This window comes from Hemicordylus capensis, chromosome 1 (genome assembly GCF_027244095.1).
Source record: "Hemicordylus capensis ecotype Gifberg chromosome 1, rHemCap1.1.pri, whole genome shotgun sequence".
Taxonomy (NCBI): Eukaryota; Metazoa; Chordata; class Lepidosauria; order Squamata; family Cordylidae; genus Hemicordylus; species Hemicordylus capensis.
Window position 1 is genome coordinate 450,749,541 of NC_069657.1, and position 71,810 is coordinate 450,821,350.

At 45.7% G+C, this 71,810-nt stretch overlaps 2 protein-coding genes and 1 long non-coding RNA gene across 6 annotated transcripts in view; 1 reads left to right on the forward strand and 2 right to left on the reverse strand.

Annotated features, from left to right (window-relative positions):
• LOC128324149 (zinc finger BED domain-containing protein 4-like) overlaps positions 1–5,555 on the reverse strand; it is a 6,721-nt gene extending 1,166 nt beyond the window's left edge. Inside the window, exons 1-2 of the mRNA XM_053248364.1 lie at positions 5,426–5,555; positions 1–1,410 (exon numbers count right to left, since the gene is read on the reverse strand). The exon at positions 1–1,410 is cut by the window's left edge and continues 1,166 nt beyond it. Coding sequence (XP_053104339.1) covers positions 1–1,401 — 1,401 coding nt within the window. The 5' untranslated portion in view covers positions 1,402–1,410; positions 5,426–5,555. The remainder of the gene's footprint in view (positions 1,411–5,425) is intronic.
• A 10,085-nt stretch (positions 5,556–15,640) lies between these two features.
• On the reverse strand, positions 15,641–19,561 carry LOC128324154 (zinc finger BED domain-containing protein 4-like). 2 transcript variants are annotated; one of them, XM_053248369.1, is made up of 2 exons: positions 19,413–19,561; positions 15,641–18,222 (listed from the first exon to the last, which is right to left on the reverse strand). In XM_053248369.1, exon 2 carries the CDS (start codon positions 18,211–18,213, stop codon positions 15,874–15,876), a length of 2,340 nt encoding a protein of 779 aa, XP_053104344.1. In that variant the 5' UTR covers positions 18,214–18,222; positions 19,413–19,561; the 3' UTR covers positions 15,641–15,873. The 2 variants fall into 2 exon arrangements, with proteins under 2 accessions (XP_053104344.1, XP_053104352.1); XM_053248377.1 differs by lacking the exon at positions 19,413–19,561 and adding an exon at positions 18,327–18,558.
• Positions 18,711–44,948, forward strand: LOC128324166 (uncharacterized). 3 transcript variants are annotated; one of them, XR_008306702.1, is made up of 4 exons: positions 18,711–18,852; positions 31,323–31,635; positions 39,199–39,336; positions 44,749–44,948. It is a non-coding gene; the product is annotated as an uncharacterized LOC128324166 (long non-coding RNA). The 3 variants fall into 3 exon arrangements; XR_008306689.1 differs by lacking the exon at positions 18,711–18,852 and adding an exon at positions 25,730–25,903; XR_008306699.1 differs by lacking the exon at positions 18,711–18,852 and adding an exon at positions 26,810–26,844.
• Positions 44,949–71,810: the final 26,862 nt, after the last annotated feature.

Genomic DNA, 71,810 nt, shown 5'->3' on the forward strand with positions numbered 1-71,810 from the left:
ATGCAGGCTGACTCGATCCTCCCGAGAGAGATGGGATTGCCTGCAGATGTCCTCTAGGCCTTGCAACCACTCAGTGGGAGATCCTTCCATCACGTCTTGCAGCAGCCGGCTCAAGCATTTTGCAGGGCAGAGAAGAGGCCACAGACAAGAACCCTCTACCTCTTTTGCCAATAACCAGCTGGTGGTGGTCACATACCCCATTTCCAGCCGCAAGGGACGGAGCCACCTGGCCCTCACCTCTTCTAGTCTGAGGGCTATTGTTTCAGGCATGTTGTTCTCCCGCAACTCGAACATGGCCACCACTGCCAGGCGCCTGCAGAGAACACCATCAATGTCTGTAACCCAGTGTGCCAGAAGAGACAAGTAGCATGTTGGGGCAGTGGCCAAGGCACCCATGGTGAAGTGGACTACTGAGCAGAGAGACCTCTTCAGGTCTTGCTCAATTGCTCCATTGATGCTTTTTTCCAAGGCTGGCACAGCTTGCTTTTCAAAGAAACTCTGTCCGGGCACCTTCCACTTTGGGGCCACGGTACGCATCAACTTCCGGAATCCATGAGTATCGACCAGGGAGTGTGGGAGCATCTCCTCTACTAGCATCCAGGCACATTCAGTGTTGTACAGTACTGCAGTTGGGTGTGTAGGACCCCAGTGCTTCAGTGCCCCATCTGACTCCTCACTGGCTTGCAACTCTGCAGCTGCCAGTGCAGTTTCTTGTGGGGGTGCAGCTTTCTGGGACAGAAGATGTGGGTGGTAAAACAGCAGGTGCTCACGTAGGGGGGCTTTGCACAAATTCTTGGAGACGTCTTCTTCCACGAGCTGAATTTTGAGGTGGCACATCTTGCACACAGCCACATTTTCTTCTGTTCTGTGCAGAGCAAAGTGTTGCCAGTTTTCTGAACTGGGTTTCGTTTGCCTTGGTGGTAAACTGGGCAAGGTTCTCACCTGCTCAGCTGCAGAAGCTTGTGTGCCTGGGAGCAAGGCTTGGCCACTCTGGGGCCCAGTGTTTATTAGGGAAAGCGATGATGCATAGTGCACGCTTGAGACTTCAGTGCCGACAGGCACCATGGCTGCGATGGGGGCAGGGAGTGATGCAGGTCTGGCTGGCAGGGCTAACCCACAACTTGTATCCTGCTTACCCACCCTCCTGGATACAGCTCCCTCCTGAGAGCTAAGAGGCTGCACATCCAAGAACTTGTTAGCTTGTGATGACAAGTAGGGTAAATTGACATATTCCATGGTCTCCTTGCTCTCCAGCTGCACTTCTGAATCGGGAGGAGCGGTTTGGCATTCACTCTCGTATGCCCCAAGAGCTTGGAGGGGTGCAACTTGAGGCCTTGGGGATGTAGGACCTCCAACTCCTGGAAAGGGCGACTCTTCTTGCTTGCCACTGTTGCGTCTCATGGTGGAAAACTGCAAAGTGATAGGAACCAGGTTAACACACTTACAGGTTGACCTTGTTATGCATCATCCTGATGCACAGTTACACATACCTATGGTGAGTCAATGGAGAATCCAACCTTGGTATGTGGGGTATAAAAATGGTTATAATCAATGTATCCACAGTTCCTAGGTAGTCATGAAATTATCTCCAAGGTCACTTTCAGCTAACTTTTTGTGACTCTTCCAAATATATTTCTCTTCCTACCCCCCCAGTAAATTGCTGAAGTTGACGGTTGGGCAGCTGGAATCTGTTGAGCATGGTATGGCATTTTATTATTTCTGCCTTTTAAGCACCTTTTTAGCCTCCAGAAACTTAACCCCCTCCCAAATTCCCATAGCCTCAATGTCTCGTTAGCCATGGTTCTGCAATCCATTGTTGCAGTTGAGAATGGAAACCCGCCCCCCACCACAACCGATGAGGTCCACCTATAGTTATAAAATCACCATTCTGTATACACACATCCCAAGAACTCATGTACTGCAATAGCCACAAGTTCTCCCTGTAAATCAGCAAACCTCCAATTATGTCAGCCATGTATAAGGCTGGCCAACCGGTACATTCAATGGAAAAAACTGGGAGGAGACCACCTGTAACTGGATTCACCCACAAGCAATTGATCTACAAAACAAACCCCAAGGCAATACATTTAAGTTATATTGTCAAATAGAATAAGCTTAGTGAAATACACAAACAGTCCAACAATAAATTTGTAAACAATCATAAACACAATATTCAGAGCACAAGTTTTAAGGACTAATCCATATCAAAGCTATAGAAGACATCTGCCAATGTCTATCCCACCTGTCTATATTCAGTGTCAAAGTCCATGAATGATCCAGTTATATTGTCTTGTTCAATATACAGAGATCCGATAAAAGGCTGTGTTCATAAGCTGCCAATAAATTGCCAAACGTTTTTCAGCTTGAGTCAGGCATTCATCAGTGGTGCTGTTCCAAAGCAGAGGCTGCAAACCTACCTGGTTTGTGTTGGAAGTGAAGGACTATCTCTTGTCTCAATGACATAGGAGGACAGACTAGTGAGTCAGAGGGCTAGAGGGTCAAGACATTGGTCATCCCTTCTCTGCTTCTCTGACACTATCCCTTTGATATGTAGATTGCTAATCTCAGGGACTTCCTTCCTGCCACTTCCTCTTCCTTTTACCTTGCAATATGCAAGCTCCTCTCCCCTCCCCTGCACCATGTGTGCAGAGATGCAGAATCCATCTGCATCCAGCTAGATAGATAGATTAGAGATTCTGTCTCTTCATTTTCCTGTCTAGAATCGAGTTCTCTAATAAATACTCCTTATATTAACTTGAAACTATGAACTGGCTCCAAGTTATTTTACTCTCAGCATACACGCATGCCTAACCAAATTCCACTGTGTTGTGCCTCTATGCACTCTGCTATAATGAAAAAGGGTTTCTCTTACCAGAGAGAATTCCCAACAGTTTGGTATTTTCACTAGGGCTAATTCCTATCATAGGACAGACATTCTCATTATATCAACTCTAAGGAGTAGCCCTCCAAGTATAACTTGGACTTTTCCCATTGAATATAGATTTTTCCTATGTCTTTGATATGCATTAGTTTTTGAATTTTGTACTCTGGATACTTTGTGATTTACTAGGTTTATTCTATTTGGCAATACAATTTTAGTCTATTGCCCTGGGTTTTCATAGACCGGTCAGCCTTAGACAATGCCATCAGGGCAGCTAGGGACCCAGACCTTTTGACGGTTCCAAAACTTTTGAAGCTACTTCTAGAAAAGCTTCCTCTGGTGTCTCCCTGAAGAGGCTGCCTTTGGAAGGTGTGTGTGTTTTCTTCTGCCCCTTTTGATCATTGTGTTCTAAGCAACCATTTTAGTAATGAGGAAGAGCTGTAAATAGCTTCAAGCTTTAGAAGAACAGTGCATAGCCCATTATGAAGAGTAGCCCCTCAACCAGCCATCTCCAATATGGGGTGCAGCTAATTTTGAAAATGTTTTATACAGCCTTTCCGATTTCTAGGAAAGCACAAGGCTGCTTATTAGGTAGATAGATTGCATGCTCACATTAACACAGCCCACAATGGAGTACAGAGCTTTGCCACGGGAAAACTAAATGCTTGCCAACCACACTAATACACATTCATTTTCTGATGCCCTTCAGTAAACCTCTGCCAAGAGATGGAGGCAACTGCTTAGCCAGATGTTGCAGGATGCCCCGTGGTGGTACAGATCTCATTGGCATCTCAGTGCCAGGCACTACCAATCCACAGCCAGAGACACCTTGTTCTGCATCCCTGTGGCAACTCACCAGAAGAGGGAGACCACTGCCAGCTGTCTTTAGGGAATTAATTACACTGGCTGTAATCAAGTACTGGAGCTTGTAAGATGGACAAGCCTCAGATATTGGCCTGTCTCCCATGCAGGTTCTCTGGAGACCCACCTGCTCTGCATCTATATTGAACAGCCTAAGCCGATGCATGTTTCATTCCTATGATTCAAGGAGGCTTCTGAAAAAGTGGATAAGTTGGCAGTGCTAGGCACATATGGGCTCTAAGTAATTCTTCCAGCAAGATCTCTTTATTCACACAAAGTTAAAGCAACAAAACCAGTTTCAATGTGAAGTCATCATCAGTTGCTTACCAAACCAGTCACCACAACGGTGTTTAAATTCCTTCCTCAAGGTAAGCAGTAGGTGGGGAAGAAAAGGGAGCAATATACCAGCTGCAACCAATTATCACTAACCAATTAAGGCAGGGAAGACGAGGATCATACAAGATGCATGAAGGAATTAACCCTTCAATGACTAATAAATCCCATATCTCCCTCAGTGTTGTTTTTTTTTTAAACCCATCTCAAAATGCACCTTTTTAAGGAGACTTTTTAATGCTCCATTATTGCTGTGCTATATCAGGTAGGTTCTTTAGCTTTTTATAATTTTCAGTTTTAATTTGAACCTAATTATTGTGGTTATAATCTGACTTTTTAAAAAATAGTTACTTTTATTACTATTATTGTATCTGTGTCTATCTTATCATTGCAAGACGCTCCAAGCAGTAGTGCACTGGAGGAGCAGGGTCTCAATATTTTAAATAAATATCTGAAGCCATCTCCTCCTCAACATTGATGTCTGGTTTTCTCTATATACATGGCCTCCTTAGTTTCACACTTTTGCAAATATCTTTCCACTTCAATACAGTTGTCTTGGTTCCCACCACTCATCCATCATGCCCCTCCTTCAAGGGTGTAGGCCAATGATTCTCTATCTTGGGTCCTCATGTGTTATTGGACTTCAACTCCCATAATCCCCAACCAAAGGCCACTGAGGCTGGGGATTATGGGCATTGAAGTCCAATAACACCTGAGGACCCAAGTTTGAGAATCACTGGAGTAGACCATGGCTTAGAGTGGCTCCCATTATATCATACAAGGCTCACTGTATCTCTTAACGGTCTCCTTGTTTTGCCTATACAGAGAGAGGACAATTCCAGACACTCTTATAAAGCACCCCCTTTACACAGCACCAGCCCTCTCTTTCACAGACAGCACAATCTTTAAACTCACAATTCTTATAATATAATCAAGAATTAACCAACTGTTGTTTTCTTGCTACTGCTGCACTGCACACTACATGAGTTTTAACTCCATGTCTCTCCAGCAGCATTGAGTCTGCCAGATTAGTAATCAATTTCAAGGGCATTGGTGAATGAATGTGTATGTGTGTGCTTGGAAGTCACTGAGTTTTCCTATGACAAAGCTCTTGGATCATACATATTTGATTTTTGAGAGGAGTGGTTCTGTTGGGTCTGTACTTTATTTGGGGCTGTGCTAGTGTGTGTGACATTCATTGTGCAAGTGATATGTTTACTTCCAAAAAGCCAGCATCACACCAGTACACAAGGGAAAGCTACAACCCTGGAGTTTTCTTCTTCCACCAGGTAAAACCATTGCCTCCCACCACCTCAATTGTTTAAAAACAAACCCTAAAGAGCTACTTACATATTTGCTTCATCCAAGACCAAATCCCATAAGAAACAGCCTTGCAACAAATGGCTCTCAAAGATAAGTGGTAGAAGCTCTTCTTATACTGAACCCAAGATTGGCAGACCTGCAGGGTTCCACCAATCCCCTGACAGCAGAGAAAATGGCAGATTAACCAAGTCTCATTGAACTGATTGGGAAAGGCATTCAACACCTGGGGCTTTGGGCATTGCTCTCTACTCAGTGTTTCAGTCTGGGTGGAACTGAAGTGAGAGGGTAAGGAAGGAGACAGGAGGAGCAGCTCAGAGACACAGAAGAATTGGCGCAGGAAAATAACAACTGAGTGAGAGAGTAGGGTAGATATAGGGTAGAGGAGATTTCATAGACTTGTTCAATAATAAATCAAGGGTGATTTTTTAAAATTCCAGTCTGTCTTCCAATTGGTAATAAACATATAGAGCTTGCCTCTACTGAATCAGCATGTAATTCTATTAAAGCAAAAGCACATGGTTCAATTAAGTGGGGGAACCATTTTTACAGAGATAATTATGGGTGTGGTGGCCCCAACAGAGCTCCAACAAGTGAGGAAATTCAATAGCTCATGATATTCACTCCAAGGGGACATGAGACCTCATGTCCAGCCTGAGATATTGTACTCAAAATCATAACCATAGGAACACAATTTGGCTAGGTCCTCCTCGGTCCTCCATGCGCCAATCCACTAGCTGCATAGGATGGTGGCACAGCAACAGCTGGGAATTAATAGCAGAATTTGGAAGCCGGTGCCTCTGAGCATATGGTGCTGTTACCTCTTCAGGCAAAATCTACCATCAGGCAACAACTACAATCCAACCTTTCCATTTTTATTGGGGCCCAGTGGCATAACAAGCTCTGAAGGGTCCTGTGTGTAAGAATTGAATATGGGCCCCATCCAATTATTTCCCCATAGGGATTAATGGGAAACTAAAAAAGAGTAATCATTCCCAAGAGGCTGGGTAGAGAACTCTGAAATTTCACATGAAGATAGATAGCATTAAGTGTGCAGACTTTCAGGGATATTGGTTCACTTCTCAATTTCTACTTACCTTTTGAAAAAGTCTATAACACTATTTTAAAATGCCATGGCTGCTGCTTTGTTTCGTGGCGGAAAAGAATCCCCCACTTTGTCTCTCATTCAAGCCTCATTTGGATGAAACTGTCCTTTTCCTTCATTTAAAAGTAGTAGTTCCCCAAGAATGGCTGAGCAGAAAGTTATCAAAATTACTTATACAGTGTAACACATGATGGTATCATGAAAGGTGTGGGTGTCTGAGATCAATGCACATGTTGATTTCTTATGATTTTTTAAAAATTAAATGTTTGTTTTTAAATTCATTAAAATCAATGGGTGGACTGCTCTCCATGGAAAACACTCTCATTTAATTTGATCATCATGTATGTATGTATGTATGTATGTATGTATATAACATGTTTTCATACCGCCCAAAAGTAATGTTTCTGGGCAGTTTACACCAAAATCAAAACAGACATCCAGTCCTTCCTAAGGACCTGGGATGTCAGAATTTTGTTATCAATATTATTCTTGTTATTATAGATATCGTCCCAGAATATAGGCTGTTCCCAGTAAAGTTGCTTTTTGTAATTGGCTGAGGGTGATTTCTGTGGCCCCAAATAATAATAATAATAATAATAATAATAATAATAATAATAGTAGTAGTAGTAGTAGTTGTTGTTGTTGTTGTTTACACAGTCAGACAGGTGTTATTGACGGGTTTATTTTATCCAGACATCCCAGGACCTGGGATGGCTGAATTTTATTATCCATATTGTTGCTATTATTATTATAGATATTGTTGCAGAATATAGGCTGTTCCCGGTAAAGTTGCTTTTTGTAATTGGCTGAGGGTGATTTCTGTGGCCCCCAGGGTGTTGAGGTGCTCTTCAAGGTGTTTTGAAAGTGCACCTAGGGTGACAGTTACTATTGGGTTAATTTTGGTCTTCTTCTGCCACCCAGTGCCTCACTGGGGCATTATTTAATAATAATAATAATAATAATAATAATAATAATAATAATAATAATAATAATACGATTTCTATACCACCATTCCAAAAATGGCTCAGGGTGGTTTACACAGAGAAATAATAAATAAATAAGAGGGATCCCTGTCCCCAAAGGGCTCACAATCTAAAAAGCAACATCAGATAGACACCAGCAACAATCACTGGATCTACTGTGCTGGGGGTGAATAGGGCCAGTTACTCTCCCCCGGCTAAATAAAGAGAATCACCACATTAAAAGGTGACTCTTTGCCAAGTTAGCCGGGGACTAATATATGAACATCATGTGAAATTTCAGAGCTTTCTGCTCAGCCATTCAGGCGTTATTAATATTTTGTTGATTCTCATTAATCCCTATGGGGAAATAATTGCTTAAGTCAGACATTTGGGCATGGCTCCACCTAGTGGTGGCCCACCTTCATTGCCTCATTTGCTCAATTGTATATCCACCACTGCTCGGGCCTCAAAGACCAAGGAAAAGTGTGGTTCGTGGAGGGCAAGTTGTACGCACACACAATTTGTGACATTGCACAAATAATTATGGACCATGTGGCATGTCTTCTAAGGCAGGGGTTCCCAACAGGGGGTACTATGACCCCTAGGGGTACTTATTCATTCATTCATTCATTCATTCATAACATTTGTACACCGCCCCATACATTCATCTCTGGGCAGTTAACAACAGCATAAAACAAGTTAAAATATATACAAAACCCTAAAACCATTTAACAATTTAAAAATCATCCACAAATTAAAACATTAAAATTTTAAAGAACCGAAAAAGCTTGGGTGAAGAGGTGGGTTTTCAAATGCTTTCTAAAAATTGTCAGAGATAGGGAGGATTGCATCTTGGTAGGGAGCACATTCCACTGTCTCAGGGTAGCAACCGAGAAACCCCTTCGCCAAGTGGCCACCAAGCGAGCTGGCGGCAACTGGAGACGGATCTCTCCGGATGACCTCAATGGGCGGTGGGGCTCATAATGAAGATGTTCTCTTAGATACCCAGGGCCTAAGCAATTTGGTTAATAATAACAATAAGTTATGACTAGCACTTTGTATTTTGCCCAAAAACCTATTGGCTTAAAAGTCACTCATTTTGCAAAGTTATTTTGCCCAGAAACCTATTGGCTTAAACCTATTGGCTTAAATGTCTCCCAATGGGTACTCAGAGCCATCCTGCCTATTTAGGCTGCAGCCAGACTATTTGTCAGCCATCGGAAGATCACTGGCTTGTAGCTGATTCATCCTCTGCGATGTGTGCACTGCAGAAGTAGAGGGAGATGGGAGAAGCATATACCACTCCCTTAAGCTTGACAGGCTTCAGAAAATTAGCACTAAGTATTCCCATTGAAATGAATGGGACAAGTAAAACTTGTGCTATTAACTTCAACAAGACTCATCATCAATAACTTGGTCTGAATATATGACAGCGACTGTAGTAGCCTGTCTCATAAAGGTCACATTTATATTTGTGTGTACACACACACACAATCTCTATGGGGTACTTGAGCTGAAGGTTTGTGGCGGAAGGGGTACCCTTGTTAAGGCATCAGCCTTGGGTCCCACTTTCCCGGCTTTGTGGAACTACTTGAGCCAAAAGAAGACACCCTTAACTCTGTGTAGTGTTTAGAAGCCATTGGAGTTGTGGACTGGTAGTGTATGGGAATAATCCAAGCCAGGTTTTGCAGAGAATCCAGAGAAGACCACCTAGGCCTCTGTAGTCTGGCTTGTGTGAATCCAAATAAAAAGTGCGTTCTTCAAACTCTTCTTTCTGTATTGTCTTTGGACACCAAGAAAAGCTTTCTATCTCACGCTCTGGTCTTCAACCGGCAGGTGTTTAAAACACACACACACAAAATCAGGATATGTTGGCCTGTTGGCCTAGAAAATTTCAGCTTTCTAAGCTAGTTTAAAAATAGCTTAATTGTTTGGGCATGCCCTATTTTGAGGCAGAATTGGACAAAAAGCACCTTTTCAAAAAAATGATTCCTGATTACTCAGGTATGTTACATACCAAGTTTCAGCTGATCTCAAGAGAATTAATAATTCATCAATCATCATCATCTTCATCATCATCTATGTTTCATATATATTTAGTCATATTTATTTTCAAGGCTGATCTTTCTCATCACCTCAGACATCATCTTTAATACAAAAAAAAATGACCAAAAATGAACCAAACTGGATTAGGCAGGGTCCGAAAGTTTTTATTACTGAAAGTCTAAGGTACATAGCAACACCTGCTGTATATCTTATGCAGCTAGAAGCCCATAACAACAGAAGGGCCTTCATCTTGGCTTGCTGTGGTGCCCTCCAGCTGTGTTAGACGGGAAATATAGGATGACCTCCCACTTCTTGGAATGTCTATGCCTCTGGGACGGCCGGACGGCCAAGGGGGGTCGGTCCAGGGTTGAACCAAACTGGGGGTTCAGTTCATCAACTGTTGAACCAAACTGGTTTGACATTGAACCGGTTTGCACACCCCTAACTTGGACTTCCAAAAAGCTTTTGAGCTCCCAAAAAGGTCTCTTGACAGGGAAGGCTCATCCCTTAGGGCAAAGTGGGTGCTGTCCCCCCCAAAACATCAGCCCCAGCCAATTTAACTTAGGTTGTGGTTGCTGTCCTCCTATCCGTCTCTACAGCTTGCCTAGCCAAGCTCCAATGTTTACATAGAATGGGCGATGGTTCTGGGCTTTATTGAACAAACTGAGCACCTGTCAATCTGAATTTACATATTAATGAGGCAGCAGCCAATGGGAAGGCTTGCCTTTGTTTTCAAAAGGTGGGCGGAGCTGGCAACGACCTGCCAGCCTATCAGAATTCATCGTTTTGATTCACCACTCTGGCAGCCAATCAGAATGCCAGAGTGGGTGGGTTTTCTTGCTTAAGGCAATGCAAAGAGGGGGGATTGCCATTTTGATCAAGCTGTGTGTGTGGTTTTTTTACAATTCTATTTTAAAAGAAAAGCAAAAACTCATCCTTAAAAGAAGAACTTTATTTGAAAGAGACTTTATAACACACATTTGAACTGTGGTGGCAAGTTTGAAGTACACGTCCCCCCTCCCCACTACAGCCTTGGTTGTGGCAGTCAGATTGCCCTTCTTTAATGCCCCCACTTGAATCCCTATTCAGGTTGCCTGTGTGGGGCAGTCGGGCTTGTCATAAAGGCCTGGATGGTGGGCCAGTAATTGAGGGCAGAGTGGCCCAGGCATGGCCGACATGCCCTGATAATGGCACAAGCCTCCTTTCCTAGTCCTTGTCTTGTGGACCACCCAGAGACTTGCATTTTGGGCAGTATATAAAAGTGTTTTTAAAAAAATTAAAAATAGCCCACCCTGAATTCTCCCCCTCATCGGCCTGCTCCCTCGGCCATCCCCCTCACTGGCCTGCTCCCAAGCCAGCCTGCCCTTCTCCCCTCACCGACGAATTCCTCCCCCCCCCCCCGCACTGCCGGCTGGCTCCCTTGGTAACAGGAGTGCCACTCGGGCCCACTGGCTGACGAGGGAACAGGCCACATCTCTGGGCCTTCTCCCCCACCCCCCACTGAATTCTCACCCTCACTGGCCCGCTCCCTCAGTACAGGCGGCATTCTGAAGGCCTGACCAAGGAACCAGGGTGTGTGTCTGAGACCGCACACATGGGCCGGCCTTTCCCTCCCCCGCAATTCCCCCCTCCCAGGCTGACCGAGGGAGCAGGCCATGTCTCCTGGCCCTCCTCCCAGCCCTCCCACCTCAGAACAGTGAGCACAGTGGGGGTCGCCACCAGGGAAAGCAGCCCACACCTCATTCAAGCAATCCGGCTGGCTGGACAGCGGCAGCTGAAGGAGCAAAGTCAGTGGGGCTGCTACTGCTCTGCAAACTGCCTTCTTTCACCTTCCTTTCCAAAGGTTGCACAAAGAGGGAGGAGATGGGGTGGCTCTTGCTCCTGTGCAGTTTTCTGCTGCTGCTGCTGCTGATGATGATGATGATGCCACCTGAGCAGCTCTCCTCCCTACCATTTTCCCCGCCACTTGCCTCTCCGCCCCTCTAGTTCTCTTGCCTTAGCTCCTGGCACCTTTCCCTCCTTTGCCTTGATTTTCCCCCTTCTCGTATTTTCCTCCTGTTTCCCTCTCATTTCCCTTCAGTCCCTTTTCTTGGTTTTCCTCTTCTGCTCTCCCTTTCTCTCACAATCACTTCCTTCCCATTTCTTGGGTTTTCCTCAGCTTTCTCCACTTTGCACCTCATTCTCTATTCCTCTGCACCATTTCACTCTCACTCCCCTTCCATTTATCCCCCTCAGATTCCCTCCTTCTTCTGCAGTGTACCCTCCTTTCTCCCACTCCCTTCTTTATTTTCTTCTCTGCTTGCCACTCACATTCTTCTCCTCTCCTTTTCTTCTTTCAGCTTTTCATTCCTCACAGCCTTCACCTCGTTTCCCTTTTCCGCCCCAATTTATCCATTCCTATCCACCAGTTATTTATTTTTCTTGGAAGTGAAGGACTATGCACTGTCTCTTGTCTCAATGACAGTGGAGGACAAAGTAGTGAGTCAGAGGGCTAGGAAGTAGGGGGCGTATTTAGGGTAGGGCAGGCAGGGCACATGCCCTGGGCACCACTTGAAGGGGGCACCATTTCTAAAAATAAAAAAATTTTAAAATGGATGACTGCTGAAAACAAAATGGCCACCATGCATGCTCAAATGGCCTCTGCGAAGCCCTAGGCCATGCCAGGCCTCGCAGAGGCCATTTGAGCATGTGCGGCAGCCTTTTTTTTTCAGTGGCCATTTAAAATATATATATATGGCCACCGCACATGCTCATATGGTCGCTGTGAGGCCCTAGGCCTTGCCAGGCCATGCAGAGGCCATTTGAGCATGTGTGGTGGCCTCCAAAATGGCTACCATGCCAATCTTTGCAGGTCTAAACAGGCCCGGAAATCAGACTAGGATGAGATGTGGCAGTGAATTAAGAAGATGGTGGGGGGGAGGGGGAACCATTGCAGCCCCCACCCCCCACAGCCTTTTGGAAGCCCCCAGAAGGGGCTTCAGGTAATTTTTTTAATGAGCCCCAGCATACTGACATTTGTAATTTTCCAGCATTTTTTGGTCTGGCTACATCTACTGCTAAATAGTTTTTGAAATATTAAAAGATTAAAGAGCTTGAATTATATTTTTGAGCTGATGATATGGTAAAATTATCTGAAAGATGGGTGTCATATGTTTGGACAGGTGGCGCAATTTCAGTGCTTGCCCTAGGCGCTATTTTCCGTAGATACGCCTCTGCTAGACAGTCAAGACATTGGTCATCCCTTCTCTACTGCTCTGACACTATCCCTTTGATATGTATATTGCTGATCTTAGGGACTTCCTTCCTTCCAGCCACTTCCTTCCTCTTCCTTGCCTTCTACCTTGCAACATGCAAGCTCCTCTCCCCTGCACCATGTGTGCAGAGATACAGAATCCATTTGCATCCAGATAGATAGATATATTAGAGATTCTGTCCCCTCACTTTCCTATCTAGAATGGAGTTCTCTAATAAATACCATTTATATTGATTTGAAACTATGAACTGGTCCAAGTTACTTTACTCTCAGCATACATGCATGCATAACTATATTCCGCTGTGTTGTGCCTCTGTGCACTCTGCTATAATGAAAAAAAGGGTTTCTTTTACCAGAGAGAATTCCCAACAATTTTCACCCCCTTTTCTCCCCTCAGTCATTTCTCTTCACCCCATTCCCCTCTCCCAGTCCTTTTCAACTCCTCTATCCCTCTCTCCCCCGAGCCATTTCTCATAATTTCCTCTTTCCCCTTTCTCCACAGTGTTTTTTTTAAAATCCAGCTGCTCAGGCTTAGCATGAGTGGGGGAAGGGGGACATGGATGGACAAGGGAGAGAGGGTGAGAGAGAAGGGAGCATGGATGGGCATCTAATTAGACTGGACTAGTTAGATGAGAAACTGGAAGAAGCCATAAAGTTCCTTTAGGGCATATGCATGGACTAAACTGCTTTTCAGATAATTGCAAAAGTGGCTTCCCAGGTGGGTGCGGTGCAGAGAAGCAACAGATTCTGTCTGAAGAAAACTAATTTTAAAAATCTGTTTGCTATGCAAGCAGCTAACCAGGTTGTTCTCTAGCCAGTATCGGTAATATTAATATTCCCACTGGGTGTTGTGGTTCATTAGGCAAGGATTGAAGAAGTGATCTCTATTTACTAAAATAATAATAAAAACCTTTGCTGCTTGTAAGGACAGACACACAAGCTAAGTGGTGGACACCCAAGGTGGGCAGAGGGTGGCACCCAGCTGTTCAGGAGCAGGGAAAGGGTGTCCCCATCCATCTTTATTTATCCTCCCAACATCCTGTGTGGAAGGGTATGCTCAGAGATAAGTGACTTTCCTAGAATCACCCAGTGAGTTTCTTGGCTGAAAGGGGATTTGAACTTGGATTCCCCCAGTTTAGTCTAGCACACTAAGCACTGCAACACTCTGACTCACAGTTCTTTCTTGTTTTTTCTCAAATAAATACTACTACTACAGCAGAAAGATCTGCCCTAGTGACTTCAGAATGCATTTACCAGAAGTGGCCTTTTGTAGCTGGTCTGTGCTTTACTTGGAGATTTGAATAAGTGTGAGAGTGTAGAGTGATCAGTCTCCCCTCCCCCTAGAATTAACAGGGAGTCTACCCTTGTCTTGACTGACATGCTGCTGAACTCCAGGGCAGCCAATCAATACACCAGGTGGGTGAGACTTCTCTGGTGCAAACACGTCCTCAAACCATCAGCAGCTATCAGTTTTCTCACCATGTGTAGGCTTACACATGGAAGATTTTTGTACTTGTCCAAGAGCCAGATTAAGAGAGTTTTCCCTAGGGTTCCACCTCAAGCCCAGGGAGGTTCAAGCTCTGTCAATAAGAGGGGTGGTTCTGGCAGCACTTTGAACCTACCAATAATACAGAGGAGTTTTTGGAAAAGCCTAGACAGGGTACTAGTGTCTTCAAATGACAAGAACAATCCAACATCAAGGCCAAGAGGTTGTTATCTAGAGTTTCCCTTCCAAAATAAAGACACGCCACATACAATGAACCATCATGCTCAAGTACTTCAGTATTCACTGGCTATTTTAACAGTCACCGAGACTCTAGACCCAAGTACCTCAATAAGGGCTGCACTGAGTATCAGCTATGGAGAAGCTTCTCTTTGGAATCATCTTATTTAGAGTACTTTCATAAGCATCGAGGGAACAAAGCTGAAACCAAGTTTTGTTCCTCAGTTTTTCTATTTCTCCCAACACCCAAAGAAGGTGGTCGCCACTTCATCTGATAGGGGTGATTTCTCCCACCAACTCAAGACGTGTGTGGAGGGAGAGTGGGTCTTCTGGTAACAATCAAGTTTTGTTCCTCAGTTTTAACAATCATGAATTGTCCCCTTTGATAAGCAGGGTCTACCCTGGTTTGTATTTGGATGGGAGACTATGTTAACTGAGCAAAGAGGCACCTTTTATAAAGTGGTGATTCTCTTTATTTAGCAGGCAGATAGCAACTGGCCCTATCCAGCCCCAACACAGCATCCCTCCAGTGGCTGTTGTCAGTGTCTACCTTTATGTTCCTTTTTTGATTGTGAGCCCTTTGAGGACAGGGTGCCATCTTTTTTATTTCTATCTATGTGTATCACTTTGGGAACTTGGGTTGAGGGGTGGTATATAAGTATTTGTAGTAGTAGCAGTAGTATGTCTGAGAGCAGTGTAGGAGATTCACCTTATGGGATGGGGCCAATCTGGGAGGAGCATCTGCATACAGAAGGTCTAAGTTCCAAGAGAGACTCCTGTAGGCAACCTTGAAAAAGCCACTGCTAGTCTGTAGAAAATACTGAGCTAGATGAATAAAATGGTCTGACTTGATATATGTCAGCTTCCTATGTAAATTTCAGGAGTGATCTCTTGATTTTCCAGTACTTGTGGAAGTATAGTCTTCACTTTCCTGACCCTATTTGACTTAGTGGTTGCAGACTGTTTCCAATCCCTGCTCAACCCTGAAGCTCACTAGACAACCATGGGCCAAACACTATGAGCCTAACCTCCCTCCCGGGGTTCTTATGAGGACAGGAGGGCAGGGGAGGAAGCAACAGGAACACCACCTTGACCTCCTTGGAAGAGCAGTGAGACATAATGGTGTCAAAAACAGTTCTCTAGAGAGGCACAGCTATTGAGATTTCAGTAACTTTTATTGAATATATTCAGAATTCCATTAAGCCAACACCACATGTCGAGTCAATAACCCTTAAGAAGTCTGCCAAAGTCAGACTGGTGTACAATTAAATACAAAAGCCAGATTCTGTTTTATATATAGACATGTAAGAAGTAGCAATAGTGTGCAACATTTAGTTATTAGTGCCATGAATACTACTAATGTCCTATCACTCCCCTCCATGCAATCACTCAGTCCTCTGGTTCCAGTCCATCCTCAGTACCCTGAAGGGGGGGAACCCGGAATTCTGCAGGCACCCAGTCTGCATTCAGGCTGATAAGTGCAAGCCTCTCTTGAAATTTGCCTGATCCAAACAAGCCTTCCACATCAAGAACCAAATCTGCGAAGAAAGTGGTGGCAGGACATGAGAAATACTGAAATGCCACTTGGGAGAGGAATGGCCATGCATGCTGCTTGGCATTCCAGTAGACCAAGGGATCCAAGTCCAACTGGGTAAGGTCAATCTGGTCCTGCAGGTAGGAGTCCAGTTCTTGCCTTGCCACCTCCATCGCTTTGCAATACATGGACTGGCCTTCCGTTTCAATAGAAGAGGAAGCTGCATGGTCACGGAAGGACCTCAAGTATTCCTTCTCAGTCAGCAGTATCACCCTCGCCTTCAACTGCTCCCTGCCCAGCTCCACATCTCCTTTTGAATATATAAATGTGCAATCCCTGAAGTGTGGGTGCAGGAAGGCTGCATTCTGGTAGATAATGTCAGCTCTTATTGTTTCTAGGTCTCTGCTACTTTCCAGAGATTGCAGCAGCTCAGAGGCGAAGCGGACAAGTGCAGAAGCAGAAGCATCTCTTTCTTGCTGCAGCTGTTGGAGAAACCCTTTTATCCTGCTGTTTGGCACATGCAACACATGAAGGATTTGGCCCAGGGTAGCATTTCCCTTATTAATCATACTGATGGCATCTTCAAATGGTTTCAGCAGGTGGACTAGATGGTACATCAGACTCCAGTCCTCAGGTGCAAGGTTGAGGCCAATGTTCTCCATGTAGTCACGAAAGGCAGGTTCCTGAGCTAGAAGAAGTTCCACCACATGAAGGATGGCTTGCCATGATGTTGGCATCTCTTCTGGCAGCTGTTCATGAGGGAGCCCATATTTTGACTGCAATTCATGCAGGCTGACTCGATCCTCCGAAGAGAGATGGGATTGCCTGCAGATGTCCTCTAGGACTTGCAACCACTCAGTGGGAGATCTTTCCATCACGTCTTGCAGCAGCCGGCTCAAGCATTTTGCAGGGCAGATAAGAGGCCCCAGACAAGAACCCTCTACCTCTTTTGCCAATAACCAGCTGGTGGTGGTCACATACCCCATTTCCAGCCGCAAGGGACGGAGCCACCTGGCCCTCACCTCTTCTAGTCTGAGGGCTATTGTTCCTGGCATGTTGTTCTCCTGCACCTCGAACACGGCCGCCACTGCCAGGCGCCTGCAGAGAACACCATCAATGTCTGTAACCCAGTGTGCCAGAAGAGACAAGTAGCATGTTGGGTCAGTGGCCAAGCCACCCATGGTGAAGTGGACTACTGAGCAGAGAGACCTCTTCAGGTCTTGCTCAATTGCTCCATTGATGCTTTTTTCCAAGGCTGGCACAGCTTGCTTTTCAAAGAAACTCTGTCCGGGCACCTTCCACTTTGGGGCCACGGTACGCATCAACTTCCGGAATCCATGAGTATCGACCAGGGAGTATGGGAGCATCTCATCTACTAGCATCCAGGCACATTCAGTGTTGTACAGTACTGCAGTTGGGTGTGTAGGACCCCAGTGCTTCAGTGCCCCATCTGACTCCTCACTGGCTTGCAACTCTGCAGCTGCCAGTGCAGTTTCTTGTGGGGGTGCAGCTTTCTGGGACAGAAGATGTGGGTGGTAAAACAGCAGGTGCTCACGTAGGGGGGCTTTGCACAAATTCTTGGAGACGTCTTCTTCCACGAGCTGAATTTTGAGGTGGCACATCTTGCACACAGCCACATTTTCTTCTGTTCTGTGCAGAGCAAAGTGTTGCCATTTTTCAGAACTGGGTTTCCTTTGCCTTGGTGGTAAACTGGGCAAGGTTCTCAACTGCTCAGCTGCAGAAGCTTGTGTGCCTGGGAGCAAGGCTTGGCCACTCTGGGGCCCAGGGACAGCAGTGTTTATTAGGCAAAGCGATGATGCATAGTGCACGCTTGGGATTTCTGTGCTGACAGGCACCGTGGCTGCGATGGGGGCAGGGAGTGATGCAGGTCTGGCTGGCAGGGCTAACCCATGACTTGTATCCTGCTTACCCACCCTCCTGGATACAGCTCCCTCCTGAGAGCTAAGAGGCTGCACATCCAAGAACTTGTTAGCTTGTGATGACAAGTAGGGTAAATTGACATATTCCACGGTCTCCTTGCTCTCCAGCTTCACTCCTGAATCAGGAGGATCGGTTTGGCGTTCACTCTCATATGCCCCATGATCTTGGAGGGGTGCAACTTGAGGCCTTGGGGATGTAGGACCTCCAACTCCTGGAAAGGGCGACTCTTCTTGCATGCCACTGGAGCGCCTCATGGTGAAAAACTGCAAAGACAGAGGCCAAGTTTAACAGAAGTAGTAACAATTGAACTGTTTTGTATACACACACTCCCCAAGAGCTCCTCTGCTGCAGTAACCAAGAGTGATACCTGTGAATCAGCCAGCCTCCAGTTCTTATGTCAGCCAAAATGTACCCTCTGGCTAGCAATACCATCAGGGTAGATAGGAGCCCAAACTTTCCAGCAGTTCTACAACTTTAGAGGCTACTCCTAGAAAAAGCTTCCTTTGGTGCCTCTGTTTTTGGAGGCTGCCTTTGAAAGGTGGTGTTTTCTTCTGCTCCTTTTGATCATGTTGTGGTTTAAGCTACCATTTTAGTAGAGGGGAGGAGCTTCAGTGCTAGAAAAGCAATATAGGCCTCCATTAGTAATAATTCACTGCTGTGAAAGAGAAGAAAATCCCTGCATGTCTTTAGTCTCTTTTGCTGGTCAGTGACTGAATAAACCTATATCTATCTATCTTTAGTCTGAATTAAGAAGAAAGAAGAGAAAATATACTGAGAGATTCTATAGGGAGACACTAAATGGGAAGAAGAGCCACCAAGAAAAAACTTCATTATGGTGCAAGAGGAGCCATATGGAACATCTGATCAACTCTACAAACTCCACCACAGACTTGGTAAGGTGTTTTTTGAATGAGTGAAATCCAAGTTGCTTCCCAGCTGTAGGCTCCTGCTATTCCCAGGTATTCACTACCCTGACACACTGCAGAAAACTAGGTAATGTAGTAGTGTGATGGGAGTCACTCTGAATTGGTTTAGAACTGCATTACCACAACTACTATTTCATTCCTCAGGCTAACCAACAAGCCACTGCAATAGCACATCCAACTCTGCTTAAATTCCTTCTCTCTTTCTGTCCCTTTGCCTAGAAAACACATACACAACAGATACACAGGTCAGTAGCTGCAAATAGCCAAAACCTGTAGGGTCAGAACTTGATTGGGCTCTTGTATACTTCTAAGAACTGTCTGGCAGAGAGAGGAAGAGAGAAAGCAATTAGGGGCAGCATTTCTCCATCATACCACTGCATTAGGGGAAGCTACAATCCTGGAGTTCTCCTTCTAAACCTACAAAAGTCCCTAGAGCTAGAAGGTCAACAAGCCAGATTGCTTCTTCCATCAGGTAAAACATTGCCTCCCACCACCTCAATTTTAAAAAACCCTAAAGAGCTACTTACATATTTGTTTCATCCAAGACCAAATCCCATGAGAAACAGCCTTGCAACAAATGGCTCTCAAAGGTAAGTGGAAGAAGCTCTTCTTATACTGAACCCAAGATTGGCAGACCTGCAGGATTCCACCAATCCCCTGACAGCAGAGAAAATGGCAGATTAACCAAGTCTCATTGAACTGATTGGGAAAGGCATTCAACACCTGGGGCTTTGGGCATTGCTCTCTACTCAGTGTTTCAGTCTGGGTGGACCTTAAGTAAGAGGGTAAGGAAGGAGGCAGGAGTAGCAGCTCAGAGACACAAAAGAATTGGCTCAGGAAAATAACAACCAAGTGAGAGAGTAGGGTAGATATAGGGTAGAAGAGATTTCATAGACTTGTTCAATAATAAATCAAGGGTGATTTTTAAAAATTGGGTTTATAAAATTCCAGTCTGTCTTCCAATTGGTAATAAACATATAGAGCTTGCCTCTACTGAATCAGCATGTGATTCTATTAAAGCAAAAGCACATGCCTCAATTAAGTGGGGGAACCATTTTTACAGAGATAATTATGGGTGTGGTGGCCCCAACAGAGCTCCAACAAGTGAGGAAATTCAATAGCCCATGATATTCACTCCAAGGGGACAGGAGACCTCACGTCCAGTCTGAAATATTGTACTCAAAATCATAACCATAGGAACACAATTTGGCTAGGTCCTCCTCGGTCCTCCATGTGCCAATCCACTAGCTGCATAGTATGGTGACAACAGTAAAAGCTGGGCTTTTGTGTTACAGCAGTGTTATAGTACAATTGGATACTGTGCCTCTGAGCATATAATGAGTGCTGTTATGTCAAGAGGCAAGAACTACAAGCCATCCTCCCCACCTTGATTTGGGCCCAGTGGCACTATTAGCTCTGAAGGGGCCCGTGTGCAAGATTGAATATGGGCCCCATCAGATCATTTCCCCATAGGGATTAATGGGAAACACAAAACAATTAATAACTCCCAAATGGCCAGACAGTAAGCTCTGAAATTTAGCAAAACGTTTTAAAATGATGATAGAATTGCGTGTCCAGAATGTCAAGGATAATGGTTCACAATGATGTTGATTTACTGATTTATTTATTTTTAAAGTCTCTAAAACTGTTTTAAAATGACATGACTGCTTTGTTTCATGGCAGAAAATCACCACACATTCTGGAACTGAACCCCCTACTCTGTCCATCATCCAAGCTTCATTTTGAGGAAACTATTTCTTACCTTCATATAAAAACAGTAGTTCACCCATTTTTGAACCCCATGTTAAAGCTCCAAAATGGATGGGCAGAAACCATGGGGGTAGCATGAAAAAGATCTGTTCACTTGTTGATTTCTAATGAATTTTCAAATTTATTTGTTTAGTATATTTGTATATCATCCCAGACTTGCATCTCTGGGTAGCTTACAACAAACCACATAATAAAAAAAATCAGTTAGAAGATTAAAACAGTTGAAAACAAACTCACAACTTAAGAACCTAGTTAAAAACTTGGGTGAACAGATGTGTTTTAGGCATCTTCTTAACTTTTCAGAGATGGGGAGGCTCTTACTTCAGCAGGGAGTGAATTCCAAAGTTTCAGGGTGGCCACAGAGAAGGCCCTCATTAGCTTCCAGATGAGCCAGTGGCAATTGCAGGTGGACTTCCCTGGATGATCCCAATAGGCAGTAGAGCGCATAACACATTCTCTTAAATAAATCAATTAAAGAGAGAAATAAAGATGATACTCATTGTTTTCTTTTTAAAAAATCAACAAATCAATGAATAGACTGATCTCCTTGAACATCCACACATGTATTTATATCATCATGTTGGGCCACCATGTGAAGTTTCAGAGATTTCTTCCAAGCCATCCAGGAGTTATTTTTGAGTTCCCCATTAACCCCTATGGGGAAATTATTATTTATGTCAGACATTTGGGTGTGCCTCCACCTAGTGGTGGCCCGTGTTCCTTGCACATGTTTGCTCTGCCACTGTTTGGGGACTCAAAGAGCAAGTAGAAGGGTGGGTTCATGGAGGGCAAGTTGTTAGCAAACACCATTTGTGACATTGCACAGTATCATTACAAATCATATGGAATATCCATTAAGGCAGGGATTCTCAACGTGTGGGTCCCCAGATGTAATTAGACTTCAACTCCCATAATTCCCAACCAAAGGCCACAGGGGCTGGGGATTATGGGAGTTGAAGTCCAATAACATCTGGGGACCCACACATTGAGAAACCCTGCGTTAAGGCATCACCCTTAGATTCCAATTTCATAGAAACACAGGAAGCTGCCCTATACTGAGTCAGACCATAGGTCCATCAAGCTCAGTATTGTCTTCACAGACTGGCAGCGGCTTCTCCAAGGTTGCAAGCAGGAATCTCTCTCAGCCCTTTCTTGGAGATGCTGCCAGGGAGGGAACTTGAAACCTTCTGCTCTTCCCAGAGCAGCTTCATCCCCTGAGGGGAATATCTTGCAGTGCTCACACATCAAGTCTCCCATTCATATGCAACCAGGGCAGACCCTGCTTAGCTATGGGGACAAGTCATGCTTGTTACCACAAGACCAGCTCTCCTCTCCCACAAGACCAGCTCTCCTCTCCCACAAGACCAGCTCTCCTCTCCAGCATCTATGTTGGAGATGCTGCCAGGGAGGGAACTTGGAACCTTCTGCCCTTCCCAGAGCAACTCCATTCCCTGAGGGGAAGATCTTCCAGTCTCATTCATCCCTATCTGGAGGCAACTTGGAACTTTCTGCATGCAAGCATGCAGACGCTCTTCCCAGGATAGCCCCATCCCCTGAGTGCTCACACATGTGCTCACACATGTAGTCTCCCATTCAAATGCAAACCTGAGGGGACCCTGTTTAGCAAAGCAGACAATTCATGCTTTTTACCACAATTCATGCTTTTTACCACAAAGGGGACAATTCATGCTTTTTACCACTTCTCTGTAGCCGCTCCTAGATTGTGGAATGTGCTCCCTGCAGACATCTGTAATTTGAATTTTTTATTGAAATTTAGGAGAGCCCTAAAGACCATCTGTTTCGTAGGATGATCCCTGATTCTAGAGTTGTGAGAGAGGGAGAAAATTATATATCTGCCCACTCTCTCTACATCCATGCACAATTATATAAACGTCTACTATGTCCCCCAAAGTCACCTCTTTTCCAAACTAAAAAGCCCCAGATGCTGTAGCCTTGTCTCATAAGGAAGGTGCTCCAGGCCCATGATGATTTGGGTTGCCCTCTTCTGCACCTTTTCCAATTCTAAAATGTCCTTCTTATGATATGGTGACCAAAACTGCACATAATACTTCAAATGTGGCTTCGCCATAGGTTTGTATAATGGCATTTTAATATGTGTTTTCTGGCATCAACAAGGCTTCAAATAGCACAATAAAAGCACACCATCTCCTCCTAGCATTCCCTCTCCTATCAAATTGGGAGCTTTACCCAGGATTCCCCTGTGTAAGGGGCCTTGGGAGGAAGGCTTCTGTTTGTGGTAGGAACATTCCAACCCTTTCTGCTGGCAATTCTTGATTCAAAGTCTTTAAGGTTCCTTTCTGCTCGAAAAATTCTATGACTGTAAATATCGTCTAGCTATTACCTTAAAGGAAAGTTCTCTGATGCTGTATGAGGATGATATAAATGGGAGTGAATACCATATCTTAGACCATGTCTTTTGGGGTCCTTATATCCTGAGCAAATTTAGCAACATACTGTGATGTCGTTTGCCATGCATTAGACCCCAGTAGATTACATAATAGTGACATAATCCATTTTGACTGGGTAAACCATTCGGGCAATGAGATTTATCAACCCTAAGCATTTCATGTTCCTCCTTTCCTATGTGATGAATAAACCATTCCAGGTTTTACAGGCAAGTCTCAAAGTCCTGCTCTTGGGTGTACTCAAGAGTAAATGTGTGAGTTCATATTAAGAGTGATGGCTATTGGCTGATAACGAGAGATAAACATGCTCCTCAAGAACAATCAGAAAAGCCTGAAACATAGGTTGAGGTGGATTGCTCCCCTCTCTTCAAATCGTGTTTTTGCAGCAGCTCCAGTCTAGATGATCTGTCTGCTGTCCATGGTTGGGCAAAAGCTTGTATCTCCTGGAGCAAGTTCTGTTGCTAGAAAGAGAGAATGCAGCACTCAGAAAAGGGACCACTCCCATACCAGGATTTTTTGACATGAGACCCATAACATTTTTACCTACATTCTCCCCAAGGTGGAAGTTCCTCTGTGCTCAGTGGGATTTACTTCCGCATACACATGCGGAGGATCAAGCTCAGGAGGATTTGAATGCCGTGACCTCAATCCACAGTTATTTCATCCTTTCAACCCAACCCCAACTCCTGCTTGTGTTCATATCAAGTTTGGGGTGGTGTTGCCCATCTCTGGACGTGCCTCAAAGATGTGGATTAAATCTGGTATTTTGAAGTAGCTTCTCAATGGGAATGAACAAATGACCTTCCCACCAGAGCAGAAGCACATACTGTTGGAGATTTCCAGAGACGGTGTTGTAAGAAGGAACAGAAGTGCTGGAAAAGGAAGAGCAGACTAAAGGAGCGGCTGGTGAGATTGACTCTTAGGGTCCAGTTCGAAATCGGATAGCTGGATGGGCTTGTCCCAATTTATTTTGTTTTTTGCTCTTATACTTACTATCATTTTCTAAAAGAAATACTTCAGAAACTATTGCTAAAATTGGATTACTCTTATTTTCCTTTTTTCACTTAATTCAGATCTCATGTGATCTCTGTTTTGTGTTCCGCCCCCCACTCTCATTTGCCATAACACTTTACCTAAGTTTGGTACAAGGCAGAGATCTGGCGGGCTATTTATTTAGTGTAGGCAGCCAGGGAATAAAGACTTCCACTGGGTGGCAGCAGAAAAGCCTCTCTAATTACAGGACTAGTTAATACTAGGCCACGACACTCCCAAAACACAATAGACCATTAATGCAGCTCTATGTCTTTCTTCCCTACCACCCACAAGTAGATTTCTAAAGATAAGAGAAGTAAGGACCATACTGTGACCAGCCTACCAGCCTCTTCTGAAATGCTGGATGCCTTTTATTTGGTGGAGTATCAGTGGAGAACGTCTCCATGGAGACGTTCTTCACTGATATCACTGGAGAACATCTAAGAGAGCGTCTTTTTCACTTTTTCATCATAGGTTTCCGGACAAAATACAAAGTGCTAGTTATAACTTATAAAGCCCTGAACGGCTTAGGCCCTGGGTATCTAAGAGAGCGTCTTCTTCACTACGAGCCCCACCGCCCATTGAGGTCATCTGAAGAGGTCCATCTCCAGTTACCGCCAACTCGTTTGGTGGCTACACAGAGAAGGGCCTTCTCAGTCGCTGCCCCGAGATTGTGGAATGTGCTCCCTGCTGAGATACGATCCTCCCCATCTCTGGCAATTATCAAAATACACCTGAAAACTCATCTTTTTGCCCAAGCTTTCTCAGCTTCCTATTTTTTTTTAGGTTTTAATCTCCGGTTTATTTTTAAAATGTCAAATTGTTTTAAGGTTTTTGTATGTGTTTTGAACTTGTTGTATGCTATTGTTAACTACCCAGAGATGAAAGTCTGGGGCAGTGTACAAATTTGATAGATAGATAGATAAATAAATAAAAATAACCTGGACAGCTCTAGCAGGGAGGGGCTAAGTAGCCAAGGAATTAAAGCTGGTTCGGGGTGGGCAGTGGGCACCAGTTCAGGAGCCCCTGGAGGTTAGAACAAAGCAGGATCTTCAGCCAAGGTAGCCCCACCTGACACTTCAGAGCCATTCAAAGGAGGCTTGTCACAACGTAGGACAGAATGGGTAGCACCCCCCACACACACCAAAAAATAAATAAATCAGCCCCACCAATTTAACTTATTTTGTGGTTGTGCTGCTGCCCTGCCTTTTCCTGCAGCTTTTCTAGCCAAGCTGCAATATTTACATAGATTGGGCGACGGTACTAGGCTCCATTGAACAAGCTGGGCACCTGTCAATCATAATTTTCATCCAAATGAGGCAGTAGCCATTGGGACGGCTTGGCTTTGTTTTCCAAAGTTGGGCAGGGCTTAAAAGGCCATTCTGAAGGCACTGTGCCAGGCGCGTAACAATGATAGGGCAAGGGGAGACAGTTGTCTGGGGGCCCCACTGCCTGGAGGAGCACCCCAGGGGCACCTCATGTGACTCCCCATTGCCCCCTGCCCAGCCCCATAGCCTCTCAGCCACTTGCCCTCTTCGCCATCTCTCCTGCTTGTTCTGCTGGCCGGCAATCGAAGCAGCAGGCAAGCGGCAAAGAGCTCCTTTTCTCCCGCCTCTCAGCTGATCGGCGGGTGGGCAATGGGGCTTCCACGGAGGCCTCCGTGTAGGCCGCAGTGAAGCCTGAGCTCGAGTAGGGCCCAAGCAAGCCAGGAAGGAGGAGGCAGCCAGCGTGTCCTCTGCAGCAGAAGACCCCAGACCAGCATCTGCTTAACCCAGACCAGCATTTGCCAGGTAGAGTGTGAACTCCTTTTTGTGTTTACCTTTCCCGCCCCCCCCATATATAGGGATCTGCTTGCCATAGGGCTTGGATATTGGGGGGGGGGGGGAGAGACCGAGAAGTCTCTGAATATTTATTTTGAAACAGCTTGGAAAATTTGCTGACTTAAAAAAACTATCTAAAAAGTCCTATAAGTGGCTTGTTTCATGGCAGAAAATTGCAGAAACTTCTGGAACAGTATTTTATTAATTTTATTTATTCATTCATTCATTTATAAATGCAATTATGTTCAAGTTGTTTTGCAACCCAGAAGGTCTGAGTGAGAACTGTGAAGCATGTGTGGTGCTTTTATTTTATTTTTCTTGTGTGTGAACTGCTCCCCAATAACTTGCAGGGACTTCAGGGTCAATCTGGCCCACCTGTGAATGCAGCACCTCCATTCCAGAGGAGATGTGTCTTAAAGGGCTTTAAAAGCCTCCTGTGAAAAACCTCCTGCAATCAAACTTGACTGCATTTGTTCAGAATTCTGAGAAAACAAACAGAGGCTCACCCTGCATGGTTGAAAGTCTCCTTTGCTAATCTGCAGCGAGGGGCCCATTTTAATCATTCATCTTTCTCGTGTGTTCTAGGCATTAAAAGTAATACAAATGTATAGTACTCGATGTATATCACTATATATTGTGACGTGTGTGTGTGTATTCAGTGAAATGTATTTGCAGGCAGCATACTTATTTTGGAATATCAGACTTAAATCCTTGGGGGCCTGGGGTGTGCGGAGGCCCTGGACTTTGGGGGGGGGCCATTTTAAAATCTTGTCTCTGGGCCCACTCCAACCTTGCTACGCCCCTGCACCGTGCTGATTGCTGGCTCTGACGGCCAATCAGAGTGGCCAGAGGGAAGTCTTTGTCCTCATTTCCAAAGGAAGAAGGCGGCAGCCATTTTTGCACACAGCAGAGTGAGTGCTAGTGTTTCACTCACTCTCACATGGCTGGGCAGTAGGCTCTGAACTCTTCCCCTCCCCAATCTGCAAGAAAGGGTTGCTTTGTTTGCAACCCTTATTCACGGGTGGTTCCACCTTTGTGAAGGCCGGGGGGTGGGTGCATCTTTAAGGGTGGGAGAGGGTGCACTTACCCCTCCCTCCACTTCCCCACCACCACCAGGGCTCTTTCTTCTTAAATTCCATTGGGGTGGCACCTTACCTCCCTTCCACCTCGTTTCCCCCTTTAACCAGTACCCAGACGTAGGAAGGAGTTGTTGGGGTGACATTTTATTTTGTGGAAGGAAGGACAATATCAAGGGGGGAATTGGTGGGGTTGTTTTTAACATAATGGAGAAACTATGAGGGGACTTTGAATTCTTGGCTAGGGGAGAGCTGCCTAGGAGATGATACCTGTAGTTATTTCCCCTAACAGGAAATGGATTTCTGGCAGGACGGTCCATTGAAGGAGCAACAGATGAGGCTGATCTGTGGAAAGGCACCACAGAAGGGAGTTTGTCTGAAGGCGCTCTCTCCTCTATCCCAACCGCTTTGCTTTGGGGGTGGATGGCAAGATTGTGTGTGTGTGTTCTGATTTTGTATGCACTATGGTGTGTGATATCCACCACCCAGATATGGCTTATAAGGCAGACACCAAAAGGGGAGAAGTGTGACTAAGAGCAAGCAAGTCCTATAAGGGGCTAGTCTGTGAATGAAATGATGCTTGGAGTGGCTTGCGTCCCTGCAGTTCAAAAGGCTCCTGTCGTTGCTTCGGCTCCATTCCTGTCCTGCTTATCTTCTGACATTCTAATAAGAGAGTCAGCATTGTGTAGTGGTTAGAGTGTGGGACTAGGACTGGGGAGACCTGAGTTCAAATCCCCATTCAGCCATGAAACCATTGGGTGACTCTGGGTCAGTCACTCAATACAACACTATTGTATTGTATTGTATTGTATTGTATTGTATCTATAATGCCACTTGAACCCCAGTCCTAAGCACATTCACTTGGAAATAAGTTCTGCTAACCTCAGTGGAAACTGCTTCCAAGTAAAAAATGATAACTACTACATAGACCACTCCTCCGAGGCAGGCTGAAACGCTAATTTGGGGGGAGATGACTGGTCTACCTGCTGCATGAGACCCACCGCAGAGGACTGTTCTACCAGCTGACCCCAATTGGTAGGCCAGCTCTACCTGAAAAAACAGGCCTCAAAAGAGTGCTCAAAACACTCAAACCATTTCAAGGTTGCTTCATCGAAACAGCCAGCATCTCAAAAGCGATGACTATAACCAGAGATAAACATGCTCCTCGGCAATTCATGCTCCTCAGTTTTTTCTGTGAATGCGTCCCATAGTCTGGGGAAGCTACGGAGAAGGCCCAGCTCTGTGTCGCTGCTAGCTGAGCTGGTGGCAAGTCAACTGCAGGTGACGGCAGGACTTCGCCAGGTGACTTTGGCAGGCTGTGGTGCCTTCATGTAGAAGAGGCACTCTATGGGCCCAAGCCAAGTAGGGATGTGCAGAAAGTTGTGGGTTTGAAATGTACATTGTGACACAAAAGAGGCCGTTTTGAGTGTTTCACACTCGAAATAGAACACTCTTCAAATGAAGGACAGGTTTAAAGCTCAGAATGGAACAACCCCATTCCAAGTCTTGAGTGTTCTGAGTGCCATTTTGGAGGGCTGTTTTCCCCTTGCTGACTGCTTTTGCCACTGGCTTCTGATCTCCTTGCTTCTTGGTTGGCTTGTTATCAAACAAATCAAGTTCATTTATAGCAGGGATTCTCAAACTTGGGTCCTCAGGTGTTATTGGACTTCAACTCCCATAATCCCCAGCCTCAGTGGCCTTTGGTTGGGGATTATGGGAGTTGAAGTCCAATAACACCTGAGGACCCAAGTTTGAGAATCCCTGATTTATAGGATAACAAGCCAACAAAGAAACAAGGAGATTGCAAACCAGTAGGGGTGTGCACAAAACCGGTTTGCCCGGTTTGGTTCGAGTCTGAACTGGACTCGAACCAAACCATGTATGTTCAGTTTTGGCCCCCTCCCCAAAGAGAACCCCCCCCCCCAGCTCAGCTCAAATTCAAGCCAGTTCGGAGGGTTATAATGTTTTTTTTTTTTTAAAAAAAAATCACCGCCTCCAGAAGGCACAGACCTCCCTGGGATCAGAAATGGCCCAGTTCAGGCTGTTCTCAGCCCTTTCTGTATCTCTCTGCATTGGCAGTGGCCATTTTGGAGGCTCCCACACATGTGCACTGGCCATCTGTCTGGCCGGGTTCACACAAATGGCCAGTGCGCATTTGGTGTCTACCAAAATGGCTACCACCAGCATACAGCGGCCCAGAATGTGCCGGAAATGGCTATAACCGGGCCATTTGTGAATGTAGGAGGCCATCGGGGGGAGGGGGAACCCCTGGAGATGCCCTCATGGCCATGGCAGCACCCTCTGGAGGTGGTGAATTTTAAAAAATAATAATGTAAGAACCCCCAAACCAGCCCTGAAACAGTCCGCGGGGGAGGTCAGCTCAAACTTGAGCCGAAGCAGGCCAGATCCAGCTCGAGGGCGAGGCCTTGAGCTAGACCAGTCCCATGGTAAACCAGCTCAAGGTTGAGTCAGTTCACACATCACTACAAGCCACTCAGAAGCCATTGCCAAAACCAATCAGTATGGGGGAAATAGCTCTCAAAAAATGGCACTCAAAACACTTGAAATTTTCCACGTTGTTCCACTGGAAAAACCAGCTCAACCACTTTTCCCATTGGAACGTTCTGGGCATTTGCATTCAGAGCTCAGAACAGAACACAAATCCTGCTCTGTGCATACCCCTACTATATAGGTAATTACCTGCACTTTTTATTTCGCCCAGAAGCATACTGGTAGCCAGAGCAATGCTTTCAGCCCAGGAGTAACATGGTCTTTCCAAGTTATCCCAGCTGTTGCATGTTGCCCCAATTGAAGCTTCCAGACTATATGCAAAGGTAGTGCCACACAGAGCACATTTTAGTTGGAAAACTAGCCATTGTAGTTAGACAGCTTGTCCAGGGCTGCCAGGAAATCAAATGGATCAATTTCCATATAGGACAAACCCATGTAATCCAGATGTTTCACCAAGGTGGACAGTTAGTTCTGATTTCCACAACTCTGCCTTTTCTTAGACAATGAGTTTTCTTAGACGTTTCTTCTAGTACAAAGCATATTTCTATATTGCTTTTCAACAAATGTTATCAATGCAGTTTACACACAAAAAATGCATAATTTAATTGTTTTGATAGTTTAATTGTTTTTAAGATGTTTTTAAATTGGTGTTTATATTTGTGTTTTTGTTTTAATTGTTTTTAATGATTTCTGTTTTTAATTGTAAACCACCCTGAGCCAGCTTGGAAGGACGGTATAAAAATCAAATGAATGAATAAATAAATAAATAAATAAGATGATTCCCTGTCCCAATAGGGCTTGAAGTCTAGAAAGAAACTTAAGGTAGCCACCAGCAACAACCACTACAGGGAACCTGTGCTGGGGTTGGAGAGGTTCAGTTGCTCTCCCCCTGCTAAATAGAAAACAGCCAATTTTGAAAGGGAAGGAGAGCTGATCTATGGGAGGAGAGCTGGCCATGTGACGCAGGCATGAATTGTCCCCTTTGCTAAGCAGGGTCTGCCCTAGTTTGCATTTGAATTGACAACTACATGTGAGCACTCTAAGACAGGGGGTGTGGCCGCTCTGGGAAGAACACCTGCATGCTTGCCTGCAGAAGGTTCCAAGTTCCTGGAAGCTTCCTGGCATCTCCAAGATAGGGCTGAGAGAGACTCCTGCCTGCGACCTTGGAGAAGCCAGATGGACCAATGGCCTGACTCCATATATGCCAGCTTCATATGTTCCTTAAAGGTGCCTGTCTGCCCACCAACCCTGCAACACTTACCAAGCCAACTGGAACTCTCCAATGGTCAGCAAACTATCCTCCTCTTGATCCCCTGGGAGGCTGGCTCTAAAGTGGACCTCAAGCCCAAACCCACCCGTACAAAGAAACCAGGATGTTAATCAGTTCCAAAGAGTTCAGCAATCCTATTTAATTCTTTAACTGTGATTGCTGTGATGTGAGAATGCAGCCTAAATAATGCACCATCAAACCAATTTTGGAAGGGTGGTATAGAAATTGAATAAATGAATGGATGAATGGCAGCAGAATCCATCTGCAGGTTAAAAACATGTGTCGGGCTGCTGATATGCTCATAATTTGAATGTTGGCAATACATCATGTTGCTCAGATACTAACGATGCACAAGTGTTTTCAGTAAATGAACATTTAAAAGTATGCACTGTACCAGATAGAATGTACTCTTCAGCTCAGTTGATTTGAGTTAGTTTTAGCCATGAGAGCATAATGGCTCAAAACCAGGAACAAACAGTTATCAGATCAAAGTATCATATTTATATATTTATAATGCTTATTTCCAATCTAGTGAACCCTGAATACCGTGCCAGACCAACGTGTACTGTCCGGTACTTCCATTCTATGGCATATCAAGTCTTCTTAAAGAAGAATGTATCAAGGGTTCCTATCAAGATAGATCTTTGATGCACCAGAGCCTGACTATTTCAGAGCCCAATAAATAAGCGAACATGCAGCCGTTGAGATGACACAGAACTGAGACTGCAGTCCTCCCGGGTCACTTTCTCTAACTCTCTTCCCTGAGACATCTCATCAAGCTTCTTCCATGAAGATCGGAATCCTTTGCTTTGCTGTTCTTTCATGGATGCTCTTGGCCTCTCCAGGTAAGCCATAGGTCAAAATCCAAAAACATTCAATCTACATGAGCCGATTGGTGGAAAGTGCGGATGGCCGGGTGTGAGAGAGAAAACCATCCAGCTAGTGGAGTGGGAGCAATGAATGCACAGGAGCCACCATGCCATGCTCGAAGGAAGCTCCACTCTCTCCTCTCTTGCCACTGCCTGTGCTACTGGTTTGTAGTTTAAAACCTTGGTGCACCCCAACATTAGGGCAGCCAGGAGATGGGCAAGGGCGACCTGGTTGTCCCCTCCCACTAACAGTGCCATCAAGTTTTGTGGTCTAGCCAGGATCAAGGGGTGTGGCTGGTGGCATCTTGGCATCACCTTGAATAGCACAAGCCCTTGAGCTGGCCTTGAATGTACCTCAGGGTTGCTCCTGCCTCTCTGCCTCTGCTTAGTGCTACCATCAGCTTGTGCCATTTCAAATCTTCCTTCCTTCCTTCCTTCTATCTGACACATATGTGTGCCACCTACTACAAAAGTCTCAAGGCAGTTAACAAAGAGAAACAATCAAGAATCTAAAATTAACATCAAAACATATCCAGAATGCATTTAAAACCTAAAGCCATGAAACAATAAAAATTCAACTTAAAACCGGGCTGAACAGGTGTGTCTTTAGTTGTTTCCTATATTCCTTAGTGATGGAGCAGCTCTCATTTCAACAGGAAATGTGTTCCACAGCAACTATAGAGAAGGCTCACTTCTCAATTGCCCCCTGTGAACTGCCAGCACCCTCAGATGAACCTTCTTTGTGAATCTTCTAAGGCAGTGGGGTTTAAAACAAAGACGGTTCTCTTTTAAAGGTGGCCCAGTTTAAGGCCATAGTACTGAGTAGTGCCATGGACAGGCCCTCAGTGTATGACATGCATTACTGAGGAACAGTGAAGCATATTGGGGATAAAGACCAGTAGCAGAGGTCCTACTCTTCATATAAAGGCAAGGAGAAATTTCCTCCAAATAGGGCATCTTTGATATTCATAGTGGAGTCTCCATTTCGTGCATGATTTGTAACTTTCCCCCATAAAATAAAGCTGTTATAGCCCTTTTAACATTTTTAAAACTTTTTAAAATGTTCATTAAAAATAAACTGGGGAACCTATCTCCTTCAAAGTCCACACACAGCATGATATTGCTGTGTATTACAGCCATGTGACATTTCAGAACTTTCCACTTAGCCATTTAGGAGTTATTAACTGAGCCATTTTTGGAAGGACAGTATATAAATCGGATGGATGGATGGACATAAGTAGTATAGGGGCATACCTGCTGTCAAAAACCATGTGCTTTTTTTTACAAACAAAAGCACGTGGCTAGAGGATGACATCACAGTGAGGTAACGGGGGGCGGGGGCATGCAGCTGTCAAAATGCACTTACGTCACCGGAAATACATCATCAGAAGGGCCTGAGGAGACCCCCATGTGACCGGAAAGGGTCAGAAGTGGGGGACGCCCTTACCCCCGGAAGTCTGGCACCTACCCTACCACCCCTACCCCAGAATATGTCCAGACATGTCCGAAGGGGGGCATGTGACCCCTCTACGAACACGCCTATCCATCCTGGCCCAATAGGAACAGGTTTCAGGCTCCGGAGAGGCCCGAGTGAGCGGGTGTGATAATGGTTGGGTGGCCATTTTGTGCAACTTTATTGGGCGAAAAGGCCCAGAGGAGGCCCCACGTGGTCGGAAAGGGTCAGAAGTAGGGGTACGCCCTCACCCTGGAAGTCTGGCACCCACCCTACCACCCCTACTCCAGAATATGTCCAGACATGTCCGAAGGTGGACATGTGGCCCCTCTACGAACATGCCTAGTCAGCCTGGACCAATAGGAACAGGTTTCAGGCTCCGGAGAGGCCCGAGTGAGCGGGTGTGATAATGGTCGGGTGGCCATTTTGTGTAACATTATTGTGTGAAATGGTCCAGAGGAGACCCCACGTGGTCGGGAAGGGTCAGAAGTAGGGGTACGCCCTCACCCCAGAAGTCTGGCACCCACCCTACCACCACTACCCTAGAATATGTCCATACATGTCCGAAGGTGGACATGTGACCCCTCTACGAACACGCCTAGCCATCCTGGACCAATAGGAACAGGTTTCAGGCTCCGGAAAGGTCCAAGTGCACCGGCGTGATAATGGTCGGGCGGCCATTTTGTGCAACTTTATTGACCGAATCGGGGTCAAGTGAGCCCTCTACGAACACGCCTGGCCATCCTGATTCAGTAGGAATACACCGTTTCTCTCTGAGCCACTTTGTTTTTGCAGACCCACGGTTTGAGTGATCATGGGTTCACCAGAGAGATCCTTGGAGGATATTGTACAAGAAACAATTGTAAACCCTAGCCTGAGAAAGCATTCTATTAGTACAAGTTCTGATAATGAGAAGTTTCCACCAAAGTCCCCTAATTTCCTTTCTTCTCACAAATACGCACATGCACCCTTTTTTTAAAAGCAAGCAACACACACACACACACACACACACACACTATAAACATTTCTGGGATATATATCCTTTGGTTGCAAAGCTAAGCACGCAAGGGTTACCTGGGAGTAAGCCCTCATGGGTTCATTAAGGCTTTGAGTTAGAAACTGTATAGAATGGTTGCAATCTGGGCTGCTATGATTTAAATCACTTCACAGAACTTAGTTTTAATGATTTAAATCTCAATTTAAAGCACCATTTCCTACTAAAAGTAAATTCTTGTTGTCTAATATAACCTTAGTACGTATTCAGAGATGTAATACGTATTCAGAGACAATAATGCTGTTTCATTCGGGCAACCAGGCCTTGCATTTCTTTGTTGCACTCTTTGCATTTTTGCACACATGCCTGACTTGCCCACATGTACAGAAACTTGATTAAAATACTCCCAAGTGAGGTCTCTTTTAAGCGTGCAACCCTGATAGGTGTTTCCCTTCTAAAATGGAGGATACACTTGGAAAAGGTTTCCTCCATGTTCCTGTTGCTTGCGCAGATCTATTCCAACCTCCCCAGATCTCCTAGGCCTTCTTTATCCCAATTCAGACACTGTTCTGTGGAGGTGTACACAAGTTGGTGTGAATTACTGTACCTGGGTTCATTTTAAAATTCAAACAGGGATACAGGCCCTTCAAGTGCATGGTACAGATAGGAAGTATAATGCTGTACCTGTGTAACATATGTATGACTCTACGTGTGCACAGATTTGTACCTGTGCATACACTCATTGTACAATTGTTGAACATAACGTGTGAATGGACCAACAAGTTCACAGAATATAATTAGGAGTTATTATTAATACTCTTGTTCATGATATCTTTGACCTATGTTCTTTAAATAAATAAATAGTTTTAAGGGGAAAAATCCAATTTAAATTTTAAAATCTGATTTTTTTTAAAAAAAAATCATTGTTTTCTAGCAACCCCTGCTGCAATTCTATGCAACATTTACTTTATCAGTTTTGAAAAATTAAGGCATATAGATCACAGCCCTGAGAGAGAATTTATGCTGAAGATCTCTCCTTTCAATACTACTACAGTCACCAAAGTTTAAAAAAACAACAAATAACCCACCAACAGCAAACAAAAAAACCTGGTATAATTAAGGACTATAGAGAGAGGTGCAGCTACTTAAATATTTTGGACTTGCCTGGTTTCTAAGCTATACCTGGTAGGTTGGCTCATAAATAGAAGGCAAGAATGTCAGATTTCTTTAAAAATTAAAAACAAGTACTTCTGTTTTAAAGACACATTTCAGACAGGATAGGTTTGAAATTATCCAAGGAGTAATTTCAGTTAAAATATCATTATTATTTTTTAAACCACCCTCTCGAGAGGCGAGCTGAGGAAGCTCGCAACAGGCTTTTCTAGATTTCTGAGTGTTACTAAGATTTACTAGTGAAATTTTAGAAGATGGGGAAAAGGAAACGAAAAGATAAAAGCTCCCAGCATAATCTGGAGCCCCACCATAGCCACGCAAACTGCAGATCCTGGAGCAGTAAAGTTGAGACAGAGGAGTGCATATGTTATTGAATTCAAAATGATGCCTGCAACTTATAATTAGGTGGGTAACAGGCCATCTGCAGGTGGACGGTGCCCACTTTGCCCCCCCCCGCCGCATCCCTGGAACCATTATAAAAGGGTGACAGGCAACTTTACATTACCCTTGCCTGTAATGCTAGCAAGAACACTGGTGTGGCCTTTACTACCCAATTAGCGAGGCCCTGGGATCTTCCAGGGGAATGGGACCGGTTGAGATACAGGGCCCACATAGTGGGGACACTGTTAAATCAGAAAAAAAAAACCCTCAAATATGGGTGGGTGTTCTTCAGGAATGCCTACTGATTCTTCAGAAGAGAACTGTTGGGAACACCCTACAGGTCCAACATCGAACGCCAAGCCTCCTCGAGAGGCTCCGCTGTGGGTAGCCCACTCTTTGGGGGTGGCATTCGGGTCAACATCAGAAGCCCTACCTACTTGAGAGGCCCCATTCTGGGTTGAACACTCTTCAGTAAGGACATTCTGAGGACCGGGGTCACTAGGTGACCCCCTTTGATGGTTCAAATTCATCTGAAGAATCAGAAGCATTCCTATGCCCTCCGTGCTGGTTGCTAAATGTGTTCCCTCTGCTTTTGGGCCCCTACGAGTGTGCATGTCCCCCGTCCCCCCAATGTGTGGTGGTACAGGAATACATGTACTCATTTTTTTTGTTAATTTCTGAAACTTGAAGGCCTCAGACAGATCATTATAGAGTTTCAGGACTGTCTTCTGGTGATCTTCTGTCTTCTGGCTTGTTCAAAAATCTGCACGGCAACATTGTTGAGGACATAAAGAAAACTAGCCATCACCCACAGCCATTCATCAAGGTCTTTCCCACACACCATCAGCTTTGGTGAAGCGTCAGCATTGCCTGGCTCCTCATCAGCCAGTTCTAAAAACAAGAACATGATAAAGTTAGAAAACTATACGACAGCCCGCCCCACAAGGTGGTTGTAATTTATTTTATTAAGATATGTATACCCCCACCCCTGCAGTACTCTACTGCTCGGGGTGTATCAGAGGCTCTTATTTCAACAGGGAGCATATTCCAGGGGCTGCATCGGAGAAGTCCCAAACAGCAGCCAGAAGAGTTGGCGGAAGCCGCAGGCGAACAAGAATAAAACAGCTACAATGTAAAATAAGACTCATAAAGTTAAACAAATTAAACTAAACAAGTTAAAAGACCAGACTAAAACCACAATTGAACACAGAGCAGCCAGAGTTATTATATGCCTTTTCTGACACCACACTCACTGGAGAAAGTAATGAATGAATGAGTAACACAAAGGGCAAAGTTTCATGTAAAGTTACACAAACAACATAAAGAACATGAATGAATACAGAGTTGTAAAGTATAAAGAATATGATATTCTACATAGAGTGTCAGACACAGTAGTGTATGTGCTTGAGAAGGAACATTTCCATATCATAGTTTAGGGTTGTCCAAGACCATGGGTAGATTGTGCTCACATCTGAAAAAACAAAGTAACAATTTCAATGTGGTTGCTAAATGCTCAGTGTAAAGTAGTAATTTTCCATTAAAATAAACCCGTTATTTCCTCAAGGTGCGGATAACTATCACTTACTGTAAGCCCCCCCCCCCAAGGGAGCGGTGTGCAGGTATGGCTTAGCATACCTAATAGTCACAGCACATCTCCCTAAAACTCTGCTCCTCCAGAACAGGAAGCTATAGTACAGCCATGTGGCAGGCGGGCCAACACATGGCTTTTTTCTACAAATGGCTGTTTCTACAGAGAAACAATATGTAGCAGGCTACTCTGCTCCACTCTGTGGAGTTCTCTCTTTTGCCCTAAAGAATTAGTCACTCCTTCAAACCAACATATTCATCATAAAACCTTTGTGGACCAGAATCTGCAGCATCACAGGCATCTGATGTATGGGATTGCTAATCCACAACAGCTCATGCTGAAACTAGAAGATAAAACATGGCCCCACAGCAGTTTAAGAAAACGTTTGAAACACACATGCCTAAAATTTCAACTAGCCAAATGAAAAGTTATTTATTTATTAAATTTCTATACCACCTTTCATTAAAATAATCTCAAGACGGTTCACCCAAAAAGTTTAAAAAAATTACAAAAATTACACAATTAAAATATTAACTAGAATATAAAAATACAGATCTGATTAAAATATTAAAAAAGAAAAACAAACACACTATAAACATAAAAGATACAGAGCATCAGAAATGGAAACAATCATGTAAAAGCCTGGGTAAAAAACAAACAAACTGCAGGCCTGAAATTGAAACTGTGGGAGAAAAAAAATAAATCCAACACAGGGCTGGCAAGCTCTCTTTACCTGAGACCCAGGCTTTATATCCCCAACACCTTCAAATATACAGGTTCAGTTTTTAAACTTGTCTAATTAGCTGTGTGTAGTCCGGTCATGGGGTCCACACCAACGGCAGACTACCACCCCACTCAATTCCCCAAAACCTGAACATGCTATTTATTGCTAAATAAATATGCTATTTTACTTGTGAAGGTGATTAGAACTGACTGGAAAAGGGGAAGGGGTTGGGGGGGAAAGAGAATTCATGGTGGTTTAAAGCAAAATTAAACACACAACAATATCTATAGAAAATAGATGAAGACTACACTAAGTTTGAGATATTAAAAGCAGCAATAAGACAAAAAAAAATGCACTGAGCTTTACAGTTAAGGTTGCAATCCTAGACAGACTTACTAGGGAGACAATCTAATTGATACTGATGGTACTTACTTCTAAGGAGGCATGCATAGAATGATTTTGCATTATAAAGCCAAATAAATAAATAAATAAATCCTTAAGGATGCAGACTGCAAAAGTGACAATTTTAAATTAATACAGGGGCTTATTATTATTTTTACTGAGAATAGGAGATTTGCTACTTACTGCTTGCAGGAATTTCAGGAGAGAGAAAGAGGAAATCTTTCTCACATGCTTTCAGCTGCCCGGCCCACGCCTATGCAAACTTGATGGGATGGCCCTTAATGGAACAATGGGTTTATCGGGTGTGGTGTTTCAAGAGAGAGAAAGAACTTGATGGGACAACATGATGGGGTTATCTGGTGGTGAACTCATCTCCCTTCGAGGGAGGAACCCTTATTCTTCAGATAAAGAGCCCTGAATTAGAATTTATTCCTTCAAATAAATTTCCTTGAATTTTCAATCAGTCTCTCTTGGCCCAACCTACCTCGCAGGCTTGCTTTGAGGAGGAGGAACCAAGTGCACACTGCTGATCTCTGGGAAGAAAGGGAGGATATCAATGCCACAAATATAGGATGATACACACCCACTTTACAGACTTTGTGTTAGGACTGCAGGAAGATAAGGTATGTGGAACAGTTGGATGTTCAAGAGGCCTGTATCTATCTATGTCTCATAGCATTATTCCGAGAAGCTATCACAAAGACCTTCCAATTCAAATTATGGTGCCATAGAAGATGAGTTGAAGAATGAGCAAGGGAACCAGCAGCAGATAGGTCTGGATGCTAGAATGGTTTTACTTAAACAAAGTGACTTTCTCTTTTTAGGATATGACTGTGCCATACCACCATCTTCTGACGAGACCTGTGCATATTATGCGGGAGTTTGTAGTACTGAGCCATGCAAACCATACCAATCGGTGGGACACTGTAATCATCCAACATATTGTTGCAGGCCGCAGTAAGGTCAGTCTTTTTCCCAGACTTCCTGACAACCCAACGGATCTTGCATTCAAATTTAAAGGTGTCAGTTTTCAGAACCGTAATTCCAATTCCTTTGGGAAGAAAGACTTTCCAAAACCGACTCCTCCACATGGTCTGGGACAGAGTTTGATTAGTACCTCACTTTTCAGGGTTTTACATACACACATGCAAAAAATGTAACATTCTGCCATGCTTGAGGTTAATTTCTTTTCAGTTGGATTCATGCCTGCACCCATTTAGGAGCATGTCCGGATCTTTTTTAAAAGACTGCATTGGCAGACGTGGTGCAGAATCCTAATGGCAACAGTGGGGCTTAGTGGTGCTGCTATGCAGCGGCATTGCTATTGCAGACCTCTGGCTGGGTAACCGGTGCTGCGCTGGTGCTTCTGTGTCCAGAGCAGTGGCCACAACATCCTACCGTCACCATCAGGATTTTGCATCTGGCCTGGGTAAAAAACAAACAAACATTATTTCGAAACTTAAGAACTTGCAGAAACTACGTTTGGAGCAAGCACCATTAAGCATCCCCTTTCTCCTCTTGCATGGAAAGGAATGGAACCTGGCAAGATATGTAGGACTGTAACTGAATGATAAAGCAAATGTGATTTTTTTTCTCCCCATGATTTCTTTTGGGTGTCACAGAGCGCTTCCTGGAGAAGAGGAGGATGCCAAAAATGTCCCCTTCCATGCTGCACGGTGCAATTACAGGGGAAGTTCTGTTAGGCTCCTCTCTCACTGCTTCCTTGCTCTGGATGGCAGATGCTGTGACCCCTTCTGGACCTCACATATTAAGAAGGATCTTGATGAACTGGAATAGGTTCACAGGAAGCCAACAAAGATCAGTGGGCAGGGGATTGTCTGGAAAACAACTCCTTTCAGGAATGGCAAACGAAGCTGGCTGTATTTATTCCGGTGCAAAGACATAGGGGAGATAACAGCAGTACTTTTTGGCTTCCTTGCAGCACCCCACCCTGCTTGCTCCTGCCATGCCATGCTGTGCCACACCAATCACTTTTTTGGTGTCGTGCACAAGACATGATGGCGGTGTGTGGGCTGAGCGCCTCCGCTGAGTGGGCCTTCATGGCGACAGCAGTGGTGGAAATGGCTAAGCCAATGGTCCCCACCTGGTCCGCCGCTGGAGGCCAGACCAAACCAGGTCTCTTCAAGCACCTGTGTTGTGCAAGCACTGCAAGCCTGTGACCTCATGGCCTTGCGACATTCACAGCTCACACTGCACAGGCACATGGAAACAGCTTGCCAGCTCAGGCCTCCAGCGAGGTTCAGGCCAAGATCATTGCTTAGCCAAGGCCAAGGCCATGCAGACCCTCTCAGAAGAGGTTCTCATCCCCTACCTCCCGGCTGTGCCGCATGCAGAATGGTACAAAAACCGTGTTTGGTGTGGTGCTGCAGGGGCAGGCACAGGAGGGGGATTCAGGTGCCCCCCAGCACATTTGGAACCCCCCACTGAGCATTTTGAGTCTTTGTAGGCCCTAGGGAGAGTAGAGTAGTGAGTGCCTGCCTTCAGAATATTTGTTTTTTTTTTAAAAAGAACAAAAAAACACTTGAAGCTTTCCCTAAGGTGGGCCCCCCTCCAAATCCCTTTAGTTCCAGGCTCCTAAAATGGCTAGGTGCACAACTGGGAGATAATAAGGCTATTCACATGTGCAGCCCTACTGGGGTTGGGCTGCACATGAGAAGTGACAGGATTGAGATGCTGCCCCACTGGGGAGCCTGGGAATTTTCCCCAGGCTATTACCCAGGTAGAAGAGCATGAGTTCTACCATGGTACTAGGGGTGTGCATGAAATGATTTTTGTGTTTTGATTTGTAGCCGAATTGAAACAGCCCCATTTTGTTTCAGGTCCGAATCTGACCCCCCCCATACACCCCTGTTTCATTTTGTACCTGAGTTTTCCCCGAATCTGAATAGATTCAGATCAAAAAAAGTATCCCAGGGCAGAAAGAGTGGGGGTGGGGTAGTGCCCAATGGGTGGAAGCTACCACGCAAATTTCAAAGGAATTGAGCAAAGGGCTGATATTTTTGAATTTTTGAAGTTTACGTAGCTTAAAAATTTTTCCATAGGGAATAATGGAGATTCCAACAAATGTATCGATTCATGTTGGGGGGAAAGGGTTGCCCCAGAGCAAAGTGCGGTGGGTGGTAGTGCCCAAAGGGGGCACGGAAGCTACCACAATTATTTCAAAGGAATTGGGCAAAGGGCTGATTTTTAAAGAACTGATGAATTTTACGCGTCTTTAAGATTTTTCCCCATAGGGAATAACAGAGGTTTCAGCAGCCCCATAACTCCACTTGAGGGGCACTGGAGTGGCCTAGAGTGAGTGGTGGTGTAGTGCACATAGGGTGCAAACCACTCCCAGGGGTTGCTAACCCATGAGGTACTGGGTTTTGTTGTTTCTGAGGTGTTCTGAGCGTAGATTCTCTATTAAAGTGGGTTCTTGTTTGTCACTGAAAATCTCATATGCTACCAGAGAAGTACATCCACTCCCTGCAGCCCTCTCATGAGGGATGTGCACGAACCGGTTCGCAGACCATGTTAGAGGCCTGCAAACCGGTTCGCTGGTCCGGCGGGGTGTGTGTGTTGCTTTAAGGGGGGGTTGTACTTACCCCTCCCGCCACTTCCCCCCCTCCGGTGCTCCACTTTTAAGCAAAACCTTTGAGCCATTCCTCCCTGGCACCCCTGCCCCCTTGTTGCCTGCTAAAAGTGAACGGATTTATGGTTCTAGTGTGCCAGTTCTGTGCTGTAACTTTGGGCTGTTCCACCATCATACACAGCTTCTTCACCTCTGGGCCATGATAGTTCTGAGCTGGCGATTGATCTTTTTGAATCAATGATCTATTAAATATATCAGTGAGAAGATAAAACTGTTACCCTATGGGATGATGCAGCATGGAATATTCAGTTAATATGTTTGATAGAGACTTCTTTATTTGTTGTCTCAGCTTTCTGCTGCTCATTCCTGCGGGCTCTTTGTCTTTAATGATTGTTAGGGGATTTAGACCTGATAACACGTTTTAATTTATTTCCTGCTGAGTCACTTACATGCAGGCGCACATATTTGACTTTGATTCAGATGACGCTGTACGCAGCTGTAGGGAGTCTCTATCAGACTAGTCTAAATTTAAGAAGTTTATATGAGTACAGTGGTCCCTCGACTTACAAACTACTCGACATAAGTATTTTTCGAGTTACAAACGGCAGTTTTAGATCCGGTTTTAGATGCGGTTTTTTCGACTTACAAATTTTTAGATGGTGTTTCCTTGACTTACAAATTTTTAGATGGGGTTTCCTCGACTTACGAATTTTACATGCGGTTTCCTTGACTTGCCTGCCTGTTTACTGCCTGTTTATTCTTGAAAAGAAATGTTCCTGTGCAGTTTGCAAGCCTTACTGGGGGTCTGGGTCTTTTTTCTAGGCTCCGGAACGCATTAATCCGTTCCCAATGCATTCCTATGGGAAACCGCTTTTCGACTTACGAATTTTTCGACTTAAAAATGTGCATTCGGAACGGATTAATTTCGTAAGTAGAGGGACCACTGTATATGCACCTGACAGCACAGATAGGCTCTGGCCAGCCTGAGAAGTGAGTTACTGATGTTAGAGGAGGTTTGTATGCATTTTCGTATTGGGGTATTTTTCCTTGCAGTGTTCTGTTTGGTGGGACTTCTGCTTCATGCTTGGTGGGACTTCTGCTTCATGCTTGGTGGGACTTCTGCTTCATGCTTGATATCCAATAGGCTGATGAAGCTATTTGCGAAATGGCTTGCTTAAATTTCCAGACAGAGCCGTATACCTGATTGGATATACTTATCTCACCATATGAAGTTTGCATTTATCTACAATGGCATGTGGAGGCTGAGCCTGAGATTTATGAAACTTACATTCTATTGAGGCAATGCCCACAGCTGGACTCATCTCTGGAACTTGTATTTCTTAACCCCTGCACGGATGGTACTGAGATAACGCCACTGGCAGTATATGTATCACCTGGCAGCCATGCTCAGACATTATTCTCCTTGTGTCCCTCAGTACTGGCTGTTATTGGTCTCTAATTGTTTATTGTTATTCTGTTCATGCATTTCCTTGGTAACTGGTCATGTTGTTGTTTCATGTATAGGTTTTTCATCGTTTCATGGTTTGGTTTGGTTTTTGCTTTTTGAGCTTTATAGATGTTCACAGTGTTGAGGTTATTTACCTCAGTTTTCCAGTTTTTTGAGCTCTTTATGTATTTCTTGGCTTTCATTCAGCCATCTTTTTGATGTCAGCCAGTTAGAGACAGTCAGCTTAGAGTCCTGCCTGCCTCGGTTTTTTGCAGCCCCACATCCGCCTTGTTTAGTAGTTTCTCCACTAGATGGTTCTATTATCATGTATGTTCCATTATGAGTTGTCATTCATATTTATGGTTTTGTCATTATTCTTCTAACCATTGTCTCATTGGTCATTAGCATATATTTTCAGAAGTTATATTGTAATACATGATTTCTTAATACATTTTTGCTTCAGTCATGGGTGGGTTCTTTTCCCTCTGTTTTTGCTGCATTGAGGGATGCCTGCACTGCTTGTGTGCGCAACTGCAGCACCGCTTGTGTGCTGTGCAAGTGGCAGAGCCTTGGAAACCAATTGGATCCTGTTTCCATATTTGCACTTATTGGCAGGAATGGAATCCTCATGAAGAAAAGGGCCTCCTGTATAAATTTAGATGAGTTCATCAATATTCAGTTGCAACCTCCCTTGGCAAGAAGCACCTTCCCCAATGCTTCTCTGACCAGTCGCTCACAGAAGGGTGGCGTGTGGGCTCAAACACCTTGTGATATACAAATCTCCATCCCTCCCCAAGTGCTGTGATTGGAAGGGAGATGAATCAGCTGCAGTATGCTTGAAGCAGCCACAAACTGAGGCCCTGAAGAAAGCAATGGGAATAATCACATCATTGCTTTTCTTACCCACCCTGCACAGCATTTTCCACATATGGCACATCACCAGATACAACAAGTAAATAGTGTGACATCATCGGCCAGAGTGATGAGCATGTAAACAGCCATTGGGTCACCTGATGGAGTCCGATACAGTCCAAAATGGGTCTGATCATGGTTCTGATTCTATGCACAGCACTAACATCTTCTGACTTCCTAATATCTTCTGACTCTGCATGATGAAAGACTTCCCTTGGGGCTACATCAGGAGTGGGTAACATGTGGCTCCCCTGATGTTGCTGAACTGCAGCTCCCATAACCCCCAGTCACAATTTCTTACAGCTGGACAGGATGGGAGTTCTAGTTCAGCAACATATGGAGAACCACACTCCTGGGTTACATACAAACTCCTGGGCTACATATACAATAGACGTCATTAAACAGCCTATCTCCCTTCTGCAGATAACCCAGGAAGGTCCTGAGGACTTGGAGAGAAGTTTCCCTCTTCAAATCAGAAAGCACTATGGTCTCCATTGCAACAGCAGACATCGTTCCTTTGGCCTCTAGAAAACCTTGTCATGGGCCAGTCATCCTGCCTCCTGGATCAGAAGATCTGTTTTTCTTTTCAAAAAATCCTAATTTGAATAAATATATAATATGTTGCTGAAATCTCTTCATCCTGTTAGCAGAGGTTAACGCCCAGTAAGAATTTAAGAACAGTCCTGCTCGTTCAGGCCAATGCCTATCTAGCCCAACATCCTGTTTCACACATTGGCCTACCAGATGCCTCCGAGAAGCCCACAAGCAGGGGGGTGGAGAGTTGCCCTCCCTCCTGTTGTTGTTCCCCTGCTACTGGTATTGAGAGGCATCATGCTTCTGAGGATGGAAGTGGCCCACAGCCACCAGACTAGTAGCCATTGATAGACCTTTCTTCCATGAATTTGTCTAAGCCCCTTTTAAAGCCATCCAAGCTGGTGGCCATAAAAAAAAACCCGTGGCAGAGAATTCCAGAGGTTAATTATGCACTGTGTGAAAAAGTGCTTCCCTTTGGCGGTCCTGGATTTCACAATTTTCAGTTTCATGGGATGACCCCTGGTTCTGGTGTTGTGAGAGAGGGAGAAAAATTTATCTCTATAAACTCACACCAGCCCATGCTTAATTTTTGTTGTTTATTGTTAATTTTATAATGTCTCCCCGTAGTCGACTCTTTCAAAATTAAAGAGCCCCAGATGCTGTAGCCTAGCCTCATCAGGAAGGTGCTCCAGGTCTCTGATCATCTTGCCTGCCCTCTTCTGCACCTTTTCCAGTTCTACAATTCCAGTCCTCATCCTTCTTAAGATATGGTGACCAGAACTCAACACAGTGCTCAAAATGTGGCTGCACCATAGATTTTTATAAGGGCTTTACAATACTAGCAATTTTTTTTTTATTTTCAGTCCCCTTCCTAATGATCCTTATGCAATTTGCCTTTTTCATACTTGCGGCATAACTCTAAACCTGCAAAACGTCCAAGAGCTAGAAGGCCTACAGGCCAGTTTGCTTCCTCCATCAGGTAAAACCATTGCCCACCATGCCCACCAAGAAAGAAAAACTAAAAGCCCTGCTTACTTATCTGCCCAATCCAAAACCAAACTCCTTGAGAAACAGCAGAGAAAATGGCAGATTACCTTAGTCTCATTGAACTGAATGGGAAAGACATGTCACATCTGGGGTTTGGGGGATTGCTCTCTACTCGGTGTTTCGGTCTGGGTGAAACTAAAGTAAGAGAGTAAGAAAGGAGACAGGAGGAGAAACTCAGAGACACAGAAGAATTTGCTCAAGATAGAAATATGAGAGAGAGAGAGGGAGGGAGAGAGAGAGATGAATATAGGGTTGAGGAGATTTAGTAGACTTGTTCAATAATAAATAAATAATAATGTTTAAAATTCAGGTTTATAAAATTCCAGACTGACTTCTAATTTGTAATAAGCATAAAGCTGACCTCTACTGCAATTAAATCAAAAGAACATGGTACAATTAAAGAAGAAGAAAAACATATTTAAACAGGGATGATTATGGGTGTGGCAGTCCCAAGTGAGCTCCAAATAGGGTGGAAATTCAATGGCCCATTATATTCATTCAATGGGGACATGAGACCCATCACAACTCTAGTCTCTCCACAACTGTTCTCTGGTTTTACTTCTCCCTCTCACGCCCGCCCCCAGAAAGGGCATCAGAGTTTTTGCAGAGAGGGGGTTTGGTTCACCCGAGTCCTCCTCCTCCAGGCTCCTTGGGATCACTGTGGCAGTCTCTCTCCGGAGGCCTCCACCACTCGCCCTCCAACTGCCCCTCATCACTGGCCGAGGCTGCCTTAAATCCCTCCTGAGGACTGCTGCATCTCACGCCCCCACTGATTGGACCTCCTCCCTGCCATATCAGGCTGCTCTCACCCTTATCCCCCTTAGCACTGTCTCTATCTACTGCTACCCCCTCCTTCACTTACTCCTGCCCTTCCCCTGGCCCCTCTAGCCTGGCTCCTTGGTCCCACAGCGTCTTGGCCTGGCTGCCCACCCCACCTGCGGCCTCCCTGGCCTTGGCTGCTGAGGGAACATCAGAGCTGGTAAGGCCAGTGAGGCCCTCGCCAGACAAGACCTCATGTTCTGTCTGAGATATTGTACTGGCCTACAAAGTCATAACCAGAATGTCAAAGATATTGATTCACTGGTGGGTTGTTGTTTTTTAAAGTCTCCAAAACTGTTTTTAAATGACTGCTTTGTTTCATGGCAGAGAATTACCACACATTCTGGAACTGAACCTCCCACTCTGTCCATCATCCAAGCTTCATTTGGAGGAAACTATTTCTTACCTTCATATAAAAGTAGTAGTTCACCAATTTTTGAGCCCCATGTTAGAACTCCAGAATGGCTGGTCAGAAAGCTCTCCAAATGCATATGGCGGTAGCATGAAATATGTTGTCATGGGGCATGATGGAGGAGCTAGAGGAGGAGGAGCTAGAGGAGAGAATGTAGGTTACAGCAGAGGAGGGAAGGGAAGGACCAGAAGTTGCAAAGGAGAGTGGGTTCGACGCATGGGGAGTAGAAAATGAGTTAGAGCTGGGTGAGGCATCTCTTGTGGATGAGAGTGACCAGTCTCAGCTTTGGAGAGGCGTCGGTCCAAGAGACAGCAAGAGTTAAGGAACCGCAAGTGTAGAACAACAGGCAAAGCTGCTGACTCAGGATCTCTTGATTAACAGCATTGGGGGGTCAGCCTATTTAAGACGTCTGCACCACAGCTACCCCGCTGATAGCAATGTTGATTTCCTGTGAGCTAATCGGCTGTGTTCGTGTATTTTCTTGACCAGGGAGGGGGAGGGGGAGAGGGGGGTGCCTTCCTGGGTTTGGGGGGACTAGTGCTCCCCTTCCCCTAACCCCCGGAGCTCCAGAATGAGCTGCAGCCAGGCACAGGGGTGCCCGACTGGAGCAGCCGCTCATCTGGATGGCCGATCCGGTGCCCAGCAATGAGCAACTGCGTGTCTGTGAGGAGAGCGGTCAGCCTGCTCTCCCTGTCAAACTCCACCTGGCGATTCACACGGATTGTGTGAACCACCTCGGGATATGTTGCCATACCAGATTTCAGCTTTCCTGGATAATTAGAGAATGGCGTAATTGTTTAAGAGAACAGGTCACACCAACACCCTATTTTGAGGCTGTATTGTACCAATATCTCCTTTTCAGGTGTTGTTTTTAAACATTTTACTAATAACCTATTTTTATATATTTGGCTACTTATGTACAAAGTTTCAGCTTTCTTTTTTATCTCAAGGAAAGTAAAAGTAATAATAATCCATGTTTAATGCATATTAGTAATATTTAACTACAAGGCTCATCTTTTCCCCCAGAATGAATATTTGTACATTTTTCTGTCTTTAGTTATTCCAAAATGAAGACAGTCCATTTTTGAATAGATAGTCTTCCTTCCTGAACACTCATCAAATTCACTGATATACCTGAAAGCCACATCCTAGTTCTTTATTAAACATTAACATGGTATGAGGGTCTTTGCTTCTCCATTCCCTAAAGCGTTTGTTGGTTCGTTCATTTGACATACTTGTATACCACCCAAAACACAAGTCTCTGGATGGTTTACATCAAAACAATAAAAAGAAAAAGTAAAAAGTTTAAAACATTGCATCAATTTAAAATTTAAAACAATGTTAAAACTATTGAAACTCAATAACCTATTAAAACAGTATCTAATTAAAAGCCTGGGTGAACAAATGTGTCTTGACAGCCGTCTTAAAAGATGTAAGAGAGGGAGAAGCTCTTATTTCAGCAGGAAGTGTGCTCCAAAGCCTCAGGGCAGCAATGGAGAAGGCCCGTCCCCGAGTAGCCACCAGATGAGTACGTGGCAACTGCAGACAAACCTCTCCTGGTGATCTCAATGGGTGGTGTGGTCCATAGCGAAGAAAAAGTTCTCTTAAATACCCAGGACCCAAGCTGTTTAGGGCTTTATAAGTTATAACCAAGACCTTGTATTCTGCCCATAAACTTATTGACAACCAGTGTGGATCTTTTAAGATAGGAGTGATATGGTCTCTCCGAGATGACCCAGAGACCAACCTGGCTACTGCATTCTGGACCAACTGCAGTTTCCGGACTACATACAGAGGCAGCTCCACAAAGAGCACATTGCAGTAGTCAAGTCTGGAGGTAACCAGCAAATGTACTGCTATTCTGAAGGCAAGAAACGGGAGCAGCTGGCATATCAGCCAAAGCTGATAAAAGGCACCTCTGGCCACTGCCTCAGCCGGGGACACCAGGGAGAGGTTTGTGTCCAGAAGCACCCCCAGACTGCATACCTGTTCCTTCTGGGAAAGTGTGACCCCATCCAGAAGTGGCAGATCAAAATCATCTCCTGAGTTCCGACCCCACAAAAGAAGTACCTCCATCTTATCTGGATTCAGTCTCAGTCTGTTATCTCTCATCCAGCCCATCACCGCCTTCAGGCAGGCATTTAGGTAGGTTATGCCTTCTCCTGATGATGTTGACATGGAGAAAAAGATTTGAGTGTCACCAGCATACTGATAACACTCTGCACCAAAATCTCCTGATGATGTCTCCCAGACGTTTCATGTAGATGTTAAACAACATCAGAGACAATACGGAGCCCTGAGGGGCACTGTACCGAAGTTCAGATTTTGAAGAACAGTCCCCAAGGGACACCATCTTGAATGGTGACATTCCAGATGCCCAAGTGGTATCTGCCCAAGTGGAATCTGCCCGAGTGGTAGGAGTGGAACCAATGCAAAGCAATGCCTCCCACCCCCCAACAGCCTCAGACGTTCCAGAAGGATACTATGGTCAATAGGATCGAAAGCTGCTGAGAGGTCCAAAAGGACCAACAGATTCACACTTCCTCTGTCAATTCCCAATTAGAGATCATCCATCAGGCCGACCAAGGCAGTCTCCACCTCATAGCCCACCTGAAAGCCAGTCTGAAATTGGTCTAGATAAGCAGTTTTATCCAAGACTCCCTGGAGTTGGGAGGCCACCACCCTCTCAATTACCTTGCTCAAACATGGAAGGTTAGAGACAGGCCTATAGTTGATTAATTCTGAGGTTAAGCTTCTTCCAAAGAGGTGTAATAATTGCCTCCTTGGGGCAAGGAGGCATCCTGCCCTCCCTTAGAGAAGCATTTATGAACTCTACTAGTCCTTCTACAACAACCTCCCTGCCAGGTAGTATAAGCCATGTTGGGCAAGGGTCAAGAGAACAGGTGGTAGGCCGCACCATTCCAAGCAGCTTGTCCACATCCTCACAAGTCACAAACTGGAACTGATGCAGCCTAACCACATAAGAGGAGTCGCTGGACACCTCCGATTCAGATACTGCAATAATTGTGTGGTCTAAATCCAAGTTGGCCCGAATACTGGAGATTTTATCCACAAAAAATTCATTAAACATGTCACAGTGGGTAATAGATGGTTCCAAGTTCTTATTCAAGGGAGGAGGGGCACTTACTAGCCCTCTCACAACCCTGAACTCTGCTGTATGTGAACTTGCAGACCCAATACAGGCTGAAAAGAATTGCTTCTTTGCCACCCATATTGCCAGAACATAGATCTTCAAATGTGCTCTTTGTTGTAATCTGTTGGATTCGATTCGTGTCTTCCACCACTCTTTATTGCTGCTAGTTGACCTGGTGGCACTAGCATTTGTACCTCTCTTGATGGCATTATTAGGCAGTGGGAATCATGTAGAAGAAGGCACTCTCTGAAATAGCCTGGGTCCAAGACATTAAGGGATTTATTGTGGGATGTGCAGAATGGTTCAAGCTCCAAACATTCTGACTTAAAATGTGCTGTTTTGAGTGTTTGAAGCTTGAAACATGCAACCCTTCAAATGAAGGGCTTGTTTTGAGATTGGAACGGAACAACCCTGTTCCAAGTCTGAATGTCGTGTGTGTTCCGAGTGCCTTTTTGAAGAGCTCATTTTCTCTTGCAGATTGGTTTTGCTACTGGCTTCTGACTGGCTTGTGATTTCCTTGCTTCTTGGTTGGCTTTTTTTATTTTACAAATCAAGTTGATTTGTAGGATAACAAGCCAACCAAGAAGCAAGGAGATTGTAAGTCAATTGGAAGCTGTTGCCCAAACAAATCAGCAAAGGGAATACAGCCCTCCAAAATGGTACTTGGAAAACCCAAAATGTTCTAAACTCTTCCATCAGGGCATTTGCATTCCATTCTGGGCATTTGCATTTCATTCTGTGCACAGAACAGAACACAAATCCGGTTCCATGCACATCCCTACTTTATAGGTAGTCACCTGAAGTATGTATCAAATCCAGAAGCATACTAGAAGCCGTGGCAATGCTTTCAGCCCAGAAGTAACATGGTCTCTCCAGGTGGTCCCAGTGACCAAACTGGCCTTGGCATTTTGCACCAGCTGAAGCTTCCAGACTATATGCAAAGGTAGTGACACATAGAGTACATTATAGTTTGAAAACTAGCCATTGTAGTTGATAGCTTCCCCAGGGCTGTGAGGAAATCATCCAGATCCATTCCCCTAGAGGATAAACCCATGTAATAGAGCTGTTTCACCAAAGTGGTCAGTTTGTTCCCATTTTCACAATTCTGCCTCATCAAAGACAATGCAATCTACTCGTCCGAAGCATATTTCTATATTGCTTTTCAACAAACATTATCAAAGCAGTTTACACAGAAAATGGATAACTAACTAACTAACTAACTAACTAATAAATAAATAAATATGAGGATCCCCTTTCCCACTAGGGTTCAAAATCTAAAAAGAAACTTAAGGTAGAGACACCAGCCACAACCCATACTGTGCTGGGGTTGGAGAGGGCCAGTTGCTCCCACTGATAAATTTTTAAAAGCCAATTTTAAAAGGGGAGGGGATCTGGTCTATGGGAGGGGAGCTGGTCTTGTGGTTGCAGGCATGAATTATCCCCTTTGCTAAGCAGGGTCTGCCCTAGTTTGCATTTGAGTGGGAGACTACATGTGAACACTGGAAGATATGCCCCTTAGGGGATGGGGTCTCTTTGGGAAGAGCATCCTAGGTTCCAAGTTCCCTCCATGACATCTCCAAGATAGGACTGAGAGAAACCCTGCAACCTTGGAGAAGCCAGATGGGCCAATGGTCTGACTCAGTATATGGCAGCTACCTATGTTCCTCAAAGGTGCCTGTTTGGCCACCAATCCTGTGCCACTTAGCAAACTACCCTCCTGTTGATCCCCTGGGGACACCAGCATGGAAGCTGGCTATGAAGTGGACCTCAAGCCAACACACACCGGAGGCAGATTAAAAGTTTAAATAAAACAGATTACATATTTCCAATCCAGTGAACCCTGAATATATTGTTACATTAATGTGTACAGTGCTGTATTTCCTCTTTCTGGTACATCATGTCTTCTCAAAAGTAAATGTATTGACAGTTCCTACCATCACACAAAACAAAACAAACAAACAAAACAAAAACAAATGGATCATAGAACAAATCAATCCAGAATTTTCACTCAAGGCACAAATGGCCAGGCTCAAACTATCATACTTCGGACACATTATGTGAAGATCCAGCTCCCTTGAGAAGTCCATGATGCTGGGGAAAGCTGAAGAAAAGAATGACCAGCAGCAAAGTGGATGGACTTGATTACGACAGCAATGAATGCACCACTGAGAGACCTTAAAGGCCAAGCTGAAGACAGATCATCCTGGAGAGAATCTATCTATGTGGTCGCTAAGAGTCGACATCGACTTGACGGCACTTAATTAATCAATCAATCAATTACCATCACACACCCTGCATCAGGAGCATTCATGCCCCACCAATTAACTTGGTCCCTAGATCAGTTCTCCAGATCCTCTCTCTTCACTAACTGCTTGGTGCAGGTGAGATAAGGACAAGAGGCAACTGTGAGTGTGTTTGACATTCACAAGTGTGTTGGCAGAGAAATGCGAGTATTGAGTCAATGGAGAATTAATTCTGATATTTCTGACACCACAATCTGTTGGTCCCGGATACCCATCCTGATTGAGTGCAGTTTAAACACAATGGTTTTACTAGGATTGCTCAGAAATTCTGGGCTCTTACAATCACTCCCATGTGGTTCAGCAATCATGGTTAACTTTTTAACCAGGATTGCTGTGATTGTGAGAATATAGCCTACATAATGCATCATCAAACCTACTAAATTGCAGAATCCATCTACAGGTGTGTTTTTTTAAAGGAAGGGCTACTGGCATTCTATCTAATTAGAATTTTGGTGAAACATCATGTTGCTCCAATACAAATGATGCACCAGTGATTTCAGTAAACGAATAAGTATGCACTATATCGGGTAGAATGTACTCTTCAGCTCGGTTAATTTGAGTTGGTCTTAGCCATGAGAACATAATGTCTCAGAACCAGGAACAAACAGATCAGAACAAAGTATCATATATATATATTTATAATGTTTATTTCCAATCAAGTGAACCCTGAATACCGTGCCAGACCAACCTGTACTGTCTGGTACTTCCTCTCTATGGCATACCAAGTCTTTTCAAAGAAGACTGTATCAAGGGTTCCTATCAAGATATATCTTTAATGCACCAGAGCCTGACTATTTCAGAGCCCAATAAATAAGAGATCATGCAGCTATTGATATGAGACAGAACTGAGACTGCAGTCCTCCTGGGACATTGTCTCTAACTCTGAGACATCTCATCTAACCCTGAAACATCTCATCAAGCTTCTTCCATGAAGATTGGAATCCTTTGCATTGCTGTTCTTTCATCGATGCTCTTGGCCTCTCCAGGTAAGCCATAGGTCAAAATCCAAAAACATTAAATCTACATAAGCCGATTGGTGGAAAGTGTGCAGGGCCAGATGCGAGAGAGAAAACCATTCAGCTAGTGGAGTGGGAGCAATGAATGCACAGGAGCCACCATGCCATACAGGAAGGAAGCTCCACTCTCTCCTCTCTTGCCACTGCCTGTGCTACTGGTTTGTAGTTTAAATCCCTTGAGCACCCCAACGTTAGGGCAGCCAGGAGATGGGCAAGGGCGACCTAGTTGTCCCCTCCCACTAACAGTGCCATCAGGTTTGGGGGTCTAGCCAGGATCGAGGGGTGTGGCTGGTGGCATCTTGGCATCACCTTGAATAGCACAAGCCCTTGAGCTGGCCTTGAATGTACCTCTGGGTTGCTCCTGCCTCTCTGCCTCTGCTTAGTGCCACCACCAGCTCGGGCCATTTCAAATCAATCTTTCTTTCTTTCTTTCTGCTGCTGGAAGCCACAGACAGGAGTTGGGGGCGTGCCCTCTCACCTGCCATTACTCCCCAGCAACTGGAACTCAGAGGCATCCTGCCTTTGAGGCTGGAGGTGGCCCACAGCCCCCCGACTAGTAGCCATTGATAGACCTCTCCTCCATGAAGTCATCCAAACCCCTCTTCAAGCCTTCCAGGTTGTTGACTGTCACCACATCCCATGGCAGAGAATTCCACAAGTGGATCATGTGTTGTGTGAAAAAGTACTTCCATTTGCTGGTCCTAGATTTCCTGGCAATCAATTTCATGGGATGACCCCTGGTTCTAATATTATGGAAGAGGGAGAAGAATTTCTCTCTCTCCACTTTCTCCACACCATGCATTTTCTTTATTTATTTATTTATTTATTTATTTATTTATTTATTTATATACCGCCTTTCGTTAAAAAGATAACCCCAAGGCGGTTTACAAAAGTTAAAAACATACAATAAAAAGACAATAAAAACATCATGTTAAAAATATAAAAACATAAAAACAGGCATAAAAACAATACAACAAATAAAAACACAAAGAAGCTGCAGTAGAAAACGATCATGTAAAAGCCTGGGTAAAAAGCCAAGTCTTTAAAAGCTTTCTAAAAGCCGTGATGGAGTCCGAGGAACGAATGGCCACTGGGAGAGCATTCCAGAGTCTGGGGGCAGCAACAGAGAAGGCCCTGTCCCGAGTGCACGACAGCCGGGCCTCCCTCATTGTCGGCACCCGGAGCAGGGCCCCCTCAGATGTCCTTGTCAAGCGGGCAGCAACCCGTGGGAGCAGGCGGTCCCTCAGATACCCTGGGCCCAAACCGTTTAGGGCTTTAAAGGTCAAAACCAGCACCTTGAATTGGACCCGGAAACGAACCGGCAGCCAGTGCAGCTCTTTCAAAATGGGGGTGATATGTTCCCAACGGGCAGCTCCGGATAAAACCCTCACTGCCGCGTTTTGCACTAGCTGCAGTTTCCAGATATTCTTCAAGGGCAGCCCCACGTAGAGCGCGTTACAGTAATCCAGCCGCGACGTGACTAAGGCGTGGGTAACCGTGGCCAGATCTGCCTTCTCGAGAAAGGGACGCAGCTGGCGCACCAGCCGAAGCCGTGCAAAGGCACCCCTGGCCACCGCCTCCACCTGAGCTTCCAAAAGCAGAGCCGGGTCCAGTAGTACCCCCAAGCTGCGTACTTGCTCCTTCAAGGGGAGTGCAACCCCATCCAGAACCGGTAAAATCTCCTCATCCCGATTGGCTCTCCTACTGACCAACAGTACCTCCGTCTTATCCGGATTCAATTTCAGTTTGTTAGCCCACATCCAACCCATCACGGCCTCCAGCCCCCGATTCAGGACATCCACCGCCTCCCTAGGATCAGATGACAAGGAGAGATAGAGCTGAGTGTCATCCGCATATTGCTGACAACTCAGTCCAAATCTCCGGATGACCTCTCCCAGCGGCTTCATGTAGATGTTAAACAGCATGGGGGACAAGACCGATCCCTGCGGGACCCCACAGGCCAACGGCCACGGGGCCGAGCAGTAGTCCCCCAGCACCACCTTCTGAACCCTCCCCTCAAGAAAGGACCGAAACCACTGCAACGCAGTGCCTCCGATTCCCATACTCGAGAGGCGGCCCAGAAGGATACCATGGTCGATGGTATCGAATGCCGCCGAGAGGTCCAGCAGAACCAACAGGGACGCACTCCCCCTGTCTAGTTCCCGGCGTAGGTCATCCACTAGGGCGACCAAGGCAGTCTCAGTCCCATACCCGGGGCGGAAGCCAGATTGAAAAGGGTCCAGATAATCCGTATCATCCAAGACCCTCTGCAGCTGGGACGCCACCACACGCTCCATCACCTTGCCCAAAAAGGGGAGGTTAGACACAGGTCTATAGTTGTCCAGGCTGGAGGGATCAAGGGAGGGCTTTTTTAATAGAGGTCTTACCACCGCCTCCTTAAGGCACGATGGCATCCTGCCCTCCCTTAATGAAGCATTAACGATCACCTCCAGCCATCTACCTGTCCCCTCCCTGGCAGCTTTTATTAGCCATGAAGGGCAAGGGTCAAGAGCGCACGAAGTCGCCCGCACACTGCACAGGATCTTGTCCACATCCTCAGGCCGCACCAACTGAAAAGAATCCAACACAATGGGACCAGATGGTACCAAAGGCACGTCTGCCGGAACTGCCAAAACTCTGGAGTCCAGGTCAGCACGGATGCAAGCGACTTTATCTGCAAAGCGACAGGCAAACCGATCACAAAGAGCTGTAGATGGCTCCTCCCCCATTGTCTGGGGGGATGTGTGGAGCAAGGTTTTCACCACACGAAACAGCTCTGTTTGTCTGCACTGAGCAGACGCAATGGAGGCGGAGAAAAAGCATTTCTTCGCCGCCCCCACCACCACGGCATAGTCCCTAAAATGGGCTCTAGCCCGTGTTCGGTCGGATTCGTGACGACTCTTCCTCCAGCGTCGCTCCAGCCGTCGCCCGAGTTGCTTCATCGCCCTAAGCTCCGAGGAAAACCAAGGAGCCGAACGGGCTCCACCAAGCCGGAGAGGGCGCTTGGGGGCAACCGTGTCAACAGCCCGGGCCATCTCTCCATTCCAGAGATCAACCAAGGCCTCGACAGGGTCACCAGCTCTAGACACTGGAAACTCCCCGAGGGCCGTCTGAAATCCAAGCGGATCCATAAGCCTCCGGGGGCGGACAATCTTAATCGGCCCACCACCCCTGCAGAGGGTAGACGGAGCAGTCAAACTAAACCCCACCAGGTGATGATCTGTCCATGACAAGGGAGTGGTCTCAAATTCCCCCACCTCCAGATCATTTATTTCCCGGTCGGCAAAAACCAGATCCAGAGTGTGTCCCGCCACATGGGTAGGGCCCGATACCAATTGAGACAGGCCCATGGTTGCCATGGAGGCCATGAAATCCTGAGCCGCACCCACTAGGGGAGCCTCAGCGTGGACATTGAAATCCCCCAAAACAATAAGCCTGGGGGAACCCAAAGCCACCTCCGAGACCACCCCCGCCAGCTCAGGTAGGGAGACTGAAGTGCAGCGGGGTGGTCGGTACACCAGCAGAATCCCCAGCCTATCTCGGAGGCCCACCCTCAAGGACAAACACTCAAAATTCTGAGATTGCCTGACCGGGCACCTGGAAACGGGAAGAGTCTCACGAAAGATGACTGCAACGCCTCCTCCCCAACCCTCGAGGCGGGGCTGCTGCACGATCTGGAAACCTGGAGGACAAAGCTGAGAGAGACCAACCCCGCCCAGCGGATCCAACCAGGTCTCCGTCACGCATACCAGGTCAGCATGCTCATCCACAATCAGATCGTGGATAAGAGATGTTTTTGTGTTAACTGACCTGGCATTCAGCAGCAGCACCCTAATCCTCGAAGGAGTGTTCCCAGAGCTCCCTAGGGTCAGAGGGTTGGGAGAAGGGCCGGAAAAAGGAACAGGCCTCAATTGCCTGGACCGATTTCCCCTGTAACGGCCTGCCGAACTCCCACCGCCATACCAACCTCTGCCCGCTACCCATGATATTGCCACCCCCACTCCAGACCCACTTTTTCGCTCCCCCAGGCACATCTCCCCAGAATAAACCACCACGGCTTCTTGGCTTAATAAAAAAACCAAGACCAGACTTGCGTGATCTCCTGCTAGCTTCTTGATTGTGGGAAGACAGTTCTTCAGGGCAGAAGGAAAAGATCTTCAGGGCCCCAGGCAGCTCACCCCACGGCTGAGAGCCACAAGGACGAGAGCCCTTGTGCTCTCGCCCTTCGGCTCACGCCAAGAGGCTCATGCCCCTGGCCCAGCCTGAGCTTCAAAGCAGCAGAGTCAGCCCCATAGATGGAACACACCTGAAGAAAGGTAGGGCAGAAGCAGAAACACAGTCACTGCCAGCCCAAGATCTTCCCTCTTCCCTTCCTCAGGCCCTGGCCCAGCCTGAGCTTCAAAGCAGCAGAGTCAGCCCCATAGATGGAACACACCTGAAGAAAGGTAGGGCAGAAGCAGAAACACAGTCACTGCCAGCCCAAGATCTTCCCTCTTCCTTCCTCAGGCCCTGGCCCAGCCTGAGCTTTAAAGCAGCAGAGTCAGCCCCATAGATGGAACACACCTGAAGAAAGGTAGGGCAGAAGCAGAAACACAGTCACTGCCAGCCCAAGAACCATGATTTTATAGACCTCTATCATGTCTCCCCGCAGTCGTCTTTTTTCTAAACTAAAAAGCCCCAGGTGTTGTAGTCTTGTCTCATAAGAAAGGTGCTCTAGGCCCCTGATCATCTTGGTTGCCCTCTTCTGTACCTTCTCCAGTTCAATAATGTCCTTTTTAAGATGTGGTGACTAGAATTGTACACAGTACTCTGGAGCGAAGTGACTCTCCTAATTTCCCCCCTCAGCTTTCTTTTCACCATACTCCTCATTTTGGAGAAGTTTCCCCTTCTGAAATTTAAAATGTCTGTGTTTGACATCCTTGGTGATTTTCTCCCCGCATGTATGCTGAATTTGATGGCACTGTGGTCACTGTTCCCTAAAGGGTCAATTACACTGACATCATGCACCAGGTCCTGGGTGTCACTCAGAATTAGATCCAAGGTTGCCTTCTCTCTGGTTGGTTCCATGACCAACTGTTCTAGGGTACAGTCATTTAGCGTATCTAGAAATTTGACCTCTTTGTCCTGACTTGAATGTGAATTTACCCAGTCTATGTGTGGGTAATTGAAATCACCCATAATTACAGCCCTGCCTCTCCTTGACGCCTCCCTGATTTCCTCCTGCAACTCCCAGTCACTGTCGGCATTATGATCCAGAGGGCGATAGTACGTCCCCAGTAGCACGTTCCCTTTCCAGCCTTGTATAGTCACCCACAGGGTTTCTGTGGAGGACTCCAGTCCACCTAGGTTTTCTAGCTTATTAGATTCCACCCCTTCTTTAACATACAGTGCTACCCCTCCTCCAAGGCGCCCCTCCCTGTCCTTTCTGTAGAGTTTATACCTAGGGATAACAGTGTCCCACTGGTTCTCACTGTTCCACCATGTTTCTGTTATGCCCACTATGTCTATTTCTGCATTAGCAACCAAGCACTCCAGCTCACCCATCTTGGTTTGGAGGCTTCTGGCATTGGCATACAAGCCCCTATACACTGAATCTCTCCCCTGATGTATGCTACTCTTTTGACTCTTTGACCTGCTGGCACAGGCTCCCATCTGCTCTTTATGTGGTTTTGCTCCATCCCCTTCTGTTTTATTTGCATTCTTTGCAGCCTCACACTTTAAAGGATGGCTTTTGCCAAACGGGATACTGCCCACCTCCCATCGGCTGTTCCCCAAGTGTCATTTTAAAAGCTGCTCTGCAACCTTTTTGATTTTAAGCGCCAGCAGTCTGGTTTCATCTTGGTTCAAGTGCAGCCCGTCCCTTTTGTACAGGCCTTGCTTGCCCCAAAATGTGTCCCAGTGCCTAACAAATCTAAACCCCTCCTCCCAGCACCACCGTCTCATCCACGCATTGAAACCCCTCAGCTCTGCCTGTCTCACTGTACTTGCGCATGAACAGGTAGCATTTCTGAGAATGCTACCTTGGGGGTCCTGGACTTCAAAATGCTACCTATCAGCCTAAATTTGGCTTCCAGGACCTCCCGACTGCATTTCCCCACATCGTTGGTGCTGACGTGCACCACGACAGCTGTCTCCTCCCCAGCACTGCCTAGGAGCCTGTCTAGACGCTGCGTAATGTCCGCAACCTTCGCACCAGGCAGGCAAGTCACCGTGCGGTCAACACGTGGGTCACAAACCCATCTCTCTATCCTTCTAATGATCAAATCACCAACTACAAGGAGGCCCCCACCCCCCAGAGGAGTATCCCCTGTGCGAGAGGATATGGGCTCCTCATCCACGGAAGGGATCCCTTCTAAAGGAGCATCTCCCTCTTCCTCAGACTTATGTCCTCCTTGCCCAAGACCTTCATTCTCCCTGACAGCAGAGGAGCTACCGGCCCTGGAGTGGGATGCCTCTAACACGTCCCTTAAGGTCTCATCCACATGCCTCTCTGTCTCTCTGAGCTTCTCCAGATCCGCCACCTTGGTCTCGAGGGAACGGATTTGTTCCCTGAGAGCCAGGAGCTCCTTGCACCGAGCACACACCCATGACTTCTGCCCATGGGGCAAATAGTCGTACATGTGGCACTCTGTGCAATACACTGGGAAGTGCCCCTTCCCCTGCTGACCTTCTATCTTCATACTGTTTTGGTTGGCTGTTTACAGTATTTAGGGAGCTTATTGTCCATTTATTAGATAGTTCATTAGGATAGGTCTCAGCTGTAATGGTCAGCTATTTAACTGTCCAAACAGCCTTTCCCAAGAATATGAGGGGAAATGAGGGAGGGGTAAGTACTTACGTTCTCTTCTCCACCAGGCTCCAAGGACGCCATTAGAAGGAGTAATAGAAGGACTTAATCACATTTGCCATCTGTTGAGCACCTTGGAAAATATAATCAAGATGGGCTTTACGTGTTCCAGATAAGATTTCCTGTATTTGGGTCAATGTGCACTCGACTATTTCTGCAAAGTCTAGGAATGGGGTGTCTAGCAATCCCTCCTGCAGTCTTAGATTGGATCAGTTTCAATCTGTGATGCCTGAGGACATGGACAAGCTGCTTGAGGCGGTGCGACCTACCACTTGATCTCTGGATCCTTGCTTGACTTGGCTGCTTCTATCTAGCAGGAAGGTTGCTGGAGGTGATCTAGTTAATATTATAAATGCATCACTGAGGGAGGATAGGATGCCTCCTTGTTTGAAGGAGGCAATGGTTAGACCACTTCTTATGAAGCCTTCCCAGGATCCCTTAGCAATGGTAAGTTATAGGCCAGTTTCCAATATCCTATGGCTGGGCAAGGTGATTGAAAAGGTGGTGGCCAACCAGCTCCAGGCAGTTTTGGAGGAAATGAATTATCTAGACCCATTTCAAACTGGCTTTAGAGCTGGCTATGGGGTTGAGACAGCCTAGGTGGGTCTGATGGATGACATTTACTGGGGAATTGACAGGGGAGTGTGAGTCTTCAGGGCACTTTCCAGATTAGACCCAACAACGGGGTCTCATCGTATCTCGGAATTGTGCTTCCATGCTTCCTGCGTTGTGACACCACAGTCGCTATGCAGACAGCAGGGTTCCATTCACATTTCCAATGCCTTGTTTTGAATTCAGTCACTGCGATATAGAGCTAGGCCATTGTATATCTGGCATTAAAAGGTTGCGGTTTTTTGGGTTGTTAGTTTCCACGAGACTGCTCCCCCTGCTGTTTATGTTTAGAATGTGACTTGCCTGAATGGAGGCATTTTGCTGCTGTTGATCAGCTAGGCTGGAAAGTGCACTGGTTCTTTTGGCTCTCTCGGTGGTGTTCGATACCATCAACCATGATATCCTTCTGGATCACCTTGGGGAGTTTGTGTCAGGGGGCATTGCATTGCAGTGGTTCTACTTCTATTTCTTGGGTAGATTCCAGATGGTGGAGCTTGGTGACAGTTGCTCCTCAAATCAGGAACTGTTACATGGAGACCCTCAGGACTCAATTCTGTCATCAATGTTTGATGACAGAATTGTCATCATGAAACTACATGAAACCCATGAGTGTGGTCATCAGGAGATTTGGAGCAGGTTGTTTTCTGTATGCTGATGACACCCAAATCTATTTCTCTTTGTCATCTTCAGCATCAGGAAATGGCATTCTTTCCCTAAATGTCTGCCTACAGGCAGTAATGGGCTGGACGAGGGATAACCAATTAAAACAGAATCCAGGCAAGATGGAGGTGCTCATTGTAGGGGTTGAGAATTTGAGGGCTGAGTTAGCTCTTCCTGTGCTGGATGGGGTTACACTCCTCTGGAAGGAACAGGTATGCAGCTTGGGAGTACTCTTGTACCCAGGCCTCACCCTGGTATCTCATATGGAGTCTTTGGCCAGGAGTGCTTTCTACCAGCTTTGGCTGATTTGACAGCTGCATCGATTCCTTGAAGAGGACGAACTCAAAACAGTGGTGCATCAGCTGGTAACCTCCAAGCTTGACTATTGTAATGCACTCTGTGTGGGGCTTCCTTTATATGTAATTCTGAAATTTCAGTTAGTTCAAAAGGAAGCAACCAGACTGGTCTCTGGGGTAACCTGGAGAGACCATATTATGCCTGTTTTGAAACAGTTGCACTGGCTGCCGATATGTTTCCGGGTGAAATACAAAGTCCTGGTTATTACCTTTAAAGCCCTGAATGGCTTAGGTCCAAGTTACTTTATACAGCGCCTTCTTCTGCATGATCCCCACTGCACGTTAAGGTCATCTGAGGAGGTCCGTCTCCAGTTATGTCTCCAAGTACATCTGGTGGTGACTCACAGGCGGGCCTTCTCTGCAGCTGCGCCTGTCCTGTGGAATGCACTCTCGACAGAAATCCATCGCTTGAGTTCATTGTTGGCCTTCAGGAGAGCCCTTAAAACCTTATCTGTTTGGCCTGGCCTTCCAGGGTTTTAAAAATGTTTTAATTGTTGATGGTTTTAAACTGTTTTTAAATTGTTTTGTAATGATTGTTTTTAAAGGATTGATTCACGGGTTTTATTTTTGCTACTGTGCACCACCTAGCGCCGTTTGGATGGGGCAGTATATAAATGTAATAAATAAATTCTTATTAATTAATTGATTAATTAAATGGACATGGCTCTCGCTCCCCCATTGGGCCAGCACAACCACATGACCTCACCTCCCTCACACGAAGGCAGACACAAATGTACATCCTACTCCCTGAAGGCCCGTGGACAAACCCCACCCCGCTCAACAGCCATCGGGCGCCAGGCAGAACAGCAATCTGGGGGAGGAATAAGCAAGTGTGCTGTATGAGTGTGGGATACAGACTGGAGACACCAGTTCAGATATATAATCAGTCATGAAGCTTATTGGGTGGTGTTAGGCCAATCAATCTCTCTTTGTCCAACCTACCCCACAGGGTTGCTTTGAGGAGAAAAGTAGGGAGGAATGCCATAAATATATGATGATACATCCCTACTTCACAAACTTTGTGTTAGGACTGCCGCAAGATAATGAGGTCATCAACAAAATCAAACACTGTGTTCTACCAGGGTTTGGGAGCTGTGTGTGCTCCCAATTTTCAGTTGTGTGGAAGGGAGGTAAGAGGAAAACATTAGGGGTGTGCAATTCGGATTTTCGGGTGATTCGGCTCGGGCCCGAGCCGAATCACCCCCGTTCTGTTTTGTGCCCGAATCTGGGTCACCCGAATCACCCTTGATTCGGTTCGGATTCGGATTTAATCCGAATCCGAATCCGAATCTATTCGGGGGGGTAAAAAGGGGCCCAGGGGCAAAATTTTGTGGTGGGGTGGTAGTGCCCAATGGGTAGAGTCTACCACCCCAATTTCAGGGGGATTGGGCAAAGTCCTGATTTTTTGTGAATTTTTAAAGTTTTAGTGACTTTGGGGCAGTTCGGGGGCATAGCATGGGATTTGGGCAAAAGGAGTGGGGTGGGGTGGTAGTGCCTAATGGGTGCAGGCTACCACCCCAATTTCAGGGGCATTGGGCAAAGGGCTGATTTTTGGTAAATTTCTGAAAATTTCATGTCTTTGGGGCAGATTGGGGCATATTGGGGCAGAAAGTGGGGGCTGGGGCAGAATAGTGGGGTGGGGTGGTAGTGCCTAATGGGTGCAGGCTACCACCCCAATTTCAGGGGGTTTGGACAAAGGGGTGATTTTTTGAGAATTTTTGAAGTTTTGGTGACTTTGGGGCAGTTTGGGGGCAGAAAGTGGATCTGCCCCAAAATAGTGGGGTGGGGTGGTAGTGCCTCATGGGTGGAGGCTACCACACCAATTTCAGGGGGATTGGGCAGAGGGCTGATTTTTTGAGAATTTTTGAAGTTTGGGTGTCTTTGGGGCAGATTGGGGGCAGAAAGTGGATCTGCCCCAAAGGAGTGGGGTGGGCTGGTAGATAGTGCCTAATGGGTGGAGGCTACCACCCATCCCCAATTTAAGAGTGATTGGGCAGAGGGGTGAATTATGGTGAATTTATTTGTATGAGGTTTGTCTTCATAAGGTGAAGTGTGCTAAATTGATTACTTCCTCATATTATTCATAGTAAAGTGTGAAAAAGTGAAAGTGGGGTCATGAGAGTTGTTTAATTGAAAAAAATCTCATTTGCTATGATAGAATGAGAATTCACACCTCAGAAAAAACTTCTGAGGTGTGAATTCTCATTCTATCATAGCAAATGAGATTTTTTTCAATTAAACAACTCTCATGACCCCACTTTCACTTTTTCACACTTTCCTTTACTATGAATAATATGAGGAAGTAATCAATTTAGCACACTTCACCTTATGAAGACAAACCTCATACAAATAAATTCACCATAATTCACCCCTCTGCCCAATCACTCTTAAATTGGGGAGGGGTGGTAGCCTCCAGCCATCAGGCACTATCTACCAGCCCACCCCACTCCTTTGGGGCAGATCCACTTTCTGCCCCCAATCTGCCCCAAAGACACCCAAACTTCAAAAATTCTCAAAAAATCAGCCCTCTGCCCAATCCCCCTGAAATTGGTGTGGTAGCCTCCACCCATGAGGCACTACCACCCCACCCCACTATTTTGGGGCAGATCCACTTTCTGCCCCCAAACTGCCCCAAAGTCACCAAAACTTCAAAAATTCTCAAAAAATCACCCCTTTGTCCAAACCCCCTGAAATTGGGGTGGTAGCCTGCACCCATTAGGCACTACCACCCCACCCCACTATTCTGCCCCAGCCCCCACTTTCTGCCCCAATATGCCCCAATCTGCCCCAAAGACATGAAATTTTCAGAAATTTACCAAAAATCAGCCCTTTGCCCAATGCCCCTGAAATTGGGGTGGTAGCCTGCACCCATTAGGCACTACCACCCCACCCCACTCCTTTTGCCCAAATCCCATGCTATGCCCCCGAACTGCCCCAAAGTCACTAAAACTTTAAAAAATCGCCAAAAATCAACCATGAACCGAATCACCCGAATTTTTTGTGCCCGAAATTCGGGTCATTCGGCTCGTGCTCGAAAAAATTCGGGGGGCATCGGGGGTGATTCGGTTCAGCCCCGAATCACCCAAAATTGTTCGTTTCGGGCACAGATCGTTCTGTGCCCGAAATTTTTTGCACATCCCTAGAAAACATGGGTAGAAGTGACTGTGTGGAAACAAGGTGGGAGGAAAAGCTACCCAGGTTTTCCTCCTATTTTGCTTCCATGCCACCAAATATTGGGAGCAAACACAGCTCCCAAACCTGGGTAGAACACAGTTTTCGATTGTGTCAATGATTTCTGTGCATGTGGAGCGGTTAGATGTTCAAGAGGCCTGCATCTATGCCTAGGAGCATTATTTGGAGAAGCTCTCACAAATACAAATTATGTAGCCTCAAAAGATGAAGTGAAGAATGAGCAAGAGAACCTGCGGCAAATGTACCTGGATGCTAGAATTGCTTTACTAAAACAAACTGACTTTCTATTTCTAGGATATGCTTGTTTCATACCAATAGCTAATGATGAATTGTGCAAAAAACATAATGGGTACTGTAGTGTCAAGGAATGCCCGAGAGGCAAAACGATTGGAGAATGCAGTGGGGGAGAGAATTGCTGCAAATCACAGTAAGGTCAGTCTTTTTCCAAACTTCTTAACAACCAAACAGATCTTGCATTCAAAGTTTAAGGTGTCAGTTTTCAGAATAGTGATTTCAATCCCTTTGGGAAGGGAGTCCTTCCAAAACAGATTCCTCCACGTGGTCTGGGATGGAGTTTGATTAGTACCTCCCCTTTCAGGGTTTTACATACTCGGATGCAAAAAAAAAAAAGTAATATTCTGCCATGCTTGAGGTTAATTTCTTTTCAGTTGGATTCATGCCTGCACCCATTTAGGAGCATGTCCGGATCTTTTTTAAAAGACTGCATTGGCAGATGTGGTGCAGAATCCTAATGGCAACAGTGGGGCTTAGTGGTGCTGCTACGCAGCGGCATTGCTATTGCAGACCTCTGGCTGGGTAACTGGTGCTGCGCTGGTGCTTCTGTGTCCAGAGCAGTGGCCACAACATCCTACCGTCACCATCAGGATTTTGCCTCTGGCTGGCCATTATTTCAAAACTTAAGAACTTGCAGAAACTATGTTTGGGTCAAGCACCATTAAGCATCCCCTTCCTCCTCTTGCATGGAAAGGAATGGAACCTGGCAAGATATGTAGGACTGCAACTGAATGATAAAGCAAATGTCATTTTCCCCTCCATGATTTCTTTTGGGTGTCACAGAGCGCTTCCTGGAGAAGAGGAGGATGCCAAAAATGTCCCCTTCCATGCTGCACGGTGCAATGACTGTGGAAGTTCTGTTAGGCTCCTTTCTCACTGCTTCCTTGCTCTGGATGGCAGACGCTGTGACCCCTGCTGGACCTCACATTTTAAGAAGGATCTTGATGAACTGGAACGGGTTCACAGGAGGCCGACAAAGATCGGGGGGCGGGGGGTTGTCTGGAAACTTTGTCTGGTTGTCTGGTTGGAAATTAGTCTGGTTGTCTGGAAACTCATGCCCAGAGACGTGAGTTTTGGGTGTTATAAAAATATGTTGAATGAATGAATGAATGAATGAATGAATGATAAAACAACTTCTTTCAGGAATGGCTAACAAAGCTGGCTGTGTTTATTCCGGTGCAAAGACATAGGGGAGATAACAGCAATACTCTTTGGACTGGACTTCTGGGATGAGGTCTAGTCCTCAGGACCAGGAGAGGGGCCTCCAAATGTCTTAGGGGGCCTCCTTGCAGCACCCCACCATGCCTGCTCCTGCCATGCCATGCCACACCAATCACTTTTTTGGTGTCATCGTGCACGGCGCAGCCGCGGTGTGGGGGTTGGGAGCCTCCGCTGAGTGAGCCTTCATGGCAGCAGCAGTGGCGGAAATAGCTAAGTCAATGGACCCCGCCTGGTCCACCCCTGGAGGCTAGAGCAAGCCAGGTCTCTTCCAAGCGCCTGTGTTGTGCAGGTTGCAAGCACTGCACGCCTGTGAGCTCAGGGCCTTGAGATGTTCACAGCTCACACTGCACAGGCGCATGGAAATAGCTTGCCAGCTCAGGCCTCCAGCCAGGATCAGGCCAGACTCTAATCCCTCACTGCCTGGCCACTCAAGGGGCACAATGGTACCAAAAGAGAGAGAGAGAGATTGTTGTGGTGTGGCAGGCATGTGTGGGGCTTCAGGGAAGCCCCTAAGGACATTTGGAGGCCACCTAGCATATTTTGAGTCTTTGTAGGCCCCAGGACAGGAGAGCGGTAGGTGCACCTTGTGAAGAGCATGTCAGTGGATTGAGGCCTATCGTGGTGCTGCCCCACTGGGGAGCTTGGGATTTTCCCTGGGCTGTTACCCAGGTAGAAGAGCATGAATGCTACCATGGTACCCAGTCATGCATCTTTGTGGGCACCTTGCAGCCCAAGCATACACAGAGCCAGGTGGCAAGGGTGCCCGGCTGATGCAGAATCCCTCAATCCACCACTCTCCTGGCGCTGGGCATTGAGGGATGCTGGAGGACCTCTTCCTCTGGCTCCCTGCTCTGCCGTTCACTGCAGCACAGATTGTGTGCCATGCAAGTGGCAGAGCCTTGGAAACCAGTTGGATCCTGTTTCCATATTTGCGCTTATTGGCAAGAATGGAACCCCCATGGAGAAAAGGGCCTCCTGTATAAATTCAGATGAGTTCATCAATATTCAGTTGCAGCTTCCCTTGGCAAGAAGCACCTTCCCCAATGCTTCTCTGACCAGTCGCTCACAGAAGGGTGGTGTGTGGGCTCAAACACCTTGTGATATACCAATCCCCATCCCTCCCCACAAGTGCTGTGATTGGAAGGGGGATGAGCCAGGTCACTTTCCAGACTAGACCCTACAACGGGGTCAGGACATATCTTGGAAGTGTGCTTCCTGAGTCCTGACACCGTGGTCCCTACGCGGACAGCAGGGTGCCATTCACCTTTCCAATGCCTTGCTTCGAATTTAATCGCTGCAAAATAGAGCTAGGGCATCGTATATCCAGCATAAAGAAGTTGCTGTTTTATGTATGTATTTGTTTATTTCGGCCCAAGGCCAGCATAAATACAAAAAAAGAAACAACCAACAACAATAAAATACATAAAACGTTAATACTGCTAATAGGGACAGTGTCGGTTTGGGTCTCATTATGTTTCTGATTCTATGCACAGCCCTAATATCTTCTGACTCTGCATGATGAAAGACTTCCCGTGGGGCTACATCAGGAGTGGGCAACATGTGGCTCCCCCGATGTCACTGAACTACAACTCCCATAACTCCCAGCCACCATTTTATTACAGCTGGGGAGGATGTGGGTTCTAGTTCAGCAACATCTGGAGAGCCATATATCACCTACTCTTGGGCTACATACACAATATATGTCAGTAAACAACCTATCTCCCTTCTGCAGACAACCTAGGAAGGCCTTGAGGACTTGGAGAGAAGTTTCTCCCTTCACATCAGAAAGCACTGTGGTCTCCATTGCAACAGCGGACTTCTTTCCTTGGGCCTCTAGAAAACTCTATCATGGGCCAGTCATCCTGACTCATGGATCAGAAGATCTGTTTTTCTTTTAAAAAAAAAAAACCCACACAAACACCTCCTACTATATTGAATAAATACAAAATACATTAAAATCTCTCCATATGTTTTTGAGTTTTTATGCAGCTTTGTGAGAAGTGGCCCCCGCCACTGCGAAAATAATGTTGCTTTCGATGTGCAAAGTTAGAGAAACCCTTGGGTGCTCCATGGTAGGATAAACAGGATTTTGTGTTGTATATTTATATTTTATTCTAACTTATCTACACCTGCTAGGAATGCACATGTTAGGTGGTATAGAAATATGACAAGCAAACAAGCCAACAAACCTGAGGAGGAATATTCATCTCTGAGCTTGGGGTTACTTGGCCATCCATCCCTGGACTCAGATTAGCACCACCAGGCCATTTGGTGTCCACCAGGCCATTTGGGGAAAACAATATTACAATGAGAATAGCATTGAGGAGCCCTCCCCCACTGTGTCCCATCAGACTAAGGGCAGTTCCAGGCATATGGATGTATTTAGGAGGCATCTGACGGGTTCTTTATACATTACGTGGTACATGCATACAGGTGTCAATAGAAGTGTTTGTCTGAATACCTTATATCAGGGTTTCTTAACTTTGGGCCCCCAGATGTTGTTGGCCTACAAATCCCATCATCCTCAGCCACAAAGGCCATGTCTGGGGATGATGGGAGTTGTAGGCCAACAACATCTGGGGGCCCAAGGTTAAAAAAACCCTGCCTTATATGAGTTCATTTTAAAAGTGAACTCTGGTACTGGGCCACCACAAAAGCAAGGTACACATCAGGCCTCTTCAAGTATTGTTATTGTGGGTACAGCTGGCCTGAATGGAGTGGGAATGGCAATATCGTGCCAGAAATGGTTCTCCTCTGCAAAGACGGGAAGCTGTCTCATACAAAGTCATACCGTTGGTCTATTTAGCGCAATGTTGTCTACACTGACTGTCTAATTCTCCAAGTTTCCAGTCAGGAGTCTTTCCCAGGCCTCAAAATGGAATTGAATTATGATTCACATCAGAGGCGTATCTAGGGAAAATAGTGCCTAGGGCAAGCATTTAAATTGCACCCCCTGTCCAAACATCTGACACCCATCTTTCAGATAACTTTATCATAATATCAGTGGAAAAATACAAGTCTGAAGGACACATACAAGTCACATATCTGAATATGTGTACAGTGACTAATATTATACTAATTTTTTTAAAAAAATTACCTGTAGCCCCTTCGGGGGGCTTCCTAAAGGCTGGGGGGTCTTCAAAGGCTCCCCCTCCCCCCTGCTGGCTTCTAGGGCCTCACAGGGACCATTTAAGCATGTGCGGTGGCCATTTAAAAAAATTAAAAAAAAAAAGTGGCAGCTGAAAACAAAATGGCCACCATGCATGCTCAAATGGCCTCTGTGAGGCTTGGTATGGCCTAGGGCCTCACAGAGGCCATTTGAGCATGCGCGGGGGGCATTTTGTTTTCAGCAGCCTTTTAATTATTATTTTTTAAATTTAAGAAATTGTGCCCCCCCTTCAAGTGGCGCCCAGGGAATGTGCCCTGCCTGCCCCACCCTAGATACACCCCTGATTCACATGTACATAGGAGTAGGGTTGTGCAAACCAGTTCAACTCTAACTGGGGTTCAAGTCGAACCGTCCCTGTTCAACCGGTTTGAGCTTAAACCAGACTGGCCTTCCGAAAAGGGGGGCCTGTGTGAGCTTGAGCTGAATCAGGCCAAGTTCAGATTGAACCAGTTTGGCCCAGTTTGACCAGTTCTAGTGCTTGTAAAAGGGAATCTGGTCAGGATTCCTGGTGTGGCTTCTTAAGGATGGCAGCAGAGGCTCTCCTAGCTCCCACCAGGGCAAGATGATGGGGGGAATGCCGTCAGGGCCTAGGGGACCCACTACCGGATCCCTGCCACTGCCTCCAAGGAGCTGTCCCACCACCATCGTGGGTAACGTACCTTCCTGCCCCCTCCCCGCCCTTTTAAAACCCCATAGGGTTCCCCCCATGTGCTTGTAAAGGGGAATCCTTACTGGCCTGGTTTGACCCCAGTTCTTGGCATGAACCCAACTGCTGGCCTGTTTCACCAGATGGCTCTGTCCGAGTCTAGTTTGGACTCAAACTGAACAGCTCAGAGAAATTCGGTGCAAACCCCTACAAAGGAGCTCTCCAAGGTTTCACACAAGAGACTCTCCCAACTCTACCTGAAGATGTTTCCAGGGATTGAAACTGGGGGCTTCTGCATTCAAAACAGAAGCTCTACCACTGAATTAGTACCCTATCCCTCAATATCCTTGGGGTGTGCATTTTCCCCTATAGCCCTTTAAGCATCTGTCATGTCAACTTCCTGGAAAATCTACATGTTATAAGTTCCAATGGTGGTTTTGGAAAGGACACTATTCATTCATTCATTCATTCATTCATTCATTTTTTGCCTAATATAAAATCCTTTAGTCAGTTTACAAAACAATGAAAACAATTTTTAAAACCCATTCTAATACCACAATTTGAACAAAAACAAATTAGAACAACTAAAACGATGAAAGACAATGAAAAGAAGTCATCAAAATGCCTGGCTATGCACCTTTAGATCCCTACTATGATGATGGTTTTTATGTTTATTTATGCACCACTTCTCAACAAAATAGTTCACACAGCACTAGGGCTGTGCAATATTTGGGCCATTCTGGCAGGTATCAGAGATAATCTGGATCTGAAATGGGGAAGCCTATTTCAGTCCACAATTATCTGATAGCATTCCAGATTCTGCCATCTATCTGCTCATTTGCCTCCCTGCGCCTGCATTTTTTCCCTTAATTTGAAAAAGGAATTAGCTGGTTACTTTACTTAGATTTTTTTTTTTAAGTGGTAGATTCTTGGATGCTACATCACTCCTCCATGATCCTTGGATGTTACTTCACTTCCCAGGCAATTCTTGGATATTGTATCATGTTTCTCCTGTGATTCTTATACAAAACGATGGTGCGACCACACCTGGAGTAGTGCATACAGTTCTGATAACCACATCTAAAAAAGGACATTGTGGAACTGGAAAAGGTGCAGAAGAGGGCAGCCAAGATGATCAAGGGCCTGGAGCTCCTTCCTTAGGAGGCAAGGCTACAGTATCTGGGGCTTTTTAGTTTGGAAAAG

Coding starts and splice junctions, on each gene's coding strand:
- LOC128324154 (XM_053248369.1), bottom strand. CDS start 18,213: ATGAGGCGCTCCAGTGGCATGCAAGAAGAGTCGCCCTTTCCAGGAGTT.